Raw genomic sequence first — 70,357 nt, forward strand, 5'->3', positions numbered from 1 at the left:
TTGTGGGCAGGCATATAATTTTGCTGTTTTGTGGACAGGACATAAATAAGGTTAACCAAAATACAATCAAAGGAATTAATGGATTGATTAAAATGTTAAAATAAGCAATTGTGGAAATATAAATTTATGGGTATAGCTGATCCATGTGATAAAATCCAAGAATGTTGGTCCCCCACAAACAATGATGATTCCACAGTAGATGTCAATCAGTTTTTGTAAGCTACCTGTCTGAAATGGGCAAAGTAATTAATCCTAACTCAGATAATTGTTTTCAAAATTTTATTACTGCTTGTTTAACAGCTATATATATGGGTTTTTTTTAATTATCAAATAGAATTGCTTCAAACTCTAAACACATTTAGTGAGATTACAGGAAATATTGCAAACGATTAATGAATTGTCTTTCCTTTATTTAAAGATATCAGATCAAACTTGGAAGAATAAATGATTATGAAAATTGATTGCCCAAAGCTGCTGGTGTCCAGGCTTTTGAAAAAAGAAGTTGTAACTCAGAATCCATAGTGAGAAACAAGTCATGAATGAAGATTGAGAAGGAGTGTTTTTGTTTGTCTCCACTAAAACTTCTGTGGTAAATGGTTGGTGTCTGGCTCATCCAATGATCAACCCACTGGCAGACTGTAATCTTTCGTTCAGCCCATACTTTGAGCCTGAAAAAAAAATATGATGATGAAACACATTTTAATCCATCATAAAGATTCTGGTGCATGAAAATACTTTTAAGTCTGTGCAAAGTGAATTTTAAAGGAATAATGAAAATTCAAATGATTATACTTGAACTTGCATTACATGTTAACATGAATTGATACATATTAAAAATGCATGTATATAGTCAATTTTCAATTTCAGGTTCCAACCTGAAGAATACATGGGAAGAGTAAAACCTTTTTCATTTATATAAATACTTACTACATGTAGCTAATGTCTAGAAGAATGTCCTGAAACCTGAATGTTTAGTCCACCATCAGATGAATTTCAATCACATTATTCTGAAAAATTGAGTAGATAGTCTTCTATATGCATGCATGTCTTAAAGTCACACTGTCTGGTCATCAGAACTTTGCACTCCAATTAATTATACCTTCAAAAATGTTATTTAGTAATTAATAAAGGCATCATCAAATATTTTTGCTTTGGTTATTATTACATTTCTTTGATCAATGACTTGTCTTTTAAATAGTTAGGACTGCAATAGGAAGATAAAACAAAAAAAAAATGACACAGCTTAAAATGTTATGTATCACGATATACAAAAATATATAAGGTTTTTGTATCAGGATATATTACTTTTTTTTGTGTGTATTGTATAAGTTACATAGTATTATGTTTCTTGAAATTAATTTTTTTTTATTTTGAATAAAGAAAAATGACTTGTAAATTTTATATTCAAAATCTCTTGATTGAAAGAGAAAAATGAAAGCACTGAGTTTGCTGAGGGATAAAAAAAAAATACACGAGAGATTAGAAAAAGATTGTAAAATGTGGACATGAAGTGTTCTAAGCTTAAAAGTTTCATTTTGATTGTTCAATATTTAAAAGACAGGATAATTTGAAGATATTAGACATTATATAATAGTCTGACTGGTTTATTATATAAATCATTTTTAGCTCACCTGAGCTGAAAGCTCAAGTGAGCTTTTCTGATCACATTTTGTTCGTAATTCGTCTGTCCGTCCGTCTGTAAACTTTTCACATTTTCGACTTCTTCTCCAGAACCACTGGGTCAATTTTAACCAAACTTGCTACAAAGCATCCTTGGGTGATGGGGTTTAATTTTGTTCAAGTGAAAGGCCACACCCTCTCCCAAGGGGAGATAATTAAGAATTGGTGAAAATTTGGTGTCATCTTTTAAAAATCTTCTCAAGAACCATTGGGCCAGAAAAGTTGAAACTTATGTGAAACCTTCATTACATAGTGTAGATTCAAATTTGTTCAAATCATGACCCCCAGGGGTAGGGTGGGGCCACAATGGGGGATCCAAGTTTTACATAGGAATATATACGAAAATTCTTTAAAAATCTTCTGCTCAAGAACAACAAAGCCACAATAATTCATATTGATATGGAATCATCTTAAGGTAGTGTAGATTCAAGTTTGTTCAAATCATGACCCTCGGGGGTAGGGTGGGGCCTCAATGAGGATCAAAGTTTTACATAGGAATATACAGGAAAAATCTTTTAAAATCTTTTCAAGAACAGGAAAGCCATGATTAGTCATATTGATATTGAAGCATCCCCAAGTATTATAGATTCAAGTTTGTTCAAGGCATCCTCCAGTAGTAGGGTGGGGCCATAATGGGGGATTAAAGTTTAACAAAAGAACATATATAGGAAATATCTTTAAAAATCTTCTTCTCAAGAACAACAAAGCCATGATTTGTCATATTGATATGGAAGCATCCTCAGGTAGTGTAGATTCAAGTTTGTTTAAATCATGACCTCACCCCCAGGGTAGGGTGGCAGACATCTTAAAAATTCGGTTTTCAAGAACAGAAAAACCATGATTAGTTATATGAATATAGAAGCATCATCAGAAAATATAGATTCAATTTCATTCAAAACATGGCACCTGGGGGAGGGTATGCCTAGAACAGGCGATCAAAGCTTTACATATGAATATATAAGAGAAGAAATCTGCTGACGAAGAACAGCAGGGCCATATTGACTCAGGTGAGCATTGTGGCTCATGGGCCTCTTGTTGCTTTATAGCCATGATTTCTGATCTGCTACCCTCATCGCTAAATCAAGCTACATAGCTAAATCAAGAGAATGTGCCATACCTGTATATACAGGGCATCTATTTCATCAAATTTGAAAATGTTCTGAATTTAGAAGTTAAAATTTTTGTTGAATAAAAAAATATTTACATAACTCTCTTTCATAGTAGGTTTCCCGACAGAAAATATATATTATGCTATGGATACAATTACCATATATTTTTTATTACAATAGAAAACTATTCTTTCATATGGGTGTTAAAAGATTTCTATTTGAATATTGTTGCACTAAACTATTGCAAACAAAAAATTGCATATACCAGTGAATAGAGTTTTGAAAAAGAAATACTCAGATGACACCCTACAGTGTACTAGGAAACAGATTTTTCAAATTAAGTCCACATTTAAGCAGTATGGGAACTTGGAGACAAAATGAAGCTGCTGCCTGAGAAACACAACACAGCAATTTGGAACACTGAATGTGGAACATGGCATTAATTGGAAAATTGCCTCTGATGTCAATTTTTTTTTTGAAAAATGTCTGTATTCAGAATAAATGATTCAGTTTTATCTTAACGTTTATACTGATGAAATTATATAGACATGACTTGTTATTTATTTTTATCCTTTTTCCTCTTTTGCTTATGTTTTTATTTAAATTGGAAAGTCAGGACATGATTGCTGAAACACTCTGTATATTCATCTACCAAGATAGTTGTGCTATACATCAGTACATGTACATAAATGACGCTTAGAACTCGGTCCAGTAAAATTGACAAAACTTTGGGCTAAAGGTATATTTTATAGATGTTAGAACTTGTACAAAATACACATTTTTCAATAAAAATTCAAAAAAAAAAAAATAATGCCAAAAATATGTGTTATATATACATGATATAGAAAACCCTATATTGATTCCCCAGGGTGTTGACACTACAAATAAATGCAAAAAGAAAATGCATTTTACATCATGTAGATTGTGATTCACCGTCAAAAGCATGAAATGTTGAAAGAGAAAGTATAGACTTTCATATATTGAAAATAATGTTTTTACCAGCTGTTATTTTCTTCATGTAATCTTGGTGTTATTTTAATGCTTTTTTCCTAATTGTTTGATCAGCTGATTGTGTCATATGTACCTTTTTACGTTTTTTTAAACACATACTTCTGTATATGGGGCACTGTTAAAATGCCAAATATACGTATACCACGCGTTTTGGCATATTCTTACAATTTGGAAACACTTCTTTCTTGTGTGTACATTAGGTAGTAAAACAACAACAGCAAAAAATAAATAAAATAAACAACTTACGTTTTTAAAAACACTTTCTTGCATCATCATGGCCATTTCAACGTCTGTATCCACAACTTGTACTGCATTATACTCGGCCGCGGACTATTTTCTCGGCGTTTATGACAAAACTCGTTATACAGTATTAAAATATATTTTCAAATAAATACTCACATTATTAATAAAAACACTTTAAATTACGTCCTTTGATTTTCTCAGATTTTTCGGAATTTTACTTTGGAAAGAACAACTACTCCCTTCAAAAACTGGTTCCCCGCCCCGTAATCTAGACGCTAATGGACGAGTTAACCATGTTAAATCCCCGTAGACTTTGAATTTGCCGCCGTGTCAATACACTGGTTGACCTCGAGGGTTCGTATAAATGCAGGAAGTTTGGAAAAAAATCAATCTATCGATCGAACCTAGATTGAAAGCCAAGGTATTTATATATTTTGAAATATCTTGCAAAAAGTAGTGACGTTCCGGTCGTGGGACAGACTATAATAGTCAGTCAGAGAGCAATTGAATGTTTCACATATGCAACTGTAATACACCTAAGGCCAAATAAAAAAAATATGTGTGGTTCCGGTTACCCGACCGTCCCTATTTTATACCCCCGACCCTAAACTTTTTTTTGACAATTTTCAAATTTCCGGAATTTTCCCCAATTTCCCTCATTGGCTCCAGTATTAGCTTTAGTTTCAGCAGTGGTGGCTTTCTTTGACAACATCGTTTCAACACGCAGTGTTTTGTCAGTTACAAATATCACCACTTGAAGGAAAGCAATAGTATTATCTCACCAATATCACCAATAGTTAATTCAAGAACATGATATTTTGACATTTAGTATATTAAAAAAAAAAAAAAACTACCTACCTACCCTAATTTGTTTGGAGGTGTAACCGGAACCACACATATTTTTTTATTTGGCCTAAGCAGGGGATATGGCATATATGCTTTTTTTTAACTCAAGATCTGAATGACTATACCTTACAGCCTTGATGTCCAAAATGCCTTTGACATCTTTTTCAAGAGCATTGGCTCCTTGCTTTTGTACAGAATTTTTAGAAAACTCTTTGAGCAGGTGTAATGGTACTAAACATGTCGTATCCTAGTACATTTAACCAAGCAAGCCGCCCTTTCTTTTTAGATTTCGTGAAATTAATGTTTTTACAATTTTCAATGTAGTTCTGTGCAAAATATTGATAAAAGGGACCTTGCTTATTTTTCACCAAAAAATTTCTCCAAAATACTTATATTTCATATAGTTTATGTATTATACATATTATTGTATCCTTATTTCCTATGAAATCTAAAATTTTAGCTTAATATGCAAATACAGATACATCAACACGCGCATATCTGCACTGCTCTTTATGTTGGAGTTGCTTACCTTCGTATCTATTATTATTCATAAAGGTAATTAAAGAAAACTGTATGTAACATTACTCTGCCTATAAAGGGGATGAAGGACACATGGTCACATGACTCTATTTAACTACGTCATAGTTTTCGTTTATATAAATGCAAAACGTGTAAAACCTAAGTTCTTGTATAAATTTTGGACAATTTGTTTTACTTTTATTAACATCTTACATATTAAAAAGTTTAAACATTAACAAATTATGAAATATAGATTGGTCAACCCATCTGTTTCCCTAAATTAGTCGGTGACGTCAAACACGATTTGTTAGTACAGCAAGATCATACTCGGTGAATACGGCGGTATTTTTATGAAAAAACAGATCATAATCAGTATATGATGAAATATATCGAGAAACGGGGAACACAAAAATTATTTTTGCATGGCTGATGACGGAAATCTTATGTAGGTATATGTTATTTCACTTATTTAGCTTGCGTATGACGTCATAGTTGGTTTTTGCCGTACTCGAGAAAAGTAAACATGACAAGTTTTTGTCATGCTTATTCTTCTTTAACGATGTCCTGTGCAATATTGAGGTCAGCTTCATCATTCGAAATTTTTACAGTTAATCAGTAATATGAAGGACTTGCATTTCAAGGTAAATTTATAATACTGAATAATAGAAATTTTTGCAAATTAAGTTTTTTTGTTATTTAAGTTGTCTGAAAAAGTACGTAATTTTCCCTATCGAGATGCAGTGTGATACAAGAAACTTGCATTTTCGAATTTTAAACCCTATTCATACTCTGAAATATTTTAAAAGATACATGTCCACTTACATATTTTTTATCTTTGCTAAAAATATCCCATTATGGAAAGAGTAATGGGCCCGGAAACATGGAGAACTAAAACTCCACTCAGATACTGTAGGGCCTAGTATTTGTCAATCAATCCATACTTATAAATTAATAAATTATGCAAATAAACTCCGAAACGGGTGCACCAGAGTTGTTACTTACTTCTCTAACAATACACTAGATACAAGATGATGTCCGTAAACCATATTTAGATTTCACTCGCATAGTAAGTATCGTACATTAAATTAAAAGTCTACTTTCTTTTTCTATAAACAGCCATGAAATAGCAAAAACGTGAGTACGGTGGCGTTTCCGGTTGGCGGATCTAAGTTACTGGCAATTTTTAATAAAACTGACAAGTAGCAATCGTTTATTTATTTCATGAAACGTCATCACTGAATTATACAATCAAAATTTGATTTAAATGATATAAAAGAAATAAGTTGTGATAACCAATTAAAAAGGGAATGTGCAAATTTTTTTCAACATTCACCGATCTTAATATTGACAGAAGCTTCTAGAAAATCATATAGCATCGAACCCGATGTTAAAAAGAAAAACAAGGTGATTAAAGATGCATGAACATAAAAAAAAAACCTTTTGTGCGAATGGTCATTGAAATAATGGTAAATCATTGATAACACTATAAGTTGTGAATATATTTATATATCGAAAGACAATCACATGAATGTAGTAGGTTTTCCTAATAAAATCGGTAAAATTTGTATATATTCCTCACTGAGAGTATCGTGGCAGCGAACCCGAAGTACAATTTGTGCTTCGTAATAAACTTGCTTACATGAAAAGAGAAAATGAATAAGTTATTGTTCAAATACAATGAAAGCTGTAAAATTTTGTGCTTTAATCAATATATTTCAGGGTTTTTTTTTTCTGAATACAGTCTTTTTTTTTGGGGGGGGGGAGACGTACATCTACTTCTTGCGGGATTTTGAACAAAGTATTTCTTCCTGCTGTAAGTCTGAAGGCTGTCAGTAGAAACTACAATTATTTTTCTGTTGGTAGTGGTATAAAATCAATTCCCCGCGCTTGCGCGGGATTTCATCTAGTGTCTCTAAAATAAGGTAAGAAACCTAATGATATAACTGCTTTAAGAAATGCGGAACATACTTAATTAGAAATATACAAAATATGAAAAAAATTGAATGACAAGTATTTTTTCAGCTCCAGTTCCTTCTTCTCCTTAAGTTACTAGAAATGTCCAATTCAAAGAATTTCTTTCAAAATGCATTTCCTCCTAAAGCAAAGTTGTCTATTATTATTAAAATTCCATGTTTTATCTCAGATCTTTTGTATTAAAATACAGATTATATATGGATTTGCCTCTAAAAATTGCACCTCGTGTTATGCCTAATATATATTTTTTTCTTTCGATGTCTTACTGATAATTGATCAGTGATAGGGATATTATAAATACTTAAAAACCTTTATTATACTGATGTGTGGTGGACATGTAGGTACCGGCACGAATTGCCCTGCTGCCTCTTGTCACGTGGTGCACTGCACACATTGTGTGACGTGTACCCGCATACCTCTCTCTCTTCTACTTTGGCTGTTATCCAGACCAGACACGCTGTAACTTCTGAGACTGTTATATATATACACATAGGCGACGGTAAGCTTAATAAAGTGCGGAATATTTATAATAGTGTTTTCTCTGTACCGCCATCACAGTTTACTATGTAAGAATATAAGAGGAACGCTATATTGACGCTGCGACGCGGGTTTTTTGTCTGGGCAGCGGGGTGCCGGCCTAGCACGTGTTGGCTAGTGCCGTCGCCATCTTGGATTTTTTATACTTTTATTATGTAAAGTTGTTTTATTAAATAAAGTTCATTTGTATTTATTTGTATTGTGCCTATATATATAGCGGACTAGCCGCTATATAATTACATGTAGTTTTATTGTGTGTATATTTGTGTAAGGCGGGTTTCTGTCATGGACCGCGAGTTTAGTTCCTTCGGTCTGGGCAGGGGGACTTTGAGACCCGAGGGGAGCTGGTACGCTCGGGTGGGGGGAATAGACCGTATGGGTCTGGAGAGTACCCCGTTAGAGTGCAGCCCAGGGAAAGTCCCGCCTGTCAGGAGTGTGAGGTTCGTCCCGGGTGTAGTTAGTACACCAATGCCCCAGGGGGAGAGTGCCCCGGATAATGTCACTTAGTATGGGGAGGGGGACATGTCACTTACCCAGGGAACTATATCCGAGGGTCCAGGGGACACACTCGGTTTTAAGGAATTCTACGCGCTCCTCCAGGAGAGGCAGACAATATTGGAGGGGGTCGTAGATAAGTTACAGGGGGAGTTAGGCCAGATGAACCGCAGAGTGGATACACTGCGGGGGGATATAAATATCCTTGAGACAAGTGTGACCTCACAGGTGGGTTCAATGGAGAAAAATATGGGGGCCCAGTTAGGTAATATTACCCAGATGCTGGCGGGTATGATGAAAGCAAGTCCGCCACAGTCACCCCCACCCATGCAGGAAGTCAAGGTCAGTCAACCCATTGTGACTAGCAGCCAGGGGAGTCCTTGGGTCCCTAGTTCACTATCCGGATATGATATGCCTGTAGTGACGCCAGTAGTGACCGCACCTAGCGGAAGTTCTTCACCTGTGTCTATGGGGGAACAGAGTGTTAGTATGTCTCAAGGTCATTCCCTATCGTCGATTGGCTGTGAAAGTTTAGGCTCCGGACTCCCGAGTACTATTACGTTGGGTTCATTCGCTTCAGGGGGGACTGTCGATTACCTAGTGCTTCCCAGCACGGGCCCATCAGTCTCGGGTCATGTTGCATGGTGCACCCGAGTGGGTACTTCCGCGACCGTGCCCTTAGCGTCCGCGCATCCTAGTGTGGCTAACTTGAGTGGTGAGGGCTCTGATCACTATGGTGGGTTGGTTGGGCAGTCAGCTGCATTAGGGGGTAGTCCGTCGCTCGTACCTAGCATTGGGGGGTGGCCTAGTTCAGTTCAAGGTCACACGTTGATGACCACCGCGAATCGGAGTCAATTACCGAGTTTACTTCCCCCGGGAACAAGAAGTTGTGTCAGTAAAAATATTCCAGCAGAAGTTAAAGGGGTTAGATATAACGGAGACGTAGAATGGGGTCCGTTTTATGCCAAGTTCTCCACTATCGCGGAATACCATCAGTGGAGCGATCCCGACTCTCTGTTTGCCCTAAGTCTCACACTCGAGGGGGCAGCCCTTAAGTACTTCAATATTCTCAGACGACGAGGCGCGCTGTTAAGTTTCCGAAAAGTTACTCTCCGGATGGAGGTTTGGAAAAACTTCGTTGCGAGCCGCCTCACAGCTGGAATTTAATTCTATTTGCCAGCGGGCGGACGAAGCTATAGAACAATGGGGGGACCGAGTTATGGACACTGCCCAGAAAGCGTTGGTAGCGGAACTTCGCCGGAACTCTTTCAGGAGTAGGTAATCGTTCGTTTTGCTCTTGGGTGTAATGATGGCGAGGCGGGGCAGCAACTGATTAACAACCCCCCCGGGGACTTTAGAAGAGGCGATTAAGCGTATCAAGACTTATCAGCTCAGCCGGAGAGCTGTAAGGTCCGTTTCTCGTGATCGCGGAGATGATCTTAGTTTTTCGCCATCTCAAGGTCATTCCCGACAAAACTCAGACTCCAGGTCTCGAGAACCCTATGTAGAGTACAAGGAACGCACTTCTAGGAGGAACCCGTTATCCACTGCCGAGGGAGCAAAGACCCGTACCGAGTCACCCGACCGGGCCTTATGGAGACAGCGTCATCACTCCAGTGACTGGGGAACAGTAGTAAAAGCTATAGCCCCAAGCGCCGTTCATCCACAGAACAGTCAGAGGGTCGAGGTCGTCCTCGTGCTCCAAGGCCAGTGGTCTGCTATGAATGCCAAGAGCCAGGCCATCTGCGACGGGACTGTCCGATCCGCATACGAAGGCGTAGATCGGGAACTCCTCATCCGTGCATTAAGAATACTGATAGAAAGTACACAGAAAAACGTCGTGTGTCAGACTCCGACACTAGAGTCAAGTTTTACGAACCGAATGTGAAAGCGACTTACGTAATACCGTCTGTCAGGTCAGGTAGTCAGGGAATTGGTTCTGAGGCTTGGCGTATTCCCGTGCAGCTGGGAGGCCAACGCGTGAAGGCAACTATTGATACTGCAGCTGACATCACGATAATCTCAGGGGAGGTGTACAAGTCACTAAGGCCGCAGCCCGAGATTGTTAGAGACACTAATGTTAAGCTCGCAGGGGAGGGGGCTGGGATGACCGCCCAGTACCTCGGACATTTGAATCTTCGTATCGGGGATTATGATTTCGTTCACCCGATCTATGTTGGCCCCTTACAAGACGAAATGCTTTTGGGAATTGATTTCTTGCGTGCACACGGTGCAGAAGTTTCATGTGAAGCCGGTACATTAAGGGTTAAGGGCATTGACACAACTTTCGCCCTGAGCGCTGATGAGACAGTGCCCGTACTCGATGCGGTTTCAGTCCGCAGAGTGCGGGTCCCTCCGCACACTGCCCAAGTTATCGAGTGCGCCCTTACTTCCGATATATATAGAGTTTATGCTGGAACCAGCTAGCATATTTCCGCCTGCTATAGTAGCTTCGCGGACATACAATGCCGCAGGAAACAAAGCTAAGCTATGTATCTTAAACCTGACTGACAGAAGTCACATAATCAAAACTGGTACTAAAGTAGGGGAAGCTGTTCCTGCTATGTCTGTTAAGAGTACCGATCCCACAGTGCGCCGCATGTCAGCGGAGGGGGACACTAGTTATAAACACATAGCCCCACTCCTAGATCAGTTAGGTAAGAGTGCGCCTGTGGAAGTGAAATCTCAGGCTGTAGAGCTAGTTAAAGAGTTTGCTGATGTCTTTGCTGTAGATGACCTTCACCTCGGAAATTTTTCCGAAATAGAGAATCGGATAGATACTGGTGATGCACTTCCCGTTAAGCAGCGGATGCGCCGCACTCCTGCTGTGTTCCAGGGGGAGGAAGAGGGTCATCTAGACAAAATGTTAGAGGCCGGAGTTATCCAGCCATCTTCTTCAGACTGGGCGTCTGCCCCTGTCCTAGTCGGGAAGAAGGATGGTAGTGTCCGCTGGTGCGTGGACTACAGAGCCCTGAATAAGGTGACAGTCAAGGATACGTACCCCCTACCACTCATCGAAGAGTGCATGGACACGCTAGCGGGAAACCGCTGGTTTTCTAAACTGGATGCCAATGCGGCCTAGTGGCAAATTAAAATAGCTCCGGAAGACCGGAAAAAGACAGCCTTTATTACCAAATACGGACTATTCGAATTCACAAGAATGGGGTTCGGTCTGTGTATTGCCCCCGCGACCTTCGCTAGGGCCATCAATCTGGTATTGCACAGACTTAACTGGAAGATTGCATTAGCTTTTCTCGATGATGTATTAGTATTAGGTGTTTCAGCACATGCTCACCTTGATAACCTGAGACAAGTGTTTGACCGATTCCAAGCATATGGTCTTGAGTTTAAGCCTCGGAAATGCGAGTTATTCAAAACTAGAGTCGAATTCCTAGGTAGAACCGTGAGCGAGCATGGAGTCGAGATGGGGGATCAGTACATTGAGGTAGTACGTGACTGGCCTGTTCCTTGCGACGTGAAGGGCGTTGAGCGTTTCTTAGGCTTCGCCAACTATCACCGTAGTTTAATTCCCCAGTTCTCGAGAATTGCGGCTCCGCTGTACGCGGTTACCGGAAAGAGTGGTTTCCGGTGGGGGGCTGAACAACAAAGTGCCTTCGAGGAACTCATCCAATTAATGACCAAACCCCCAGTACTTGCTATTCCAAACAGTACAGGTCACTTCATTCTGGATACTGACGCCTCGGATCATGCCGTAGGCGGGGAACTTAGCCAAATCCAGAATGGAAGGGAGCGAACCATTGGGTATGGCAGCGCTGTGCTGTCATCCGAGCAGCGCAGGTATTGCACTACTAGAAAGGAGTTATTGGCGGTAATCAAGTTTACCAGACAATTCCGCCATTACCTGCTGGGCAGGGAGTTCACAGTCCGCACAGACCACCATAGCCTGGTCTGGCTGATGAACTTTAAGCATCCGCAAAATCAGATTGCTCGCTGGTTAGAAGAGATGAGCCAATACAATATGCGGATAGTCCATCGCCCAGGCAAGAAGCACGTGAATGCCGATGCGCTGTCTAGAGACATACCAGATACATGCCAGAGTTACTCTACTAAAATCAGAGTCGAAGATTTGCCATGTGGCGGATGCCGGTACTGCCGCCGAGCACATGAGCGCTGGCATGACTTTAATACCGAAATTGACGATGTAATTCCTCTTTCCCAGCTCTTTGAGGAATCGCCTGTTAGAGCGGAGAATCAGTCCGCAGAGGGGGGTAACTATGAGATGTTAGATCCTACTCTCCGTCAGGCTATTGTGACAAATACTTGGGAAGATGTTCCGTTGGCAGCAGGTGCTCCCGAACTCCCGAGTTTTGAAATCGCTGTCAATGGGGTGTCGAGTTTAAGTCCCGAAATTGAAGAAGTAAAGCCTCAAGTCTGTCAGGTATCTCAGGGTGACACTGCGGGAATTTCTCTATGCTCTTACAGTCCCGCAGATATGGCTCATAAACAGAACTCAGATGAGGCCATGGTTTACCTGAGACAGTACTTAGAGTCTGGGGATTTACCTACCGAAAATGACCTAATTATCTGTAGCCCGGAAGAGAAATGTTACCTTCTGGAGAGAGACTGTTTTACACTGGACGAGACAGGTGTTATTTGGCGAGAACCGGAAGACTCGGACATGCCTCGTAGACTGTTAGTTCCGAGGAGTCTCAGATCCGAGTTCATGCACTTATGTCATGACATTCCGTCGTCCGGTCACCAAGGTATACAGAGAACCAAAGAGAGACTTAAACAACAGTTCTATTGGTGGCGGATGGTCAAGGACATTAAGTTATATGTCAAGACATGCGACATTTGTGCCCGGAATAAGAGGGGTTCTCTGCCGAATAAATCGGAAATGAAAAGCTACCAGGCCGGAAGTCCGATGGAGAGAGTGCACTTAGACTTCCTTGGGCCGCTACCCCGAACAGATAGCGGAAATGAGTATATACTGATGATGGTAGACAACTTTACCAAGTGGGTTGAGTGCATTCCGCTCCCGTCTCAGACAGCGGAGGTCACGGCCAGGTCAGCCATCAATGATTTCTTTTCGCGATTTGGCTATCCTTATGAAATTTTTACAGATCAGGGCCGTAATTTTGAAAGTGAGCTTTTCTGTAAAATCTGTACAATGTTAGGTATTCATAAAGCCCGGACCACGCCATACAGACCTTCCGGGAATGGCCAAGTAGAACGGTACAACCGCACCTTAATGGATGCGGTCCGTTGCTATATCGATGGTCAGCCCAAGACATGGGGATAGGTTTTTGGGTCCACTGGCTGGGGCATTGCGGTCGGCGGTGAATCGCCACACCGGATATACTCCAAATCGTCTAATGCTGGGTAGAGAAGTCAACATACCAGCAACCTTAATGTTTTCCCCACCCCCTTCGCAGTCTTTTCAAAATGGGGAGGAGGGTGAGGTTGACAGGTATGTACGTAATCTGGAACAGAACGTGCAGAGCGCGCATGACATTGCCCGTAAGAAACTAAAGGTCGCGCAGAAGGCAATGAAAAGGTCGCACGACATTTAGATCCGTACCCATAACTTCAAGGTCGGAGATTTGGTGTATTGGCGCCGCAATGCGGGAAAAAAGGTAGAATCTATCTGGAAGGGCCCTGGGGTAATTATTGAAGCCAAATCTGATACAATATTTGTCGTCAAATCTCGGCGCGATGTCAAGGTCATGCACCATGACAAGCTTAAGAGGTGTGAGGCCAGGCAACTTCCCAAGTGGTTAGTCACTTATCAGAGTAAGTTTCCCGGACAGTTAGTAGGCCGAGATGGGGATAGTTCCCGTGTGCATGATGTGGTTAGACCGCTGGGGACCGCGGACTCAGGGTCAAGTTCTGGGGACCCGGGGAGTAGGGTTAAATCTAAAGTCAGCCCTAAACCAGCAGAAACAGTAGGCCCATATTTGGGTACCCGGAAACGGGTAAGGGAAAGGTCAGAACAACCGGAAAAACCCAAATCGCCAAAACGACCTAGAGCCACTAAGGGGGCTAAGACCCGACAGTATTGTTTATGCTTACAATCTAATCCTAAGGGGTTAATGGTCCAGTGCGACAGCTGCCGGGACTGGTTTCATCCTGGGTGTGTGGGTATAAGTGATGATTACGCTAAGACAGATCTTTAAACAAAATTATTCATGTATTATTGAACAATTACAGATTTATGAATGATTTATTTGGAATTGGCAATGGATATTTATTTAATGAAAGATTTCAAATTTGGCAATGATTATTTATTTAATGAAAGATTTCAAATTTAATTATACAGACCTCATAATATAAAATTTGAACAGAAACAGAATATGACACATAATAATTTGAAACACAAATATATGTTGGAGATGGTACCGATATTTCATCCTCCAAATATTTCTCTCACTCCCCCTAGACTAGAAATATGTACACGTTCGTCTGCAAAACCTCTAAGATATGTACACTAATAACTTTTTTAACTTGAGGGATGAAGTTTCCGTTTTTGACACGTTTCATGTTGAATATTCTATTAGAACATTTATTGATATATTCATAATTGACTAAATGTAAAGCCCCTTAATTATTACACACAGTTCATGCTCCTGTCCTCTGCATTTTGTAGTTTTTACATCGTTATGACTGAATCAATGTTTTCTGTCATGTTTACTTGACTACATAAGCTTGTGCTGTTTTCTTTAATGATTTATAGTTGAGTTATTTATCTGTTTAAAAACTACTTAAATAAATAAATCTTGTTTCTTGATTTTCTGTTTCATTATGCTTTTTTCCAACTATCAGGACTTAACATTAGTGCTTGTCAATACCAGCGAAAAAAAAAATTACGGACAAGGGAACATTGCCGGGCACTTCTCCGATTGGACAAGTGCATTTTTATGTAAAGAAGTCTCCAAATAATAAAAAGAATGACAGGAGTAAAGTTTATTCATTGGTAGTTCAGATAAGCAGTGCATGAAAGACAAACCTCGATCCCGATATCAATTACTGTAATTGAGTCACACTCGATCAGGATCGAAGTTCACCAACTGCATTCTACTTTTAATTTTAAATAGCAAAGACGTGGATATTACTGATTACAAAATATGGATTCTCTAGATCGAGCACAGTTTCACTTGCGAACATTTATGTAATTATTTTTGTCAGGACAGGAAGCTAGATAAAATTTTGTTTTACGTGAAATGCAATATGGTTCTTTTCAAAAGCATTGTATGCCATAGAGTACTCAGGTGGCCGTTAAGGTCCATGGGCCTCTTGTTTTAATATTGATTATTGTACATGGTTTTTAAATTTTGTGATACCCCTGCATGAATCCAGGAATAAGCTACTTCACACCCACTTCATAGAAATCTGTCTCTAAGTCAGATTTTTTTGAAATGTAAAGATCTTCTTACTTTTTTACCATGACTAAAAACTGTGAATAGACTTAAGTCGAAATTTCAAATGAATATAATTTCTTAAATAATTTTGATAAACAAACAAAATTTTCATGATGTGTTTACAATATGATATAAACTTGCAATTTTTTTTAACACATATGTAAAATAAAACTAAAGATTCATATTCAAAATTTGGACTTAAGTCTATTCTCAATTTATGGTCATGGGGCCAGATGTCCGTGTTTAATAGAAAAGGGGGTGTTGTTCAAGAAAATGTTTAAAAGAGAGGCAGATCCCTCACTTTAGATCCGCCAGAGGTATACAATTCTTTAAAACAATACGTTCAAAATTTTTCGACTAATAATACTATCCTCGTCCAAAATTGACAAGTTGCAGGTTCTTATCCGTTCTTTAGTGTCATCTGCAATGACCTTTAGGAGATGTTGGTTCGAGTACTGGCCATCGCGAATTCCTGCCCAATGGTGCACTAGTGGCGGTCTGAAACTGAAGTGCTGCCAAACCAGTGCTCGCCGTAACTGCTACAGCCCTGTCTTTCAACCTACAGAAGGAATCTTTTATAAGGAAGGATTTACCTGTACCTGCCTGGCCATGTATTACACAATTATGCCACTTTCTATTAACTGGAAAGGATCAAATTGCTATGCATTCAACATGTCGAAAAAGCATGTCGCTGTCTTGGATGATTTTTCTCACGAAACGCCATATAATTCAAGATGCGACCATGACGAACCTTGTTATTCTTACAGATTGGAGAATTTATGAAAGGTTAAAACGCCAAGTGCCTGTGCTAGAACTGTCCAAAATGGACAAATACCCCCAGAGAAGGTGCCAGGTCATTTATACAAGTATTTGATGGATCTAAGAGGTGTTCACAATTTGTTTAAACATATAATGGTGAAAAATTACCGGTAATTGTTCATTGTGTTTTTTTAATGAATGAACCTAAGGCGCAACTTTAGAATTTCTCTATTAGAAAGAATGGATGCCTCAAGTTATTTATCCATTTTTTTTCTACATTGACAATTGGTCAAGATCATGACTCATCCTCAGGTCATAAGCAATCTTTGTGTGAAGTGGAAACTCCCAACATTATTCTCTATAAGAAAGGTACGGACCGGACACGATTTATGAACTTTTTTTTGTCAACGGCCTTGAACTTGCACAATAACTTTAAGTCAAGGTCTGACACAACCTCAGGTCATAAGCAATCTTTGTGTAAAATGGGAACTCATCCATAAGAAAGATATGGACCGGACATGAATTATGAACTTTTTCTTTCAGTGACCTTGATCTTGCCCAAATGACCTTCGGTCAAGGTGATGACACTTCCTCAGATCATCAGCAATCTTTGTAGTAAAATGAGAACACACCGAGTGTATCAATAAGAAAGATATGGACCGGACACAAATTGTAAACTTTTCCTTTCAGTGACCTTGAATTTGCCCAAATGACCTTGGGTCAGGGTCACGTCACATCCTCAGGTCATCAACAATCTTTGTTTGAAGGAGGAGATTTTAATGTTCCTCCTTAAGAAAGATATGGACCGGACACATTTGCACAGACGGACAAGGCGATTCCTATATACTCCCCACCAAATTTGCGGGGGGGGGGGGTTAATAAAAAATACTGTGGAATCATCATCGTTGGTGGGGGACCAATGTTCGTGGATTTCGTGGGTTACCCTTACCCACGAATGTACATCCCCACGAACGTTTATTTTGTAAACATATTAATTAACTGAATCTACCATATACACGAGTAACCCACGAAATTACGTCCCCTCGAACAAGTAAAATTTTGCTTGTCCACGAACATTGACCCCCACGAATTAAAATGATTCCACAGTATATTCTTTATAACGTAACGATTGAAAATTAGAATTTAAATACATGATAGGGAAACAATATCAAATTTCAGCATTTCAAATCTATGTGTTTACTTAAACTTCAAATGCAACAAAGTGAAATTCTGTGTAAAGAGAAAGACCTGAGACTTTGTCCGTCATAATTTATGATATTTATTTCATGTAATGCAATGAAAACTTATGAGCTTTTTACATCGCTCATTTCTGATATCTTTAGAATGAACCTTTAAAGTGCTTAGTTCCATTGTTATGGTAAGAAGATATATTTATTAATCGTAAAAAAGAATTTTGCCTAAAAAGTTAAAACTTTCGTTAAATTACCATCTCAGAGTCGGTGTCATTTTAAAGATATTAAATTTTAAAAAGTAATTTTTTGGGACACCCACCCACCCACATATAAAAATAGTATTCAAAGCTAACGCATGTGCTGATTGTGCAGTAACTTAGGGAAAAAAATCGCATGATGGATGTCAAACGAACACGTTAACTTGCAATCCAAAATAAATTAAAGATGTCAAAACGAATCAATCTCTGGCAGAAAAAGACACCAAATGATGCAGCTGACGGAATAAATTATCGACAAAAAGGAAAGGGTGGAATATTCTTATTATGACGAAAATAGAGCGAAACTCGCCTGCTATGTTGTGGACAACGGCGATGCAAACTGTATGAAAAAATTCTGGACAGCTGTTACAAAAAATTAGCAAGGCGCAACCGTATGAGTATGCGAAACATCTTTTTTTTTTTTGTTTAAAAAGAGAAGGTACACGTACTTTTTATCGATTGATTGCATGTTGTTTAACGTCCCATTTGAAAAATTTGTTTTCACTGATATGGAGTTGGTGGAGGGCTTAACATTTCGACCTTTACTCGGCAGTCAGGGCCAATGAGCAGTGAGGGATCTATATCGTGCCAACGCCTGCCGTGACACGGGGCCTCGGTTTTTAAGGTCTCATCCGAAGGACTCGCAACTTTCACATCAAAGTGCCGAGCGCTCGGCGAAGGAACAGTTGCTACCCATTTTTTATCGACTTAGATCAGTCGCGGGCGAGATTCGAACTCGAGACTTTTACAGAACGAGCGCTCTACCTACTGATCTACCGTGACGATCTACCGTGACGATCATGTACTTTTGGATAAGCAAATTTGGGTTAAAACGATCACCTTTATTTCCACATTATTTTCAATTACTGTTCGTACGTAGAACATGCTCTTGCTTATCAATTCATTAAGAGACATAAACCCCATATGCAGGCGATAATGATATATTATTACATGTACATAAATAAGGAAATTTAAAAGTGGAAAAGTTAAAGTCATAACTTTTCTTCATAAGTTATATTACTCATTTTTTTGTTTTTCCAAATAAAGCATCCAAATATAAAAATGATGACATTGTGTAAGACTTTGTAGTGTCTTTTAATGCGATATATCGATTCAACGTAGGATTTAAACTGAATATTGTCAATAAGACGTCGTCGATAAATCTAAATATCAAATTGAAAGCCACGGCAAGAGATCCCTTTTCATGTTGAAGCTTTTGAATAAATTCTGCTTAGTTATAACTAGATATCATTGAGATGGTGGCCATCTCAAAGGGCCCCGCTTTCAGCAAGGAACATGAAAAAGTAAAGGAGCTGAAAAGGGTTTATTTTGAAGAGGAACACTTGTGTACTATTAAGGGATGTGTTGTTTGAGTCTAAAGCTTCTATGTCAACCTTGTTATAATAAAAAATGGCATGAAAATCACGAGTGCTCCATACCCTCTATCAAAAAGCAGCACAAAAATCACAAATGTTGCATATCCTCTATGAAAACTTTTGCACATGTATCAAAATATGGAAGGAAATTCACAAATGTTCTGTACCCTACGTCAATTGGTAAAGTTTGAGGCTGACTAGACTAATAAGAGAAAGAAACCATGCACCGAACAAAGATTTTAAACAAAGAGGCTATTTTTGACCTTGACCCTTGACCTAAAAACTTTGTTCAAGGTCACTGCACATCCATTGACCAGTGGCACTCTGTGAGTGAAGTATGAGCCACACTGGACCAAGAGGAGAGAAGATATGCTCCGGACAAGGATTTTTCATATATATAATTCTTCTATGACCTTGACCTTAGACCTAGAAACATGGTTCAAGGTCACTGCATGCCCTTTACCCAAAGACACTCTGTGGGTGAACTATGAGCCAGATTGGGCCAAGGAGAGAGAAAATATGCTCCGAACAAGAATTTAACCAGAGAGGCTATTTTTGACCTTGACCCTTGATCTAGAAACTTTGTTCAAGGTCACTGCACATCCATTGACCAGTGGCACTCTGTGAGTGAAGTATGAGTCACACTGGACCAAGAGGAGAGAAGATATGCTCCGGACAAGGATTTTTCATATAATTCTTCTATGACCTTGACCTTAGACCTAGAAACATGGTTCAAGGTCACTGCACACCCTTTACCCAAAGACACTCTGTGGGTGAAGTATGAGCCAGATTGGGCCAAGGAGAGAGAAAAGATATGCTCCGGACAAGAATTTAAACAGAGAGGCTATTTTTGACCCTTGACCTAGAAGCTTTGTTCAAGGTCACTGCACATCCATTGACCAGTGGCACTCTGTGAGTGAAGTATGAGTCACATTGGACCAAGAGGAGAGAAGATATGCTCCGGACAAGAGATCTCGGACGGACGGACGGACAGACTGATCACTATAGGGCGCCCGCAGAGCGGGGTCCTAATAAAAAGGGTTCTGCAAATAGCGGGCACAAGTAGTAATTATGGGAATTCCAACAAATTGTAGGAAGACCTCGTCTCCATAGATATATTCTCAATGAGAAACTTAAAACATCTTAATAGTATTAGCCTTGAAGTGTGTAGAATCAATATTTTCGAACAAAATAACTTAGCAAATGACCAAATTCAGTTAAATTGTGCCACTAAGCATGAAAAAATGACCACTTCATTTTATACGTAACATGTGTATGTGAATAAAACATTTCTAATAGTTTCCTGTATGTCAACAGCTGGTAAAAATATTTTGCTGAAAAATATGAAAAACAGAGAATACAATATAATGTGAATCAAATGTAAAGTAAATCACTGGAATATATTTCACCAAAAGATGCTAATTTGGCCCCTTAAATTCATTAGGTATTATCTGAGATCGTGATGATAAATAAATTTAATCATTTGCATCATTAATAGCTTAGATTTAATGATTTGCATTCCATAAAGCTGCTATATTAAAGGTAGACAGAAATGATAATGTAGGTTTCAAGAAAATGGAAATTAGGAATTCTACAGACTATACTAAAAATCTTAAGTCTCAGTCGCAACTGCCACTGCACGGGGTGTCAACGGCTAAAAACGCCAATGAATACACGGCAATCCTTCTCGATCACCAGAGTTGTGGAAAACTGCCAGTCATGCCGGCAAAAAATGCCTGTTACCGGTAAAAATACTATCGATGTCGGTCCAAAGTTTTTTGTTTTTCCATTTATCATCGATGCACTTCCACACTTAATTATCATACCTTACATACGATTGCGTAATACTTTTTCTTTATACGAGATCGAGGCTGCAAATGAAAGCGAAACCAGCATGATCTCGTGACCTATTAAACTTACAAATGGGGCAGAATTAGGTAGAAAACATAAAGAAACAGATAAAGGCAAGCTAAATATGTAAAGAATTCAAACACAGTTGGGGAAAGCGGTAAATCTAGTACTTCCGACAGTCCCGGATTTCGTTTTTTTTTTCATCAATCATGTTGATATCTTTATTATCGATGCACAAAATTTCTTCAGTTTTTAAGACTTGTTTTCTAGGTTCATATAATTCCCAAATGCATTAATGTTTCAGAAAAATTACGTTTACAATGCTGAATTGGCATTGTCACCTGCCCAAAAAGAGGTGAAATCTAGTATTGTTAAAAAAAACGGAAGAGGACTTGGAAATGGAGACTGAATGTTATTTTATTATTAAGTAAATAGAAGTTTAAGGAAATAAATGTTATGCTTTTTTTTTTTAATTTTGCGACGTACTATTTCGGACCGGCAAAAATCACTTCGGACCGGCTTATTTTGTCTTCTTGCCCGTCCGAATGACTGGCTATCTGGACTGCGTGGTTTATTCCCACTTAGCCAACATTTTGAAAAATCCTATTCCCACATAGCCAACATTTTGATTTTTACATCTGAGTGATCAACAGGCTATAGTCTGTTTTCAGGTATATGTGCTTTACCTGAGAATTACTACCTTTGAAAAAAATAGTGTAAAAATAAATTCAAATAAAAACTTCAGTCAAAACATAAAAATAAATTTTAAATTAAAAAAAAATGAAGTTCTAGAAAAAAAAAAAAATTAATTTATATAAATGTAGTAAAAAATAAATATAAATCTGCATTTTTTTTAAATTGATAAAAGAAAATATTGAAAATTAAGAAATAAAGTATTTTAAATGATACCAAAGAAAAGTGTATATTACATTGTAGAAACAACTTTGAATATTCAAAAATATTTTTATCAGTTGTAATTAAAAATATTTATCTGAGTGTGTAATATTCGACTGTGATAATGATCACAGTAACAGAATCTTTTGATACAAACTGATTCATTATCTGAATCAAAAAATCAACTTAGAAAATTTCATGCTTGATAATCACAACCCTGTCTTCTTTAACTATATATGATTCTAATAGAGCCTATATATTATTTTATATCATAACAAGAGGCCCAAGGGCCTTAACGGTCACCTGAGTATAATACAACACTAAAGGATCCATGGAAGTATAAAACAAAATTAACTGATAGACGAAGCAATATTGCCCAAGAATTTCAAACATAGGTAATCAAAGATTATGAAGCTCACCTCGACAAATGTTATCTATAAGTAAGGCAAATCTCACATCATATTTTTTAAGTCTTACAGGGATGATAATGAATGCAAAATATACAAATACAAAGAACACTTGCCTATTGTGTAAGGTATTCAATATATACAGATATTTTTTGTCACTTGCCTAGTGCTACAATTCAGTACACACAGACTTGGGTATATACAATGTGGTTATTTGCCACTTGTCACTAATTACAATAAGTCACTCTGGCTCTCTGTGATTCTTTGTTCACTTTGATAAAGTATAAAACAACATCCAGTCTCCTGTCAACCACAACTCCTAGATACAAGTGACACTAACTTAGATCACCACAGAGTATACATACTGTGTACAATTACACCTTTTGCTAAATATATAAATAATCTTTATGTCAATCTTTTATATTGCTTTCCAGGCAAGAATCTGACTTTGAACATACTTTGCACATTTGAACTAAACATTCATTTTTATTGTATTCTCATTCAATCAAATAACCTGTTAATTAAATTATATACAAGGATTTCTTGATTAACAATATTTAGCAAAGGGGAGTAACTCTCATTTGCTTCACATCACAATTGTGTACTCTGCCTCCTAGATACCCACAAGCAAAGAAAAGGCACATTTACTTATAATTAAATTTAATACATGTATTTACATTGATATTATTGCATTTAGCTTGTTTGCTTAGTACTCAGGGGCAGAGGAGAAGTTTTTCAAAGCATTAATGCATTTTGCTATTAATTAATCAATAGAACCCCACCCAAGCTCAAGACCCCTGACCCAGGGGCCATGAAATTCAAAATTTTGGAAGAAGCATCCTTTCTCATCATAACTATGTATTTAGTTTGTTTAATCAATACCAAGGGGCAGAGGAGAAGATTTTCAAAGCATTAATGCATTTTCAGTATATAATAAATAAGTCCCCCCCCCCCAACATGGAACCCCTGACCAAGGGGCCATGAAATTCACAATTTTGGAAGAGGCACTCTTGCTCATCATAACTATGTACTTGGTTCATCAGCTCAATACCCAGAAGCAGAGAAGATTTTCAAAGCATTAATTTATTTTCAGTATATAGAAAAAAAGCCCCCCCCCCCCACATGGAACCCCTCACCAAGAGGGGCCATGAAATTCACAATTTCGGAAGAGACACTCTTGCTCATCATAACTATGTACTTAATTCATCGGCTTAATACCCAGGAGCAGAGGAGAAGATTTTCAAAGAATTAATGCATTTTCACTATATAATCATCAGAGCCCCGCCCTAACACCAGAACCCCTTACCCAGGGGCCATGAAATTCACAATTTTGGAAGAGGCACTCTTGCTCTTCATAACTATGTACTTAATTCATCGGCTTAATACCCAGGAGCAGAGGAGAAGATTTTCAAAGAATTAATGCATTTTCACTTTATAATCATTAGAGCCCCGCCCTAACACCAGAACCCCTGACCCTGGGGCCATAAATTTCACAATTTTGGAAGAGGCACTCTTGCTCATCATAACTATGTACTTAATTCATCAGCTTAATACCCAGGAGCAGAGGAGAAGATTTTTAAAGAATTAATGCATTTTCACTATATATTCATTAGAGCCCCGCCCCTTGGTAGAGGGTTCAATGCTTATTACAATCATGCCAACAGTTTGACTGCTTGATGTCCAGGAGTAAAGAAGAAGATTTTTAAAGATTGCATTAATTTTGAATTTTTAGCCCCACCCCTCAGGCCCCAGGGGGGCAGGGGCCATGAATTTCACAATTTTTACTCCCCTTCACCCATAGATGCTATATGCCAAAATTGGTTGAAATTGGTTCAGTGGTTCCAGAGAAGAAGCTAAAAATGTTCAAAAGTTTACGACCGATTGACGACGAACGACGACAGACAAAAACAGATAGCAATAGGTCACCTGAGTGACTCAGGTGACCTAAGAATGAAATTTTTTATCGGGGGGGGGGGGGATTCCTGTCATTTTGTTTTAATAATTTATTTAAAAAGAAGGATAAAATGATTAATAATTTAAATATATTCAATGATCGATTTTTGAATATTTATTTTATAATAAATATATTTAAAAACGTTTCCCGCCAAAGATGTTAAAAATGTGACAAAGAAAATTAAAAAAAACAAAAAACAAATTGTGATACAACACAGCAATAAAGAAGAATAAAACTGTTAATTATTAAAAATAATTAATTAAATGACACTGTAATTAATATATCAATTATTATTATATTTTTAAGAAAAGATATTTTTGTACTTGCACTTAAACTCAATTCATCACAAAAATATTACATTCATCATGGTGTTCTTATATGTACATGCTACAAATTAAATAAATTATACATGTAGCTTAAAACAGACTATAGCCTACCTGTAATTTATTTCTTTTGTTCTCAGTCTGCACCCCATTCCCACTTGGCCAACACACATTTACCTGTGTTTTACCTGTATTTTTTCAAAATGTTGGCTAAGTGGGAAGACACCGGACTGGTTTGCTCAAAACACTGGTTAAACTTATCCGCTGGTTAAATCTCTTATCCAGCGCTTAACTTTTAACCATCGGTTAAATCTGTTGCTCAGAATTTATCCACTGGTTAACTTTGCTATCCAGTGGTTAAATATTGGCCAAAGTAGCCATTCCACAGAGGTGGGTTAAGTCTCTTATCCAGTAGATAACAATGGATGCCCGCTTGTTCTTTGATGCCAATTTTGGCAGACGACGGCGAAAAATTAAGGTTTACCGACATTTTACGCAGGATTTCGAAGCTCTGGAATACAGAAAAAGATACATCACTGATTTGTTAGAACCCGATTTATGCCGCCCTACTCTCAGATCACACTCCTTCGCAACCATAAGTAAAGTTGAGATGGCTCTAAGATTCTATGCAACAGGGGATAATATGAGAACCATTGGTGACACACTAGGATTTCATAAGTCCAGTGTCTCTAGAAGTATAAGAGATGTGTCCGAGGCCTTGGTGAATATATCCTCAAACTTTATCAAATGGCCATCAACCAACGAAGAGAAATTGGAAAACAAGAGGGGTTTTTATGTCATATCTGGATTTCCATGTGATTGGGGCAGTGGATGGGACCCACATCCACATCGTAGCACCATCTGATCACGAAGAAGTATATGTGAATCGTAAGGGATGTGATCACAAAGGCAAGATGTGACAATTTATAAGCATTTATTTAAGAATGCATTTTTTTCATAATGTAAGGAAAAAACTTTCGAAATTTCAATTTCTATATCAACTGATATGATTATTTACATATACTGAACTGTAGTAGTTTCGGTAAGTAAAGTGCATTAAATATACAATAATCAGCAAGTCCTTTGTACAAATTAAAGGGAAGGGGGCTTTTTTTATTTTTAAAATAGCGGTTGTGTAAACGTAAGTTTAGTAATTTTCATTTGAGTTACACTGTATTCCCCTTTCTTACAGTACGCTCCCCCAACAATATTGGTTAAAATATTGTTTTAAAATTTAATTATTCCAAAAATGAGAGAGATGCAGTCCTCCCTAGGTTTGTTGTGTGTGGACAGCGTTTTCAGGCATTTTTATACGTGTGGATTTGGGGGGGGGGGGGGGTTAGTGTCAGATCTTTTTCAGCACCCTTCCTCCTTTTAAAAAGTCATGGTTCATACTTAATTAGCACAGGTTTACATAACAAAATATCTAAATTAATAGTGCAGCCCTTAAATTACCATTTTGTGGGGGGAAGGGGGGGGGGCGTACCTGCTTGTATTGGTGCATTATGAATTGTACTTTTACCAACAGGACGATTTATCAATGTCGTTGCAAAGTGGCCAGGATCCAACCACGATTCATTTATTTTCCGAGAATCCAATGTTGGCACCTTTCTCGAAATGCACCATAGGGGATTACTGATGATGGACTACTTCTAGGCGATAGCGGTTATATGCTTGTACAACATACCTTGTAACCCCGTACTTACGACCAAACTCTGAGTAAGGCACATTATTCAGACTGGGACTCAGTTTACCCAGCTTTACCATTTCAAATCAATTGAACAAATTTTAAAACGTAAATTACCTTTTAGTTTGAATGCATATACTGTCAGATTTTCAATGAGTGAGTTAAATTTCCCCTCATTCACCCCCTACAACTGCATTCTACTGGGCTATATTTATTTACCAATTAAATGCCAAATTAATATAAACTCTAATAATTGAAAATATCTTTCATTATATTTAAGTGCTCAACAAAATTACAATGTAGTCCATACACGCTCAAGAGCAGTGATAGAGCGATGCTTTGGATGGTGGAAAAGACGTTTTATGGTCTTGCATGGAGAAATCAGGGTATACAGTGCTTTAAACTTTGAAAAATTATTCAAAATAATAATTTGAATGTAAAACATATTATAATACAAAAATATTTGTGCTTCTAAATTTTAAAGTACTTCGTTTTTGTAATATTCAGTGTAAGCCTGAGAGAGTAACAAAAATTATAGTGGCATGTGCCGTATTGCACAATATAGCTTTGGACAGGAAGGAACCAATGGATGAAAATTGTAATAACCTTCCTAATGATGCAGATGATGGCGATGGAGTCCCTATGCAGCCTACAAATGACAACATCCGCCAGTTCATTGTTAACCATTACTTTAATCATTAATATACTACATCTTATTTAAAGTTTGGACACTGAATACAGACAATTCAAGTTTCAGTTTCTGAATTTCAAGAGACACCTTTTCTTTCTGTAATTTAATCAGTCCAGTCTTTTTTCTAATTCTACAATGATCCTCTTGAAGGACTCGTTTCTGCAGATCAGAGACACTTTCTTTACATTTTCTCTTTCTGGTTTTGTCTATAATGAGTAGTAAAAGAATATATTCAAAGACTGTTCAAGGGTTAAGGTTTTAATTCATAATTTTTTCATTCTTTTTAAATTTACATTTGCTACAGTTATTACATGAAATTTATACGAAGTTTGGCAGAAACGTACCTGCACAAGGTGATTTAAAATTCTTCATCTTAGTCCCAGTCTCTGATAATGCTACATCATATGTTACAGTTGTTTCTGTTCATATATATATATATATATATATATAAGAAGAGATTAATATTAAATGTTCTTTTTAAAAACTAAATTGTCTACTATTCTTCATCACTTTCAATGTATCAAAATATTTACCTGTCAGATTTTCAGGAAGTTCAGTGATTGTTTCATCTGCATCTTCAAATTTACAGTTAAATGCAAGTTTATTGTTATATTATTATTATAACTTAAGACATCAATTATACACTTTCGGACTTTAAATCAGTTCAAACATAACCATATTAATTCTAAAATAATATAATTACATTTACTTTGAGCTCTCTTTGATGTCACAATGTCCTCATCTACACATCCAGCAAAATTATTGAAAATCATTTAGAATCTTTTGAAGAAAAAAAAGGATTACATGCTTTTAAATGTGGAAAGTAACTGAGTTTTTCTGAGTTCAGAAAATAATGAAGAAAACTTTTATTAGCTTATTAAATCGAGCTATTCATGATCAAAGTATCTTTTTTTTTTTTTAAATTGTTCATATTCCAAATATAAAACTTTTTGTATATTATTTACATTTTGATGGTTGATCTCCAAGTGAAACTACTAGTTTATAAGTAGTCAACATTAAAATGATAAATGTATTACCTAAATCTTTAAGTTCATGCGATGTATTTTCATCACTTTCTGCATGGACTGTTTGTGAATCTAAAAATAAAAAATGACATGAATCCCTATACATTACACTTTTAATTATATACCCTATATATATATATATATATATATATATATATATATATATATATATATATATATATATAGCTTTGTAGTTCATTTACCTAATGACTTATAAAATAATAGATTATTTATCGATTAGGAAAGTCATTGGAAACCTTTGTGTTGACCTTAAAAGCATGAGTAATTAAATTTACAACGGCCTTTATTTATTTTTTTAAATAGGTGAATAAAGTGAAACAAAGGGCAGTAACTCTTAAATAGAAAAGAGAAGCATAAGGCCAAAATAAAAAATACCTTTGTTTCCCCTAACGCGACCGACCCACTTAAATCGTGCCGACTGGAAAGTTTTTTTAGTAAGATTATTCAAATATTTTTTTTTATTATTGTTTATCAACTTTATAAAATACAATTTTATCAAAATCCGTTTTTATCAGAACGGCGGTTTTTGTTTTACGCTCATTTGGCGCCCACAACATGTGGCCACAGAGTGTTAGTTCGTGTTATAAAACATCGGCGACGTATAAGTCTTATTATACCTTTAACTTATTAGAAACCTACACTCTTGAAACATTTCGTGAAGTAAATATACCATGACTAAGGAGTGTTAAGATGGTATTTACAAATGTGTCTTCTGAAATTAACGTACGTAGTAAGCATGGCAAAGCCTGCCTCATGAGCAGATGAGGGGCCCACCTTGTGTATGCATTTCATTCGTTTCGATCTAATAAACAGTTCATGTATGATCCTATTTTTACTATATAGGACCATAGGAGTTGTAAATATGTCTTTCTATAGTTATTTCATCTTGATAAATATAATTCAGATGTCGTTTCTTCATTCCTTTTATTTATGGAGTAAACTTCGTGACTATAACATTAGATACATATATATGAAACTTTAATCATTTTAGATATGGTTTGGTTGAATTAAATATTGTTTATACATGTACACTCTTTCCAAATAGTGTTGAAATCTTTAAAATTGGCTTATGGTATGGCTTCCTGAGACGTCCAATGTACTTTTCTTTAGTTAGGCCCTTGAAAATAGGTTGTTTCTTTGCTGTGAAATACCTTTTAAATTTTGGGCTGACAACATTTGAACACCTGCCTGGTGGAGGGCTCCTAATTAAAAATTTTACTCGGCATTTATAGCCATTGATCATTAAGAATCAGTAAGGGGTCTTTTTCGTGCCATCATCTACATGTATACTGCGACACTGGACCTGCGTTTTTTACGGTCTCATTCGACTGACCAGTCTCCACGTCCCACGTCGGGACCTGTGACTTAGAATAAGCACCTTAACTGCGTCGTGACTCCAAAACGAAACACTAGAGTTACTGCGCCACGCGAGGCCCTTGACAATTTGTCTGTGTACTCGAAGATGATAGTAGGTTTGAAAAATATACTCGGATGTCCGATGGTTGAATATTTGCGAATCTTGTCTTTTTGTTAATATTCGATTTCAATAAATTTACGCTGCCCTGAGATATTTCACAAGTTCAAATGAATAATATTTGTGAATTAACTTACCATACATGTTGCTTCATTTGTATGGTATTCGTTTTAAAAATCGGTTTCTTTTGCTCTTTCTTGTTTATAAAGATATTATTCAATTTTTCAGAATGTATTTTCAAAACTGCTGTCAGAAAAAAAATAATTTACCTACCTACCTACCCAACTTGAGATTTTAGGGTCGGGTTAGGGAAAACAATGATATTTTTAATGGTGGCCTAAAGAAGTACATTTTCCTTGTAAATATTGGTAAATATTTCATTTTTATCAGGATATCATATAAAATTGACGTAAAGTAATGTGTATCATATAATTGTTAATTACATATCTTTCTTATTCAAAATTTGCTCCTTCACAAATAATGATATCAACTAATAAATGACGGTCATTTATAATTTTTTGAAGTGTTTCACATAAATCGCTCCAGAACAGCCGAATAACACAATAATTATTAACATTTTGTTATATAAATAAACTCGTAGTATCCTTGTGTTCCCGAAATGTTCTTGGGAAAAGTCACAGTATTACTTGGGTACAAAATATTTCATGAGAAAATCAACTTACCTACAAATTTGAGGGTATTTTCAACACGATATCGTTTGTTCTCGAGAATTTTTCACTCATATGGAGACGCCACCACTTGCCGGTGGAGGGCTGCACATTTTGTCCTATGCTCGGCACTTACGGCCATTGAGCAGTGAGGGATCTTTATCGTGCCAGCACCTACATGTACTGCGACACGGGACCTCGGTTTATACGGTCTCATCCGAAGGACCGGTCTCCACGTCCCACAGTGGGATTCGAATCAACTCCTTACTTCGCGACTCTAGAGCAGACGCTCTAACCACTGCGCCACGCGGGCGACCACAATATCGTAATCTGCATTAAAACAAAGCCATCACATATTTTTCCCAAGCAGGATTCAGTTAGAGAACCTTTTCTTACAGGTTTCCATAAAAAACTCGGATTAATCCTCATTCATCACCTGCGCCAGACTCTTTTTTTTACACACAAAATGAATTCTACCCCCAACCACAGGTATAAAGCAGAGTACATTTCAAAAGTAATTTCTTTGTATGCATTTTGAACATGCGGAATTTCAATCAAGGGTACGTAAGCGATGTATTTTTAAAATATTCGGACATATAAGACTTCAAAAACCTTTCACGACTCCTGAATTTTGCAATAGCTATCTAGCATATAACATGCAGTTTGAAATAAAATGTAAAGTTCATGACACTTTCCCCGTCATAACACCTCAAGTTAGCAGTGACTAGACGTCAATTTCCATTATGACGTCATTTCGGTACTTGAGAGAAGTGAAGGCACTGTGATATTCTATGGAAAGCTTTAACCTAACCGCCCAACGCTTAGGGCTCTTGATTTTCGTTGTCTTTCGTTATTGCCGTCACGGTAGCATAGTCGGTAGAGCACTCGCTCCGTGATCGGAAGGCCATGAGTTCGAATCTCGGCCCCAAATGACTTAAGTCGATAAAAATTAGGTCGCAACTGTTCCTTCGCCAAGCGCTCTGCATCTGGAGTGAAAGTTGCGGGTCCTTCGGATGAGACCATAAAAACCGAGGCCCCGTGTCACGGCAGGCGTTGGCAAGATAAAGATTCCTCACTGCTCAATGGTCCTGAGTGCCGAGTAAAGGTCGAAATTTGAAGCCCTTCACCGGTATATGGTGACGTCTCAATATGTGTGAAAAATTCTCGAATGGGACGTAAAACTTCATACAATTAATCAATCTTTCTTTACTAATTCCCATCATATTCCTACACTGTGGACTTGAAAGATTCCCCACTTTATCGACATTTGTCACTGAAACCATATGGAGAGGCAGTGCATAGTTTCCTAGTTATCATTCTTCTTCATCAAGGAACTGAACTAACCTTTTGATGCTGGCAATTTTCCAGAGGGTTCGATTGTTTTCCCTGTATTGTATATAGTTTTAGTCCCTTGCAAGAAATTTATACTCATCTTATTGTTAGACGTCTCCATAAACCATTGAAGAGCTTTGATTTTAGGCCTATACTCGGCACTCACGGTAATTGAGCAGAGAGGGCCAACGCCTACCCTTACGTTTTTAAAGTCATATCCGAAAGACCCCTGGTGCTTGGCGAAGGAACACTGACGACGTATGTTGTGCGTCTTAGGTTTTGATGCGGCACCATGGATGAGAATCGAACCCGGACCTCCCGATTGCGAAGCGAAAGCCCTTCCCACTAGGCTACCCTTTTAAGATGACTTCCTTAATTGGTTCCATGATCTCTACCAGAGGCAAAGATGACTGCTGATGACAGCATGGCACCTCTTGGTGGTGATTTGGATCGATTCTTTAGAGCCTCAAACGTGTACGTGTACGTTTTAAGTCTTTCTTTTTCCATAACCCGTATAATGCCAGGTCTTGTCCAAATAGTTTCAGATTTCAGTACTGCAGTTTAATTTCAGTATCGTTCCCGTTTTGTCTCCGCCTCTGAGGACTACTTCTCTATTTTGGGAGATTGTATATGGACCTATCCAATTCACTTCCTTAAAGTTTGGATTGCTTTCACTGCAGTTTCCTACAATTACAGCCATACACAACGTCTCCTGATTTGAACTTGGAACTTTGATGTCACTTTTCTCCGGACCGTCACGGGCGCTCGGCACTTTGAAGTGAAAGTTGCGGGTCCTTCGGATGAGACCTTAAAAACCGAGGCCCCGTGTCAAGGTAGGCGTTGGCACGATTAAAAACCCTCGCTGCTCAATGGCACTGAGTGCCGAGTAAAGGTCTAAATTTGAAGCCCTTCACCGGTATATGGTGACGTCTCTATATGAGTGAAAAATTTCTCGAATAAAAGAATTTACGTCCCGTAAAACAACATAAATTAATCGATCACTTTTTTCTCCGGTTTTTCTCTTTCATCTTGCACTGAGCCATCTTTGTATTGTCCTATACAGTGATACCTGGAACAGCTGCCTACAGTGGAGCAGAATATTTATAATGGCCTTTGTTGCATGCTTTGAATTGTTGTTTTCTTTGAGGTTCAGCTCACATGGGAGAGTTGGCGGTCTATCAAATCAATTTCATATGGCTGAAACTCTGAAACCTTAGAGTGTGTCTGCCTTATTCGAAATAAAGGTGCTTCGAGGTGGATATCCCAGTTTGAATCCTGCTTCAGTTTCTGTAGTGCCCTGTATTAGAAAGGGCCATACTAACAAGGCATATTTGGCATATGAAACATTACGCCTATAGTATATTCTTCTTAAAAACTAAATAGCCCAACGGTAGTTAGGATTATCCAAAGCTATAAAAAATGTCTCAGAAGTAGACTGATGGGCTAGTGAAAAATTACGAACCAATGTCAAAACACATAAAACAAATTACGCTCCAGTTCACTTTTCTTTATTTGACTTTTTCACGAAGATGCTTGTTTCTGCACAAAGTGTTTAAAATGTTTATGGTGAATACAAATGAATACCTTCGGCATTTTCAAAGCATGGTAGCAGAAAAATTTAAAAGAGCAAAAAGTAAGTGCACGCAACTTGGGAGTGTTTGCATATATTGGTATAAGTTAGTGTAACTCTGCTCCACTTGAAAAGATTTGGTCATGGACATATTTTCTTGTTATCTATTATCCTTAAGTTTAATTCAACCCAACTTCAAGGGAGCATTTTGAACAAATCTGATTCTGAACTACCTGAAGACAAGTACATAATATGACTTTTCCTGGCCTTGCTATTCTTTTCCTATATACTAGTATATTCCCATGTAAAGCTTTATATCATACTGCAGCACAACCCTAAACCCGAGGCCATAATTTCTGCATTAACTTAGGATGCTTGCACATCAGTATGACTAATCATTCCCGTGCTGTTCTTCACAAAAAAGATTTTAAAAGATTTTAGTTGCAGGTTGCCCCCCCCCCCCCCACTTTTTGATGTTGTAAAGTCGAGCACTGGCAAATTGCAGGATTTGGACAGTAAAATAACTTTTTTTTTGCTTGTCAGATTTTTTTGGGGAAGTTGGCCCCCCCCCCCTTTTAAACCGTTGCTACGGGCCTGCGTTATGAAATACATCACAGATGTTTTGTCAACAGAGGTCAGAGTTCGCAAGTGTGAAACGATAACACAATAATTTTTTTAACAGTCCAAGAATCGATGTGTCCAATTATGTAATGTAATCAGCATTATTAGGTCACCTGAATCACTCAAGTGACCTATTGCCATCTTGTTTTCGTCCTTCCTGATTTTAAACTTCGCTGAAACAGCCTAGCTAATTCCAACATATTTTGATTTTTAGCATCTATGGGTTAAGAGGGAACATAAATTGTAAATTCATGCTACTGCCTCCAAGGACCCTGAAGGGGTGAGGCACTTGTATAGGTAAATTGACCTACATTTAGACACTTTGCCCTGGGATATTTCATAGTGTAGCCTTCCACTTCACAGTTGTTAGAGCCACAAAAGCTTTAAATATTGTAAACAGTTCTTCAAGAGTGTAACAAACAAAACAAAACTAGACACTGTACACATTACATAACGGAAGAATTTTAACAGTTCTAATTACATATGGTATTGTAACAACTTCTTCAGATTCTAATTAATTTCTTTAGTTTCAAAGGAAACTACAGAATAATTGTGACAAACAAGTTGATGAAACAAGGATATCAACACACGGGCACTTGTTTCGTATACGGGGCACCCCTACTTATTTTTACCACAAGGTACCTAACTCAATTTCAGGCACCCCCGCTTCAAACTCGTATTTTGTTTATATATTAATCATTAACCTACTTTAAAATGACATCGTTCGCTTCGAAAGACTTTTTTCTTGTCAAATTAATCGTTTCGGACGTCTCTGGTCGAGCCTCTTTTTTGTAAACCACTCATTTCTTCCTCAAAAATTATCTCGATACAAAATAAGACTACGGATCGAATACATTAACTTCCGGTTGGGTTATAAATGTAGGATAAATCCAGAGACTTACGAGAATTCCTTTCCGAGGTCTCTGGTTTTATCCTTCATTTATAACCCAACCGGAAGTTAATGTATCCGATCCGTAGTCTTATTTTGTATCGAGATAATTTTTGAGGAAGAAATGAGTGGTTTACAAAAAAGAGGCTCGACCAGAGACGTCCGAAACGATTAATTTGACAAGAAAAAAGTCTTTCGAAGCGAACGATGTCATCTTAAAGTAGGTTAATGATTAATATATAAACAAAATACGAGTTTGAAGCGGGGGTGCCTGAAATTGAGTTAGGTACCTTGTGGTAAAAATAAGTAGGGGTGCCCCGTATACGAAACAAGTGCCTGTGTATCAACAGTCTCGTTTGAAGTCACCATTTTGTAAGTTTAATGGTCGATACAATGACCTTGTCACCACATACAACTTATCATTAAGTCAAATGCTGACTGGCGTTTTTATGCAACTGGATCGAAAGATCCCGGGGGTATATTGTTTTTGTCCTGTTTGTCTGTCTGTCTGTTGTCGTCAACTTTAACCTAGCCCATAACTATCAACTGTCAAGGGTAAGGCTTTAATATTTGACACGAGTGTTCATTATGACAAGACCTTTCCATTGGTACAGAAATTTTTGATCATGTGTCCTCAACTATGACCTTTGGCCTACATTTGAAAAACTTTAACATTGGCCATAACTATTGCACTGTAGTCTACGTCCCACTCCAGATTTGTGCTACCATCGGGGGCACAGTGTTTCACAAACACATCTTGATCATTATTAATTGTTAGGCCATTATTTATACACTGAACCCTCTACGGATTTTTCCGTTTTTCCCCCGATGATGATAATGAGCACACGCCGGGTGTGACCGATCGGCAGGGGATGCTCACTCCTCCATGGCACCTGATACCACCTCCAAATGTTGAGGCCCGTGTTTGCTCTGCTCCAAATTTGTATAGTTTCAGATTGAGTAATGTTCGTTATCTTCATATTTTATTGTGTATAACATGGATCACTAAAAAACTCAACGACATGAGCCAGTTTTACTTTGTTCATCCTTTGTTTGTACATAAATAACTTTCATCTCTAGGTGCCTTCCCAACAGGATCACACAAATATGCGGTCTTGCGTGATTTGTCGATTTGGTACATGTTAATTCCAGGAGTAAGGTCCAAGATTTCATCGACTTAAGAATTTTCTGACAACTAACAAGATCTGACAGCCACAGTATTATCGTGTAAATAATTGTACAGGTTCAAAACATCATCAAACTTATCAGTGTTGCAAGCAATGTTCTCGGGTGGGATACTTAATTACAAGGGCTCTCTAGATTTACACCTGAATGTGGGACAGTCATGTAAAGTCTCCCCTGTAAAAACTTGCTATTCTTTTTTGGCCTCTTCTAGTGCAATAAAAAGCTGTGATCTTAATGGGCTTATAGATCCAAGGGAGCCACTGCCTTATTAATTTGAATAAATTATCTATTTAATATATCCGTGTTTTGTGAAGCTCTGAAGATTTCACTTGCTGGGAGTACTGTTACATTAATAGCCATATCATTTTACTCTGAATAACATACTGTGTTGCGTTATTTAAAGGTACTTAAGTGTCATTTTAATTTTTTTAAAGAATTGCTATTTTTTTATATTCAACGTTAACACAACATGTTACCCATGTACCCGGAGGGGGGGGGGGGGTTGCTGGGTTATGAAGAGACAGTTTTCTAAACTTCAGGTGTCTGTGGATTTACAACAATGTCTTTTTCATCTACTATTCATGAAAAAGAGTTACAGTCCTTTATCGAAAACAACAGATTTTTTTCTTATCTTTTTTGTATCACTTTTTGTGATGAAAAGTGATAGTAGTGCAACTTTCAATTGCTTCCAAGTGTAAGTGTACTGTGCAAATGTTATTTTGTTAACACGATCATCTGAAAGACTCGATTTTAGCGCCGTAATGTTTTAAGACCGAAATTCAAATTTCACACACAACCACCGAGTCTTCAAGAATTTCGGTCACAGATCGTCTCGAATCATTAACTAGACTGTCATATTTTTTAGGGTATATAACTGGACATTAAGCCAAGGTATGTTGGTGCCAAGAACTTTTAACTTTAAACAATATTTAAATCCTTAATCTTCTGATTGATTGATATTGTTCAACGCCGAGTCTGTAATATTTCAGCCATATATCGGCGGTGAAAAGTTGTGTGCAGGTTGAAAGATTGTTTTTTTCATCTTCTGAGTTGTACAGTCTGAAATTACCTGGCATGGTTTGCACTTTCTATCTTTAAATCAACAATTCAATGTGTTTAGCTCTACTTGTGAATTACCAGAAGAGCTTATTCGATAGTAAGTTGCCCGTTGTCCATTTGACTCAAAGTACTTAACATGCGACCGTAAGGGCGAGCACAGCAACTCATACACGTTTTAGGTAGGCTTATTTAAACTGTAACCGGTAGTAGAACTCTTAAATGAATAAATTAACAAAGTTACTAGCCTACTTGGCTTAAAGCAGTAAACTATCTCCAGTTATGTCTGTCAACCCAGGTAAGGGGATTTCTGAACTATGATCAACGCTAAATGAAAACACAGTTGTAAGTTTTATGAATTTAATAAAGTGAGAATTAACCTTTGCAAATGATAACAAATAATAAATAATAGTCAAAATTTAACCAAGAATAAAGGGAGGAATGTGAAAAACCTATGAAAATAATATATGTCCCTACTGACCTTCCATACTTATAAAAAAAAGGTCAAAAATCCTATAAAAAATGGTACAGATGTCAATGAGTTGGAAAAATGTAAGGGAAATGAGCAACATCACCCAATATGAACTCTACTAATCAACACTCTAGAGTTGAACTTAAAATAATAATGCTTAATCTGGACTCTAAAAATATCTAACCCAGAAAATAAACAACACCAAAAATAAATAATAAATAGTGGTTCTAGAAATTATCCTGTTATCTACAAATCCTAGACCTGGCTGGACTTGGAAAAGGGGAAAATATATTTATTCTATTAAACCTACATCCTAACTGTTTCCTAACAAAAACCTAGAACTTGTGAAAAACGTGAAACTAAAGCTAGCTAAGACCTACAGTACTGTTAAACCATGAGGTTTTCTTAGCACTCTAGGGTACTAATCAAATAGTGCTCATAAACCATGAGATTTTCTTAGCACAGTAGAGAGGAACTAACCATGAGGCTGTGTTCCCCAACCCAAGTGAAGAAAACTACACGAACACGGCTTTAAATACCCTAGCTAGGCCCAAAAATAAAAGCCAAAAATATCAAAGATCCTACAACTAACTTAACCAATCAGAACACAGCTACCAAACGTACTATGGAAAGACTCCCAACATGGATGACACTTCCTGTTTAAAAAGTAAAACGTGGAATGTCAACGCATGTCCTAACTTATAACAGGCAAATAGTAAAGGGGTTTTACGTAAGTAACAACGGAAAACATAAGGTAAATAGAACTATCAGACTGAAATATCACCAAATACTTCTAAAATAATGTATAATTTACGAAACGAGGACTATGAAATAAAAATCTAAACCAATTCCTCCCCCCCCCCCCTTAAAAAAAACAAAATTACAATAAATTTTTGTTTCAGTATACATCTAAGTGAAGAAAATCATGAATAATGTCAGTAGAACTGTGGCTTCTAATCTCGAGCATTATAGGAGTCTGAAAGGTGAGATAGGGGTTCCAGAGGCAAGGCGTGGCGTATCTTTGCAGCTTCTTCCCGTGCTTCCTGATGTACAGGTGGAAGTGGCATGCCAATGCTCCAAGGATCACAGAATCTTAGATTCGCGATGATCTTCTTCAGGTAGCATCCATGCAGACCTCTGTGTTTTTTACGTATCTGCTGCTTTAACATGTTCATTTTAAATGAGGTGACCGAACAATACAATAGTATACCAGAATCTTGGGTGTATGGAAGTTATGGGTCCGGAAGGATCCAATTCTCTGAAATCTATGCGGTCTAGATTTGCAATTCTCCACTGGACATTGCTGGCCCTCATTTGGCCACTCCTGCCCAACAAGTTCCTCCATCTCCTCCTCAAGAACAGTTAAATCAAGAACTTCCACCTAATAAATGTGAAAACATTGTAAAACAATAATTAGAAAAGTATTAAATCAAATTATTTACCATCAATGAAAGTTCTGGAGTCATATCTCTAAGAAAATAACTTTTTAAAATTAAAATCTTAAATTTCTAAGACTTTAAATAATATCTGAATATATGGAAAGTTAATCAATATAGTTGTCTATCAAATTCAGAATCCACTGAATTAAAACTAAAATGTTATCAAGTAGTGCATGCAAAATATTTATAACGTAACCAAAACAAGAGATGACCTATGCATCACCTTTCATAGATTACTATGAAAAACTTGAGTGTTGATTTCAGTACAGTACAAGGGAGATAATTTACAGATCATCTACGGTCAGTATTAATCTAGAATATAAGCTCTCATTGATTCATATCTATTATTACTGTTGCTGAATAAACCGAAAGATCTGAAATATACTGTTTTGACTTCTAGATAACTTTAAATCATTGCCAACTACTGTGTCTTATTAAAAAATAAAACATCTAGCATTGACCTTGTATCCACTAAAGTCAAATACAGTGCTAGCTTGAATGTTATTCTCAAAAAAAATGACTACCGAAAACTAAATCATTAATAAGAAATACTTTAACTAGACTGAGATATTTCAAAAATTCAATATCACTTGTCATCACTACAAAGGGTCAACTCAAACTTTTTATATATCATGTAATATATATATATAGAGAGAGAGAGAGAGAGAATTCAAAAATAAAAATTACTATACACATAGGCTTTAACAAAAATAATAAAATAAAATGCCTAGGTGCCTGGTCTCAAGGAGAATAGAGAGCTGGGGGTTTGATTGTTCTACCCCACCTTGACTGTCTAAGGGGTTCAGGACTAGGTATATTAAAAACGGGGGGGAATTACAGTTTCTACAACTTCCTGTTGAACATTAAAATCTATCTACAGGGGGTTCTAATGACTCGTCAAGGGAAGTACAATGTAACTACTGGTGTCCAGTTTCTAGGAGGTAAAATGCCTTCATAGGGTTTTAATTGAACTACATGTACCACAATGAGAGGGCTTTTAGGGTCTTTCTGAACTTGATATGTTACATCTGTGATCTTGTTAATAACTTTGTATGGCCCTATCCATCCTTACCCTAACTTAACACCAGCTGAGGGTGGATAGCACCTCCAGACAAAGTCATTTTCTGAAAACTCTCTAGGTTTTAATCCCTTATCATAGTATTTCTTCTGTTTTGATGCTGCCTGTCTAAGATTTTCAGACACAAAATTGTAAGAATCAGCTAAACCTATTCTTCACCACTCTACATATTCTACAGGGCAAGTAGGAATAAGTGAGGAGAAGGATTCCCTAACATAAGATCAACTGTGCTCATAATTTCATGGCAAACCATAATTAAATTTGGTGAGCAACCTGTACTTTCTTGAATGGTTGACCTATATGCCATAAAGACAAAGGTATATTGTCATCCCAATTATCCCTATATTTATTAATATAAGTTGATAACATTTGTAAAAGTGTCCTATTCATCCTCTCAATTAAACCATCTGACTGTGGCCTATATGGAGTGGTGTGTGTCTTTTCAATGCCTAACTTCTCACATAAAATAGAAAATAATTCCGACTCGAACTTGCGACCTTCTTAACGAAAAAGTACTATAGTTTACTATAGTATCAAAGTTTTTTCACTATAGTAAATCAAAGTATTTTTACTATCGATTTCAGATCGTTATATTTTTTGTTCTTTAATTCATAAATGCACATTTTTTATATTAAAGTGAAATATTATTTGTATATTCACATATTTCCAATTTTTACATTACTATTATCGAATTTAAGAGATTTTAAGTTTTGAAATCTCAAAAAAAGTTCCAGAGTAAAGTTTCATAGTAAATCAAAGTATCAAAGTTTTCACTATAGTTAACTATAGTTAATTTTTGTTAGGCCTTGGTCTGAGTGAATCTGTTTAGGGACACCAAATCTACAGATAAATTCATTAACTATCTTATCTGCTACTGTCAAAGCTGTGTGATTAGGTACTGCATAAATTCCAGCCCACTTAGAAAAATAATCACAGAGAACTATGATATACTCATTACCATTACTTGTTCTGGGCAAAGGGCCTAAAATATCAACTCCTAACCTATCTTAAGGAGCACCTATAACTGATTGATGAAGAGATAACTTCCCAAGACCTGGACCAACTTTTGCTCTGGCACAAACATCACACTCTTTACACCAACGTTTAATGTCTGAAGACATACCAGGCCAATATACCCTACGCTTAAAGGATTTAATGGTACGTTCTCTACCGAAGTGACCAGCAGTTTTATTCTCATGAAGTTCATGAAATATCTGAGATCTAATGTGTCTAGGAGCAATCAACAACAAAGTCTCCTTATCAACTAATGACTTCCACTTGTAATACAACATGCTTTCTTTGACTTCTAGAGATTCCCATAATCCCCAAAATGTTTTCAAGTCAGTAGAAGCATCCAAAACAACATGCCTAGGAGGTTTAACAATGCAACTTTCCTTTAATCTAATTATTTGCTGAGTAGCAGGTTCTCCTTGTTGCCAAGTTATCAACTGACCAAGTATCCAACCAATTAGATACAACATCACAACTATCATCACCATTGTCATCAACAGAATTGTGGGACCCTGACTCCGCCGAGTTGAACCATTGGTCGGTTCCCACAGGAGCAATCTTAGAGGCCCAGGACAGTAATATGATGTCCGTTTGCTGCGGTGCACCTGTTCGACCACCAGAATCCACACAATTCCTCAAATGACAATCAGGACAATCCTCACGCTTACAATAATTGGAAGGCCTTCTTGACAAACTATCAGCATTACAATGGAATTTCCCTGGCCTATGTTGAATGGAAAAATCATAAGTCTCCAAAACTAAAAGCCATCTAGCCAAAATTCTTTCTGGACTATTCAACGAAACAAGGGAAGCATGATCCGTTCTAACCGTGAAATGTCTACCCCAAAAGAAATGTCTATACAGGCGAATGAAAGTAACTACTGCCAACAACTCCTTATAAGTGGTACAATATCTGACTTGGGATTTATCCAAAGTCCTACTAGCATAAGCAATGACCTTCTCACCATTTTGTACTTGAGATAAAACAGCACCTAATCTTGTCAAACAAGCATCTGTGCCTAAGATGAACTTTGAGGTACCATCAGGATGGCTAACACAGGAGCTGAACAAAAGAGTTCCTTAAGTTTCTCAAATGATTTCTGGCAATCAGAAGTCCAACAAAATTTCTTCCCTTTTCTTGTCAAATTTGTTAAAGGGCTGCAAAGGTGGAAAACTCAGGAATAAACCTCCTATAATATCCAGCTAGACCTAGGAAACTTCTAACCTCAGTGACATTACTAGGAACAGGCCATTTCTTAACTTTGTCAATTTTACTAGGATCACACTGAATTCCTTTATCAGACACCACATGGCCTAAAAATGACACTTCTCTCTGAAATAGTACATATTTTGAAGGTTTCAAGGTCAAATTTGCTGACACAAGTCTATCAAACACTAGCTTAAGATTTTTCAAAGCTTGGTCAAAACTACTTCCAAACACAATAATGTCATCTAATAAACATTTCTCCCATCTGAGACCTCTAAGAACTAACTCAATTAACCTCTCATAACAACTAATGGCATTACACATGCCAAAGGACATTACTTTAAACTGAAATAAGTCCATATGAGTTGAGAAAGCAGTTTTAGGTTTATTCTTATCTTGGATTTCTTATCAATCAGCAGTCAAAATGTACAACCTTAATTAAGTCTTGGCAGTTTGTTCCTTTTGATCCAGATGTACTGATAAATATTAACCTTGATGTTGAAACCATCAGGCTGGGTATGAATAAATAATAAATAAATATCAACATTTCTGGCAACAAAAACAAAAATCATAACTTAATCTTTTGACCTCCTCATCCTTGTTATGGCGTACTGTATTGAATGCTGAAGCTTCGCACACATTTTGTAAACAAGATTCATGTGTAATGTAAACATTAATTCATTCCATAGGTTTAAAACTATTTTTATTAGAATTGTTTAATACTATTTTTATTACAATTATACTATTTAAACTAGAGCAAAGCTCGTTGTTGGAGCAACAAGCAGGTCTTCCGTCCAATTCAGTGAATAAAATGAAGGGCAGAAATGCAAATTAGTATGTAAGAAAGAACAGTTCTGAAGAGCATTCGACTTATAATGATGTGAGACGTCTTCATGGACTTTTATCATTCATTTACAAGGAAATATTTGTATAAAGAAGCCACTGGTTACTACTTCCGGTTAGACCGGAAGTGAAGTCGATTGACAAAAAATAAAGTCAGACGTCTCCAATGACTTTAACCATTCAATTCCCTGCCAATACCTACAAAAATAAGCCTTTTCTGACTACTTCCGGTTTGACCGGAAGTGACGTCGAGTTTTTGAGTTTTGACGCTTCCGATTACTCAAAACATGCAATAACGTGTACAAAACTTCAAAAATATGCATTTTCTGTTTACTTCCGGTTTTACCGGAAGTGACGTCATTAGACGACTTTTGATGACTTCACCAGCTGCCACTTGTTATTTTGAACAACTTTGCTTCAATAATGTATCACAAATTTTTGCTCGTTTTTGAAATACTGAGAAAAAACTTTCGGCCCCTCTAGATCTCTTTTTTAGGGGGCCAGCCCCTTTTTGTTGATATTGGATGAAAGATCTTGTAGTTTTGAACAAATTTTGTTCTACATGTTTTAACAAATTATTTACAAGTAAAAAGCTTTTGTAGAAAAAGCGTTGAAAATTTTAAAATTTTCGATATGCCTTTTTTTTTTACCATAGCGAGCGTCGACGTGCGGCATTTCTGGTAAAAGTGAAATGCGTTATGCATATCTGCAGACATAGGTCTATCAGACCTTTAAATTTTATGATTCTGTCTAGAGCCATTCATGAGAAAATTTCCGGACAACCAGACCCTTAAAAAATCATTAAATCGACAATATCTCCGGACCGGAAGTGACGTCATCAAAACAGGAAAAAACCTATAAGGTTCAAGTGATGTTATATCAGTCCTGAAAGTTTCATGGAAATCCATCAAGCCGTTTTCGAGAAATTGCGTGCACAAAATCGGTAAAAAAAAAAAAACAGTAATAAAAGTGAAAAAGAAACCTACGCAGGTATATTAAGGCAGTACCCAGATCGTTTTTCAGCAAATTTAGACTTTTTTCGTAAAATGTAATATCGATAAACTGGAAAAGCCATAGATTAAACATTTACTATTATTATCCATTGTATAGACGTCATTGAATTCTCAGGCTGAAAGAAGCACTCCACTACGACGTCATCACGTGACGTCTATAAATATAAAAATTGCCTTAACGAAAAAGTGAAAAGTTCAACACTACCCCGGGGATAATTCAATTCTTTTTGTGAAAATAATTATGTAAAAACATCACCAGGGTCATGAAAAGTGCTGCTAGAATCCTACTCTCCCGACACAGAAAATATTATTCCAAAGTTTCGCATGAAACCTTACCAAAATTTTCACAATTTGAACATACGATCAAGGAATTGTCATCAATTCATGTTAACCACACGATTCTAGCAGCACTTTCCAATACAAGCTTTCGATACAAACAAAATTTATGTTTCAAAGTATGCGGCGTAGTGTTGAACTTTTGCATCTTTGTTGTTATAGAACGACAGAGGAAAGGCTGTTCGGGATTTTAAAACACTGCCTGTGTTCATTATAAGAAAACATGATAAGTATAAATCAGTGTACTTGATTCTGAATCTTTAATTCCTTATGAATCACACATAACATTCACGGTATATGCTTTTAAACTCCCATTTCATATATTTGTTGACATGAATTCTCGTCACGTTTAATTTTCACTCAGCAAATATTTTATCAATAGTTTTGACGTCATGGGTTTGGTATTTTACCCCCGTGATAAATACTCAGCTTTTTATACCACCCAAAAACGACAAGATTTAGTTTATATTATGTTTTTAAATTATTCCATTTACTTTTTGGACCTGAAATTAAACTTTAAATATAGAAATTAAAAAATCATTATCTCTAAAGTTCACGTCATACAACTTACTATGACGTCATACTGTGTAGGCAAGTAGGATATCTGAGTGCAGCCTTAACATACCCGCGTAAGAATAACAAGAATGTCTTCCGTAGAAGACGGAAGACCTTAATAACAATAACTCAGTACTGTGTAACTTTATAACAGATGTTACATGATTACATGTATAATTTTTATCCACCTGTCAGTAAGGCTATACCTGAAGAATTTTTTTTTCAGGTTAAGGTACACATCTAGTTTTTTTCCCCCACCACTTGCCATCCATGACTGAAATGTTTGCTCTAGCTGCTGCAAAAGACCTACATGTTCACCAGAATTTACCAATTGATAGCCACAGCAAGTCAAAAAATTCAAATTGGAAAAAGAAAAAGAAAAAGAAAGAAACATTCATGTTAGAGATCACATAAAAGAAGCTAGTTTAATTGGAATATGAAAAAAAAAATGTGCAGAACCTCCCTTGAGATTAAAAACCATTCTGTATGAACAGAACTGCAGCATAAATTATATACTCTTTTGAGATACTTATATACTAATGTCTATTTTGTCCATATGGTGTGTCCTTTTATGCTATTTTCAGTTAGACCTTGCAAAAGTTAGCACTGATATTGTCATTTTTTTCTCATGGCTTTTTTTTTTTTTTTTTTTTAAAACCTTAATTTTTTTTTGTGTGTTCACACAGAGAAATATGGATTGTAAATCTTTCAGTCAGATTCTTAATTTACAGAAATTTATGTCATATTATTATGTTCCACATAATTTGAATATAAGGAAATATTAGTCACAGGGATTTTTTTTTCTTATTTAGGCAAATATTGTACAACATAGGTTTGTTATTTTAAAAAACAAACAAACAGGAAATTCAGATGAGTAATGTGCACTTTTTTCACCTTAACTCTGTATATATGCCAGGTTTATTTTCTAAATAAGGTATATCATCTTTAAAAATCATAAAAATATATATATGATGATATTAGGTGATTTGTTTTATTCACCAACAATCAATTTGAAAGTTTAAGTTTTGAAGAAAAAAAATGGAAATTCGGAATGTAAAATTTCAAAATTCCTGAAATTTTACATTAATTGTCCTTCAAAAATTTCATTTCAAGTTTGTTTTCAACATAATTGACTAACTGAATTGAAAATTGATTACTTTTGATTGATTTTATAGCCTCCGTTGCAGATATATGTGCTTCGGGGTAATTTTTTTTTTAAAGTCAGAGAAAATTCGGATTAGCATATCTTTTTTTTCTGAGTCATGAACATACCAATTATTCTCCTTTGTTACTTAGCTATACATCTCTTTTTAAAATGGACTTAAAAAAAATAAATATCCAATTACTTTTAGTGCGGTTTTATAACCGTTTTTGTTGTCAAGGTTAAGAAAAAAGAGTAATTTTGAAGAAGACGGAGGAAATTCAGACTGCCGTAGAGTGCTGTTTGAAGATAAAGTTGATCTGCTACCCTATTATATGTTTCCAAGTAAATGAATTCTGATTATAATTAGTGAGTTTTCTGTTATTTTCTTTAATGGCAATGAGATTTTTTTCACAGCTTTTACATTTTTAAACAAGGGGATATTCAGAGGTTGTTGCCATGGAAACAAACGCATTAGCTTACATCAAATTTGATGATTCCTAAACCACAAACTTGTCCTCTATCTGAAGGTACCTATCTTTTAACTTTCCAAGTACTTTCACGACAGGTTCGAATCACCTTAAAGTAAGGGATATTTAATTTGGGTCTGTCCGTCATCCGTCTGTTTGTCATTCTCTCTTTGTGTAGCACTTTCTTTTCTCTTTAACATATTCCTCATCAATGTCAAAATATCAGTGTTATCAAATCCTTTGTAATTTAAAACTGCGCAACTTAGAATTACTACAAACTTTCCCTGATGTAGTTCTGAATTTGCCAATTTGCCATGAGGGCAGGAAAAATCTCTTTCATCAGAATAAATGTCACCTGTTTTCATGACATTTATTTCATTTTAACGTCACACGAATTGCAGGAGCAAGGAAAAGTGGTTTTCAATGTTAACCTGAATTCCTAAAGAACGAGCCTCTATATGTATCTGAGAATAACGTTTAATACTTGATTTACGATTGCTTGAGTAATAGGAACTCTGTCTGTGCCTAAGAGCTCGAGGTAAGAAACGTCCTTAAACTGGGGACAACGTGCTGTTGAAAACATCGCGAAGTCTGGTCGTTGTAGGTTCAGGTTGAAATCCTAGTGAAATATTTCGCTTAAAAATTCGGTAAACCACGCTAGTAACATTCACAGGAGTTAGTCCACTTTTGTTACAATACTTCACTCTAGACCGATTCTTCTAATTCAAGAAGTATTTTTTTTTTTCAAAAAAAGCTTTGATATCTCTGGCAACAACCTTAAACAGCTATTAAACTTATATACAAACAAATCAGGTTCTAATCTCTCTCTCTCTCTCTCTCTCTCTCTCTCTCTCTCTATATATATATATATAAACCCGTGTGTGTGTTTGTAATTGAAATTAAAAAGATATTCTATGACGAAACGAAAAAAATATAATTTGATAACTTAATAACTTGAGTTCATTAGTATCTTATATAAATAATGTATGGGAGAGCCTGGATTTTTTTAAAAGCTGATTTAGTACAGACAGAGATAAAAGGTGTCTATATTAGCCCTATAAATTGGCATCGGATGAACATAAATACAGATTTTTTAATCACTTCTTGATTTGAAACATGACTGCTGTGATTAATGTTTAAAAATGTCAAATTTTCCATTTTACTGAATTCTTGGTGATCTGGTTGATATTAACATCCTGTTATTCTAGCTGGACTGCAGTTAATCAGATTGTTTTAGCGTTAAAATTTATAGCAGAAATTCAGCATTCAAATGTGAAATCTAGAAAGATCAATAATTCAAGACTAATCAGAACAGATATTTTATTACATTCCAAATTATTTCTGCTCGAATTCAAAGGTTGTGTCCTTTCTTTTCTTCCCAGGATCCTTGTTATATTATTCATCTTGTGTAAGTCATGATGTAAAGTTGTATTTACTGAAAAATAAGAATTGATTTCTTTATCTTTTTTTTTAATTTACATTTATAATAATTGCTGATAAAATTAGATATGCAATATTCTTTTTAACTTGCATCTGCATGAGAATATATTTTGCTTTAATATAGCCATGTTCCCTTTGTCAATTATCACCGTTGTGTAGAATGCACGAGTCAAAAGAGGAAAATATATACTGGTATACCTTAACGCGAAAATTGTTTTTATATCGTGGAAGAATCCTAACCTTTATCTGATTTTCCCCATATATAACTACACCTTGAACTCTGTGTTGATCCTAACAAAATGCTTTTTCGATTTTAAATAATTTTATTGCCTGGAAATGTTAATTGAATACATCACACTTCACGTCAGAAGATTCGGCATACCTATCGATGTTCAGTAAATAAAAAATACATAATATATATATATTATTATATCTTATAGGTGTGACGTATTTTTATTTATTTATTTTTACTAAAACTTTCGTAAAAATGGATAGGTAGCCGAAATCTTTGATCAAGGGAATTTTTGCAATGGCGTCACCGTGGAACAATGTTTTAAACAAATATTTTTGATTTAGAAAAATCAAAAACGGAATAAAGTAGCTATGAAATCTAAGCATTTTAAAATTACAAGAAAATTAACGTAAAATGCAAATTTACGCAAAAGCCTGTGCAATGAATGCCAACGGCTCAGACAGAAAAAAATAATTATGCATTAAAAATCTGTCGGATTTGGTTATTGATTGAATGAACCCTGTGGTACAAATTAAGATTAACCGCAGTCGGATCATCAAACATATAAAGCATATTCAACGTAATAACGAAATTCGATTCATAAGTGATTGTTCTGTATCTACAAACGTCAATATCCTGAATGCATTTACTCCCAAGATTTTCCTGCCCATAGCCAAACTTGGCTCGGTTATGGAATATATCTAAACACGTTGTACTTTAAACACTGATGAAACTGTTTAACTTGAAAGATACCGGTAAATGCCTCTATGAATTATATGATTTAAATTTTTTTTGATGTTTTGCATCTTGTCGACTCCTGTAGAGCCGATGAAAACGATATTAGTTCTTGTACCTACTATCTTTTGCAAAGATTTTTTTTTAAATACAAATATATATTCAACTTCAAATTTAATAGATCTTGTTCAATAAACAAAATGTATTGCTTTTAAAAACAAATTCATATTTCTTGATGTCGTTAGTAAATGAGTGAGGTAGCACAAGATCTGGCATCATCACCTCAACGCTTAATGCAGTATACCGGTAAGTATTATCCAGTGTGTATTGGATTTGTTTGGTTATATTGGAAAATGCTTTAAGTTTGTCTTCTTTGATATTTTTAATGTTGGAAGTTCCAATAAGTAGAACTGTAAGTAGGTTAGTAGCACTAGTGGATCGGAATTGGTATCTTAAGTGCTTTTTGGTGCTGTAACGGATGTAGTTGTAACTTATTCTTGACTTTTTTAAATAAGGAATTCTACCTTGCTTTGCATTTCTAGTGTGTATGACTGTTGGTCATTAATCTTATCTGATATCCTGATATCGGATTGACTTTATCTTATATTTCTTGTAGGTCTGAAGACAGTTTGTCTTGGTTAATGACCAGTTTATTGAGGACTTGTTCAATTCGTACTGTCGCTTCATGTAGGCTACTCTGAGTGATTAGAGAGAATGTTTGTCTGCACATTGGAAAGTTTTCAATAACACTGACAAAACTGGTTTCTGCTCTTGTTAAATCATTACTTTTTCATTGATTTATTATTATTTTTATTATTGTTTTAACTGATGTTTGTGACTTTTCATCATCAACTTCAGCCAGGACTACATCCAAAATTTGTAATAGCTGCGAAAAATGCTTCTCTACAAAGATGCTATAATTGTGACCCTGTACCCGAATAGTTTCTGTTGAAACAGAGTAAGGTTTATATCAACGAATTTGGGGCAGTCTGATCATACATTTCAATAGTTATAGTCGGATTTGGCGCAATGCTATCCATGGACTAGTAGGCACATCCCTCCATACCACTAGGGCTCCACTAATGTGACCAATGTTGTCGAAATAAAAAAATCGCTAAAGTTTTGATCAGTGGAAGGATTCTCTCAGCATTAGTATGAAATGTTATGATTTTGCACCTTCTTCTTAAATATTACTATCAATATCTTCGAACAGACAATTTTAGGCTTTATCTGTTCTCGGCTGCAGTTTTGTGGGTAGGCGTGTTGCTTGGTATTCGTTTAAAGTGCTCTTCATGTCTAAATTAATTGTCAGATCACTAACCCTGATGTTTCTAATTAATTCTAATGAATAAATTAAAAATATACATTTATCAAAGCAACATTCGATCAGGTGCAAATTACGGCACATCCGTATCGCACAGGACACACTAACCCACCCACAAACACACAGTTGCGTTACTATATCCCCTCCAACTCCGTTGCCAGGGGATAATAAGTTCCGATTTGAAAATTTCAGTTATGTAGAATGTATATAATATTGAAAGCAATTTACATTTTACTCCTGATTTACCGGTATTAAAGCACAAAATCGAGTCCATAATTATTTTATAGTAGCATGAATGTTTGTAGTGCTAAAAAGATTAGAAATAAACGAATGTACAGCGTATTTCGTCGGGGTAACAAAACGTCACCTGGTCACAATTTGGTTTTCTGTTTGCTTTTATTTTTGTAGAGTTACATAAAGATTGTCGAAAGTATCTCCTATAACAATTTCGGACAAACTTACTGAAACGGTCACGTACCAGTTTTAAAGGGAACATTTTGTCAGAATTTTCATTTTTATATATGAAACTTCTCCTCTGAATGCTGGACAACTCGCCACCTATTGAGGACAACTCCCCCCCCCCCCCCCCCCCCATGCAGTTAAGACAACTCGCCACCTATTTAGGACAACTCGCCCCCAATTGAGGACAACTCGCCCCCCAGTTAAGACAACTTGCCCCCAGTTTTAAGAAAGCAACACAAGTCAATTATATTTTTTTTATCTATCTATCTATATCTATATATCTATCTATCTATATATATTTTAATTTTAATTTTTTTTTTTAATTTAAAATCTTCCTGATGTCAGTTTCACTTAAAAAATTGTATTCCCCTTTTACAAAATATAACAAACAACCGAAAATAAATTTTCTAAACTTTATTGAAAATAAAGCATATATACATGTAATATAAAAACTAATATTTATTTTCATCACTATATCTTCGTTCAATTCACAGTTATTTTCACACTTTCATCACACATCATTATTTACATTTCAGCACGTTTTTCTTCTTCACTCACTGTCCGTTGTAGATCTGTCCACATTTCTTCAGAAGTTTGCTGGCACTGATGGATCAATCGTTGTAGTTGTCCCAGAGTTGGTTGATGCGGCACTGTAGAAGTCTTGTAGTCTTTCGTTGGTATCTCCGGAGTTTTCCTCGCTGATCATCTTAAGTTGGTTCGGGATGCAGGCGGTTTCCTTGAAGAGAAGAATCACAAGCACATAGAACTGCAGGTTGGACTTCTGGGCTCTCCTGTTGATGCGGTGGTGCCATCCTTCGACGTCGTTGTTTGTCCTCACAGTCATACGGTAGACGGTCCACGATGATGGTGTCCAGATGTCGCCGTTGATCCAGGTCCTCTCTTTGTAGTTGGTCAGCTGTATCAGTCGGTCGCTGGTGACGGTCTCCTTCAGTGTGTTGAACGCGACAGGAATCTGTTCTTCTGGCAGAAATGGCAGGGCAAGCAGCTTCCTAACAAATTTGAATACACCATCCTGCTGGCTGTAGTCCATCTGCAAAAAAAAAAATTAATATTTATATTTATGTACGTTTCCATACACATTGTATATTTCAAACTTAGTATATTTATTTATCAAATATTACAACATTCTTTATCATTCTAAAATTAAAGTTAACTTAAGTACACTCTGAAAATCATTCATTGTAATATAATACATAAATAAGTATACCTGTAATCTAATCTCCTGAACATGACGCCATACTGCTTGTCCCCAGTGAAAAGCACAACCGTGTATCCGGATGCCACGCAACATAGACTTCGCAGCTCTCCACATTCCCTCCTCGAAGTCTGAAACTAACAACTAGGTGACAGGGAGCGATGGCAGCAGCTCCAAAATTCTGGCAAACACCTGAAAGCAAAACAACATTTATATTAAATAAAATATATATTTTTGAAATAAAAATATAATAATTATTTTTTCTTATTTAAGAAGGGTTTTTATACCTGCTTGTAGTCCTTCGTCCTTTTCCTTGGCATGAGGACGTAGATCCCTGGAAGCTGTTTCATGTTGTCTCCGGATCTGGCAAAGAAGTGGATCGATAACAGCTGCACAAAAGGCTTGGAAACAATCTTGAAGGTTCCATCGATGTACCACGTCTTTGCTGAAGCAAGGTGTTGCAGTTGTTGGTCTGATGCGAAGATGAGGTGTCGATGATCTCCAACGATGACGTCTCCTCTGTAGAAATCCGACGAAGTATGGCGTTCCAGGAAGTCCAAGTCAATCTAAAAACAAAAAATGCATTATTCAGAGATTTTAAAAATAATTTTGTAAATTGTACTTATTATTTAAGTACAAATTAATGCTATCATGTGGTATTATTCTTAAATCTTAAAAAATAGCGCAATATTTAGACCTTTTTATAGATTAATTTTTAGAAAAAAATATTAAGTTCACCAAAAAAAATCCTTAATTTTTAAATAAAATTAATCATACCTCGAAGTTCATGTCCTTGGGTTCCTCTGGTCGATCAGCTTGTCTTCGTTTCTTAATTGGCTGCCCTCACGGCATTGTTGAACTTCGGACGAGCGAATTCCGGTTCCCTTGGATCTGCCATCTCCTCCATCACTCTCTCCACGATAGTTGGTGCCGGTACAAACAGGGCGTCTTTCACTGTCTTGATGATCCTCTGTGTCATCTGCACTGCCGTCAGTATCCCGGGTTTGGAGGCGTGGGTGTGTTCTTTACTGTTGGTGATGAAGGTGTCCCCATCTTGATTTACGGTGGCTGAGCATGACGTATTGACGGTCTAGGTCACACTGCAGGTACTTATATTTAAGCCCGTATCAACGGTTTTCAAAGGGGACAACCTCCAAAAAGAGTTGACAAGCAACAATAAATAAATAAATTAAAATAACAACCTGTGCACCACACTGTAAAATCCTATTTGGGGGGGGAGGGGGGGGGCTTCGTCTAAAGTTTTTGGTACATTTTGATTTCTTTTAAATGTTTGATTGTCCGTATTTTGAACCTTCCCGCAACAAAAAGTGCGGGGAGCTTCCAATGCAAATCAAAACTTATATATTCAAATTATAACAAAAGCTTATTTTTTTAAGAAAAAGTGAGCCCCCCACCCCAACATACTACAGGGACATTTTGAACTTTTCTATTTATTGATTAAAATATCCCCAAAATATAAGGAGAAAAATATTCTCTTATGAATACTTCCTTTTATGACTTTTTAAGCATACTTCTTAAAGTTAATTACTTTAAAAGATGGTCCAAAATGGCTATGTATGTTCGCCGGAATCTTCCGATGAAATCAAAGTGAAATCTTTTATGTTACGTGAGGGTGGTCGAGGCCCGGGCCGGGGTTGTGAAAGTACAAGGAGGAAAGCAATAAGCAAAACTCTATCTAAAGAGCAAAAAGGGCAGAGATTGAAGTGCTTATTTTAAAAATACTAGACGTAAAAATATCTACATTACAGGAAAAAAAAAACACTCTCTCTCTCTTCCTCTTTCTGCAAAATTAAATGGGGTTCCAACATCCGAACCCACCCCCCTTTCCTGGATCCGCCAACGGAGTTAAAATTCAACCATTACGACACCTGCACGCTTAGGCCTCTTTTAATTCTGTTGTTAATTTTAAAGGCTACATTACCAGTGTTTACAATTGTGAAAGATACCTACATCAACATTTCATATTCACATCATTTCAAGGTCATGATTTTTTTTTTATCATTACATCCTTATAAGCAGATTTAAATAACGATGAAAATTACAAGATGCATGTAAAAAAAGAAATTAAATTTAATTACATCTTTGTAAAATCACTAAATCTAGAAATTTTCTTTGAATTTCGTGTAGAAACACATGCATATGGTCCATGTATTGCAGTCCTTTTTATGTCACCTGAGTCACTCAGGTGACCTATTGCTATCCGTTTTTGTCCGTCGGCGTGCGTCGTGCGATGTGCGTTAACATTTGAACATTTTTAGCTTCTTCTCTAAAACCGCTCAACCAATTTCAACCAAATTTGGCATATAGCATCTATGGGTGAAGGGGAACAAAATTGTGAATTTCATGGTCCCTGCCCCCCTGGGGCCTGAGGGGAGGGGCTAAAACCACCAAAATTAATGCAATCTTTAAAAATCTTCTTCTTTACTCCTGGGCATCAAGCAGTCAAACTGTTGGCATGATTGTAATAAGCATTGAGCCCTCTACCAAAATTGTGAAATTCATGGCCCCAGGGTCAGGGGTTCTGGTGCTAGGGCGGGGCTATATAGATCATATAGTGAAAGTGCATTATTTCTTTGAAAATCTTCTTGTCTGCTCCTGGGTATTAAATAAACTAACTAAGTATATAGTTATGATGAGTAAGAGTTCCTCTTTCAAAATTGTGAATTTCATGGCCCCTGGGTCAGGGTATCTGGTGTTAGGGCGGGGCTCTATTGATTATATAGTGAAAATGCATTATTTCTTTGAAAATCTTCTTGTCTGCTCCTGGGTATTAAATAAAGTAACTAAGTACGAAGTTATGATGAGCAAGAGTGCCTCTTCCAAAATTGTGAATTTCATGGCCCCAGGGGCAGGGTTTCTGGTGTAAGGGCGGGACTTTATTGATTATATAGTGAAAATGCATTAATTCTTTGAAAATTTTCTTCTCTGCTCCAGGGTATTAAATACAGTAACTAAGTATGAAGTTGTGATGAGCAAGAGTGCCTCTTCCAAAATTGTGAATTTCATGGCCCCAGGGGCATGGGTTCTGGTGTTAGGGCGGGGCTTTATTGATTATATAGTGAAAATGCATTAATTCATTGAAAATCTTCTTCTCTGCTCCTGGGCATTAAATACAGTAACTAAATACATAGTTATAATGAGTAAGAGTGCCTCTTCCAAAATTGTGAATTTCATGACCCCAGGGGCAGGTTCTGGTGTTAGGGCGGGGCTCTATTGATTACATAGTGAAAATGCATTAATTCTTTAAAAATCTTCTTCTCTACTCCTCGGTATCATTTAAACAAACTAAGTACATTGTTATGATAAGCAAGGATGCCTCTTCCAAGATTGTGAAATTCATGGCCCCGGGGACAGGAGTTCTGGTGCTAGGGCGGGGCTATATAGATCCTATAGTGAAGGTGAATTATTTCTTTGAAAATCTTCTTCTCTGCCCCTGGGTATTGTTTAAACAAACTGAGTACATTGTTATGATACGCAAGGATGCCTCTTCCAAAATTGTGAAGTTTATGACCCCAGGTTTAAGGGTTCTGGTGAAGGCGGGGGGGGGGGGGCTTCTATTGATTATAAAGTGAAAAAGCAAAATTTCTATGAAAATATTCCTTTCTGCTTCTGGTTAAAAAAGCAAAGAAACTAAGTGTATAGTTATGATGAGCAAGAGTGCTTTTTCCAGAGTAGTGAATTTCATGACCCCTGGGTCAGATGTGATGGTGGGGCTCTTGATAATATAGTGAAAATGCATTAATTCTATTCAAAAATCTTGTTTGCTCCTTAGTGTTAAACAAAGTGATTAGTTATGATGAGCAAACTTATGGTCCCAGGGTCAGAAGCTCCGGTGTTGTGGGGGGGGGGGGGGGCTATTGTTAATATAGTGAATCTGTAGTAAGAATGTATTATTTCTTTAAAAATCTTCTCCGCACCTGGGCATATCTGAGGCAAACAGAGTGGTCAAGTGTTCTGGTCCTGGCCAGGGCTCTATTAGTTTGTATTCTACTGAGAGGAGTTATTCCCTTTGCCATTTACTTTTGATAATTTATCACTGTAAATAATGTACTTGAAAGGTAAATAGAATAAGAGAATTATGCAAAAACTTTAATTGTATAATACAAAAAGTACTTTTATAGTTTTAATGATCAGACAGACTTGTAAGTAGTAGATAAATAAAAATGAGACAAAAATAACTTGTCTTATTAAATGTTCATCAAGGACCAAGAGAGGCCAATGTAAGGGATTTCAACAAGGGATTAAAATAGTACAGAAGCATTGATAATTTGTTTATATACTGTATGGTGATAGTGATAAATGGGGAACAGATTAGAACCTAATTTATGAACTGTTAATGAATATTAAGACCAATTATTTTGTTGATCATGATCATCCTATTTTTCTTGCTTTTGGGCAACAAAGCTTCACTTTTCAGTTCATTTTATACTCTATGGATCCTCTAAATTGTTGTATTATACTCAGGTGACCGTTAAGGCCCTTTGGCCTCTTGTTTAAAGGACAGCAACTTGTTCTCCTTCTTTACCACATAGGAAAATCCATCGCTGGACACAAGTTTCCTCTTCCCGCGTTGTGAGGTATTCTCGGTGACGTGGAAGGTGATGACGGCTTCTTTGGTAGACAGTTCCTGAGGTGAAGTCTGGTCGGTGAGTGATTCCTCATCTGGATGGTGTGGCTCGGCATGGGAAACGATGGGGATGTTGATGGACTCCTCTATTATTCCTGTGCTCTCGGGCTGTAGGAGAAGACGTGATGGGAGTTCGCTGGCCCTGGTGACTTCAGAGTAGGGGATTGTGGGCTCTACGCACTCCAGACACTGAAACACAACTTGTCCTTGGCTTCTCATCCGCCGATACTCCTCACGTGAGATGCCTGAAAAAGAAATATGTTTTAAGTTAAGTTTATCAATATTTGCATTTATGGCTCTAGTTGCGCTTAAAATAAAAGAGAAGATACGATTGATATAATGTTTTTAATATATTTTTTTCTAACCTGAGTTACATGTCCTATGTTGTTTTCCTTGGCAGAAAATGCAACATAAAACCTCTTGGCGCTGTCGGAGATGAAGATTGCATACAATGCACAAGTCAGTCATGATGAAACTGATGCCAAATTCTGTCATTTCTTCCTTATATAGAAACCATGTTAAATTATTTGTTTCCAATACAAGCTTTCTTGAATTCTTCATCACTTTGAAGCTGCTTCGGAGCTTGGATACGCCAATTTTTAACCAAGTAAATATACGTAATTTTCGGAGCTTGCATGCCCTAATTCTTCATTACTTTAAAGCTGCTTCGGAGCATGGATACGACAATTTTTTACCAACGAAATAAACATAATTTTCGGAGATTGTTTGTCCTAATTAATCATCACTTTGATGTTTCAAATTACCTGTGAGCTTGGGGGGGGGGGGCATTAAAATTTTGATGTTTTCATTTTAGTTATCATAAGCTTCCCAACGCCATCGATGGAACTTTATTAAGTATCGTCTTCCTTGGAAGACGGTATACAGAGTTGAAGTATTTTACAGTCTTCGGACTATGCACTTCATCTCTTTTGTGATTGGTAGAAATTGCATGATGAGAAAATTTTCAATTATTTCATTGGTTGAAATGCTGTTCAAGACAAGGGAGATAATTTTCTGATGCTCTAATTTTCGTACGACTTAACAATTTTTCAAGATTTTCAATCGTAAAAAATATGACAAAACGAACAGTGGAATTTGGCAGTAATTAACATGCTAGTTTTTTTTATAGCAATTACCAAAAAAAAAAAACCCAACCGTTTCTATATTTTCATTGTTGACAGAATTGATCTTTATTGCATGCAAGCTTTACAGCATGTATGTATTCTTTTCCCCTTTGTTTTGCACTGTCGTTCTAACCTCGGCAACACCTCGGCTGATTCGTACAAGTACCTAATCTACAGATAAGATAATTTTATTTTCCAATTTTGGGCCCAGAAGGCATACATGCTTTTTTACAATGAAAAGATAGAAAGTTCTGAATGAAATGTTACATACACACAAATAAACACACACATATACATGCATATATCTGATATCTACATATCACAAAGGTAACGGAATCAGCCGAGGTTTGCCGAATGATCTCGGCAGCAGAGTTGAAGTTTACGGAGACAGTCGAGCACCTGTTAACTTTTCACTTGGTAGGGCTTATGTCAGAAAAAACTAATTAAGAAATACAAAGCCAAGAACTTTTAAAGAATTATACGGCCTGATAGGTTTAGGTCAGTTTACTGTTTGAGGTTGTTGCTAAAGACGGTAAGCTTTTTGAAAAAGCTCTGCTTGTATGTCATTAAATAAATAAGATTGATTGATTGATTGATTAGGGTTTAACGCCGAGTCGGCAATATTTCAGCCATATTTCGGCGGAAAATTAATTCTGTATGATCGGTTTTGAAAGATTTTTGGTTTCTCTGGCGGCCCCCAGTGAGCCTACTCTTTTCCGAAAACCAGAAAAACGATCTTTAGCGTGCCAAGGGGGTTGCAATCCTTGACACGGGGCACCATTTAACGTCCCATCCGACGGACTTAAAAATTTAAAAATATTTTAAAAGTTTAAAATAAAACTCTCTCTATGTTTATCAAAAAATAATTACATTGTGTACCTTTAGATTTTACTGTAAAAATCAGTTTCATGTAAATAATCTAAAATTGTATTAACATTAACATTTGTAAACAGTTCACGCATCGTTCGTACATTATTGAAAAGTCTACTTCGAATAGGCGAAAAATCAGAACATTCTAAAAGAATATGATTTATAGTAAGCGGACAGTCACAGGATATACATTCTGGCTGAAGTTCTCGATTTAATAAGTATGCATGTGTTATTTTAGAATGACCTATACGTATTCTTGAAATAATCACTTCGTCCTGACGTTTCAGGCCGAAGTTAGATGATATGTTAACTTTGTTTTCTATTGCATATAGTTTACTTGTATCACAAAATTCCCAATATATCTGCCAAAGAGAATTTACATAAAGTTTCACAATATATTTTAGGTCAGTATAAGGGATTTTAAAAATGGTAATTTCGTACTGAAGTGCCAATTTTGCAGCACTATCAGCCTTAGTGTTTCCAATGATGCCAATATGACTTGGAATCCAACAAAAGTCAACTACTTTACCTTGTTGAGTGAAATGATAGAACTGAACTAATATATCTAAAATGTATGGTTGATCGATATTCATATTTTGTATAGATTGCAAGCAAGAAAGCGAGTCCGAAAATATTGTAAAAGAGTTGTCATTAGAAGATTTAATATATTCAAATGCAAGCTGTATGGCTTTTGCCTCTGCTGTAAATATTGTAGCTTCATTTGGAAGCCTGAAAGAGAAAACATTATTTTTATTCACTGCAGCCGCTGCTACTTTATTTTTGTCTTTAGAACCATCTGTATAAATTTCGACTGTAGAATGTTTAGATTGTTTTATTTCGGCTAATTTTTGTTTAAAAACAAGAGAATTGGTTTCTGATTTCTTAAATTCAGTTAAAGATGTGTCTACATTTGGTTTAATTAATTTCCATGGCGGTATTTCAGAGAAACTTGTAGGTTTTATAATGTCCAAAGGTAAGTCAGAATCCCTGATATGTTTCCTAGATCTTAGACCAATAGGTTTTATACATGTTTTACTTTTATCATATAAATTTTCGTACTGCGGATGAAAAACACAATCATAAGCAGGATTATTAATATTTGCCTTCAATTTGAGAATATACTGTAAGGTAAGTTTGATTCTTCTTAAGTCCAGCGGTGGCTCATTTGCTTCAACGTATAGACTATTTACAGGAGAAGTTCGAAAAGCTCCTAAGCACAGTCGAAGGCCTTGATGATGGACTGCGTCAAGAGCTTTCATGTATGAAGTTCTTGCCGAACCATATACAATGCAACCATAGTCTAATTTAGATCTAACTAAAGAACGATAGAGTTTTAAAAGAGTATTTTTATCCGCCCCCCATTTTGTATTTGCAATAACTTTTAATACATCTAATGCCTTTGTACATTTTTCTTTAAGCATTTTAATATGCGAGATAAAAGAGAGTTTACTGTCAAAGATAATACCTAAAAATTTTATCTCTTTTACTACTTTTATAGGGATTCTATCTAGAAGCAAATGTGGTTCATCATGTGCTTTCCGTTTAGAGCAGAAATGCACGCAAGCGGTTTTACTTTTTGAGAACTTAAATCCATTTTTATCAGCCCAATTTTGAATTTTGTTTAGACAAAGCTGTAATTTTCGCTCAATATAATTCATACTTTTGGATTTAAAACAAAGAACAAAATCATCGACATATAGACTTCCATGCATATCATTTTTAAGCACTTCTGCTATACTGTTAATTTTTATGCTAAATAATGTGACAGATAAAATACTTCCTTGTGGCACACCCATTTCCTGTTCAAAATTGTCCGAATATGTAGACCCCAAGCGTACTTTAAAATGTCTATCATTCAAAAAATTCTTTATAAAATTGGGCAAGTGTCCTTTAAGGCCCATACTGTAGAGATCTTTCAAGATGCCATATCTCCATGTGGTATCATATGCTTTTTCTAAGTCAAAAAATACAGATACGACATGCTCTTTTTTAATAAAGGCATCTCGAATATACGTTTCCAGTCTTACTAACTGGTCAATAGTACTTCGGTTTTTTCTAAAACCACATTGTATATTAGTTAAAATGTTATTGGTTTCAAGAAACCATATTAAGCGTTCATTGATCATCCTTTCCATGGTTTTACATAAGCAGCTTGTTAAAGCAATTGGTCGGTAATTATTAGGATCTGTGTGATCCTTTCCAGGTTTTGGAATAGGAATAATTGTTGCTTGCGTCCAGGAAGGTGGAAAAAGACCTCGTGCCCAGATAGAATTAAAAATTTGCAAGAGACATTCTTTACTGTTTTTAGGAAGATGTTTAATTAATTGATAATGTATTTGGTCCGGTCCTACCGCAGTATCATGAGATTTATCTAAAGACTTTTGCAGTTCATTTAAAGTAAATGGTTGATTATAACATTCCCGGTTTTCAGATGTAAAATCTAAGGTTTCCTTTTCTTGTGAATTTTTATAAGGAATAAATGTACGGCTCATGTTCTTTGTGGAAGAATTTTTAGAAATTGTATTAGCTATTTCATTAGTTATTTCTGTTTTATTCGTAATAATTTTATTTCCAATATTAAGATGTTGATATCTTTGAGGACCCTTTCCTTTTATTTTTCTTATTGCGTTCCAAACCTTATTTATCGGAGTATGCGTATTAAGGCTGGAAACAAACTTTTTCCAAGATTTTCGTTTATTAAAATTTATAGTTCTACGAGCTTTTGCTCTAAATATGCGAAAATTGCTTAAATTCATTGATGTTGGTAATCTATTAAATAGTTTTTCTGCTTTTTTGCGAGCTTTAATAGCATCATTGCATTCTTCTGTAAACCATGGTTTTTTAGTTTTAGTAGAATTTGCCGACGTTTTAGGTATACATTTATTTGCTGTGTTTAATAGTATTTCAGTAAATTTTTTAATAGGATCAGGATGGTTTTCAAACTTCTCAGCCGAAAGATCTTGTAAGCATAAGTATTCAAATTTCATCCAATCAGCCTTGTTTAGTTTCCAGTTTTGAACATAACTATTTTCTGGGGGATTATTCACTTCAACGATAATAGGGAAATGATCACTCCCGCATAAATCGTCATGTACTGACCATTTAAAATCTAAGAGTAAAGAAGGATCTACTAAAGTGATATCTATGGAAGAATATGAACCATTGCCCGGATGTAGGTAAGTGTTCGAGCCGTCATTAAGTATACAAAGATTATGTTGTGATACTGCATCTTCTATTTTTTTTCCTTTATCTGTGATTTTGTCACTACCCCATAGCGGATTATGGGCATTAAAGTCACCAACAATCAGATATGGAGTAGGCAGTTGTCGTATTAATTCTGTGAGTTCTAAAGATTGTAACTGATAGTTTGGGGGAACGTAAACGGAACAAAGGGTAATTGTTTTATCAAGGGAAACGCGAACAGCTACTGCCTGAAGATTAGTTTTTAAAACAAGTTGGCTATGAATGTAATTATTATTGACTCCTATAGACGTACCACCCGATGCTCTTTCAGTCAGAGCATAATGGTTATACATACTATAGTTTTTAATACTTATCTTATCAGTTTCTTTCAAATGTGTTTCTTGTAAACATAAAGCTACCGGGCAATGGTCCTGAATTAGTAAAGATAATTCGTTAAAGTTGACTCTAAAACCTCGGCAATTCCATTGTATAAATGTAGGATGATTCATTTTTATTTGCTATGTGTAATGGGGGATATCCTCCCTTTATTTTTATTAGGTGATGTACTTCGGACTTGCGAGGAAGAATGGCATGGTGTTACGTCCATTTCCTCGAAGACCCCAAACTTATTATGAAGAGCGACGGGATCTTGTGCCCCTTTGGGCAACCGATCGCTCGTCTGCTTTTGTACATTTTTAGAGGGAGATTTGTTTCGTCTCCCAGACGATTTTGATGAACCCGCAGCTGCGGGCTTTGGTGTAGCTGTAGCTACAGATTTTGTCGCAGCCGCAGCTGCAGGGCCTGCAGAAGCAGTTGTTGTAGTGGATTTAGATTTGTCATTAGATGACAGAGAAACCTTAGATGTTGTGGTCTGTTGAGAAATATCATTCTCACATACCTGAGTCGACATATCCTTCTTTGAGGATGCTTTTAAAACTGTTGAATATGACGGCAGATTAGGCTTAGGTACGCTATACATATTGACCAATTTTTTCGCTTCTGGATACGGAATTCTTTTTTCTGCTTTAACTTTTTGAATTTCCTTTTCTTTTTGCCATACAGGGCATTGTTTTGAAGAAGCCATGTGGTCTCCCTTGCAATTCTTACATTTAGGGTCTTTTTGACAGCCTTTGCCATCATGCCCCTCCTCACCACACCTGAAGCATGCATCAGCACTTTTGCAGTTTGATTGCCCGTGTCCAAATCTCTGACACTTAAAACAGCGCAGTGGATTTGGAACAAACGTTTCAATTTTCATGATGTACAGGCCGACTTTAATGTTTGTTGGAAGTGTTGGTGTACAGAAAGTCAACAGGTAAGTGTTCGTCGGTTCGATGTTGTCGTTACGCTTTTTCGTGAACCGTTTAACAGAGACCACGCCTTGAGATTCCAATTCACATTGGATTTCCTGTTCCGGAATGTCATCAAGGTCATGATCTCTGTCGAACAGAATACCTTTGCTTTGATTGAGCCCAGAGTGTATTTTACCGATTACAGGGATATCTGCAAGAGCAGTCAATGCCAACAAAGATGTAGACTGTTGTTTTTTAGTAACTTCAATTAAAAGAGCTCCAGATTTTAACTTTTTAACTGATCTCGGAGTTCCAATTACTCCCTGTATTCCTTTCTGTATGAGAAAAGGCGACACCTTTGTAAGGGGCTTTGTTTGTTTTTCTGATAATTTTGCTTCAAGTGTGATGAAGCGGGGCCAGTGTTCCACAACTGAGGTAATCTGCTCATCATTCATAGAGTATTCTAAACCTGATGGGTAACAACGTTTTTTTGTAGTAGCCATGGTTTTATGAATAAAATTCAGAATCCTTGCTCCCCGCCCGCCACGGAGCGCCAACAAGGGCGATATCTAGTCAAACGGACATCCAGTAAGACTGATACCAAGAGGATACAAGGAAACTATACTCAGACAGGATATGCCTGATTGACCCTAAGCCACCGCTTGATATACATATATTAACATGGAAACGTCGGCGTATTGGAAATTTGTAAAAAAGGCAGATAATAACAAATATATTACAAATACATCAATACTATGGCATGTCAATAAAAACAGCTCGGCGTGACCAGCCGATTGATCAAGTCGGGCCAAACTTGACCTCCCGTCTAGATGAATATGGGGCCAAAGTGGAGTGTTGGTCATGTCAGGTGCGTTACACCCAGCACCTGCAGACCTCAGCCACCAGGATCCCCTTCTCCACCAACACGGGTCGCAACCCACGGCCAACAGGTTGCCCCATTTAGTCGCCTTTTACGACATGCAAGGGGGTGCCAGGGACCTATTCTTGTCACCCCGGGTCCCCACGGGGGAAATAAATAAGATGTTTTAACACTTAAGTCAATGTGCTTTATTTACGTAGACATATTTTACTAATATAAATTTACAAATATGATAATTCAAAATACATTTATTCGCTCTTTGATTTCATAAGAATAAAATCTAAGAAAAAGGAAAATTATAATAAATATTTTATGCATACACTGTGTTTGCTTAATACAAAAATACGATGTAAATGCGTGAAAAACAAACAAACACATAATAACCTATTACAAATACAATCGTAAATATTGGAGGCACTTTAAATACCAAATGTGTTTACGGTTGCAGAGTAATATATAAAATCCTTTACAATAAGAATAAGCTTATTCAGAATTTTTTTTAAACTTTTGGATAAAAGATAAACTCTATCTTGGACACATTTTAAAAATTTGGAATTAAAATTAAGTGAAATATACAACCTTCGCAACTTAGTCTTAAATTCCCATTTTTCTCAAAAGATATACATGTAATTGCTATTTATTTTTTATTCCTTCTTTCTTCCTCATTTCTGAATCATTAGAATTATTAGCATGTGAAATTTTATCTCCTTTATTATATTTAGATTTTATTATGAAATCGATTTGGACATTTACACAACTTGATTCTAACATGATAGTGTTTGCACTTGGAGCCAATGTGCATGAAGTGAGGATTGTGGGTAATACTTAGCAATGAAATATATGGAGATAACGAACAGTATTCAAGCTCAAAAGTCCATTAATCAATACAAAGTAGGAGCAGAGCAAACACGGACCTCCAAACATCAGAGGTGGGATCAGGTGCCATGGAGGAGTGAGCATCCCCTGCCGACCGGTCACACCCGCCGTGTGCTCCTTGTCATGATCGGGAAATAACGGGAAAATCCGTCGACAATTCAGTGTGTAAATAATGGCCCAACAATTAGTGTGAAAAACGTCAGTCAGCATTTGACTCAATGATAAATTGTATTTGCTGACAAGGTCATTGTATCGACCATAGAATTTACGAAATGATGACTTTAAACGAGACAGCTGATATTCTTGCGAGATAATTTTTTCACTCAACATGGAAGTCCTGCAGCAGTCAGTTCACTCTTAATTTTCGTTTAATCTATTAATAACAATAAAATGAAGAAAATATAAAACAAAATATTCTAAACCCGACGTTTCCTTTAAGGAAGCTCTAAACACTGCACACTAGAGTTCTACTTGTAGGGCAGTTTTATGCAGTTAGAGTGATCTGCCCTTAGAAGTAAGATAAAAAAATGCTATTTACAGTTTATTACACAATTTGTATTAGATTAAAATATTCTTAACATTATGTTAGACCAAGAATAAATAATTGCATTTATTATTTCCATTAATTTTCCCAATGTAAGTAAACTACAGTGATTTCTGTTCATGAATAGTCCATTGTCTTTGAACATTTTTCTTGCGGAAATAAGGCACGTACCCTATGTTGAAAATGAACTAACTAGTCTCAATATGCATATCTTTATATGATATATTTTTCTCTAAGTCCAAAAAGCACTTTTTGTTAATGTTTAGAGCTTCCTTAAAACAAAAAAAACCTTCTTGCCGACCATCCTATTCGAGTTTTCTTACAGACGACACAAGTAACAATCCTTTAAAATTTTAAAAACATTGACTGGCAAGTTACTGAGAAAAAATAAATACAAGAAATATCATTTTTAGCTCACCTGAAATGAAAGCTCATGCGAGCTTTTCTGATCACATTTTGTCTGTAGTCCGTCAGTCTGTCTGCAAACTTTTCACATTTTCGACTTTTTCCTACAACTACTGGACCAATTTCAACCAAACCTGCCACGAAGCATCCATTGGTAAAGGGGATACAAGCTTGTTGAAAAGAAGGATCACGCCCATTCAAGGGGAGATAATTCAGAAATAGCGATAATTTGGTGGCATATTTTTAAAATCTTCTTCTAAAGAACCACTGGGCCAAAAAAGTTGAAACTTATTGGAAACCTTCATTAGGTAGTCTAAAATTAAATTTGTTCAAATCATGACCCCCTGGGGGTAGGTTGGGGTCACAATGGGGGATCAAAGTTTTACATAGAAATATATAGGAAAAAACCTTAAAAAATCTTCTTCTCAAGATCAGCAAAGCCTTGTTTAGTCATATTGATATCTTAGCATCCTCAGGTAGTGTAGATTCAAGTTTGTTCAAATCATGATCCCCGGGGGAAGGGTGGGGCCATATAAGCCGATCAAAGTTTTACATAGGAATATATAGGAAAAAACTTTAAAAATCTTCTGCTCAAGAACAGCAAAGCCATGTTTAGTCATTTTGAAATGGAAGCATTCTCAGGTATTGTAGATTCAACTTTGTTCAAATGTAGGGAGGGGCCACAATGAGGGATCAGAGTTTCACTTAGAAATATATATGAAAACTCTTTGTCAAGAATAACAAAGCTCTGTTTAGTCATATTGATATGGAAGCATCCTCAGGTAGTGTTGCTTCAAATGTGTTAAAATGATGACCCCCCGGGTTAGGGAGGGGTCATAATAAGGTATCAAATTTTTACAAAGGAATATATAGGAAAAAATCTTTAAAAAATTTCTGCTCAAGAACAGTAAAAGTATTTGTTATATTGATATGTAAGCTTCCTCGGGTAGGTAGTTTAAAATTCAAGTCGCCCTCATGTAAACTTTTCAATACTGAACTGATTTGTGCTTTTTCCTAGCCAGTGTGCTCAGTTGAAAGATGTGGACTATGGACTTCTTGTTTGTTTGTTTTCACAGGCCCGTAGTACGCGGCCCTCACTTTTTGTCTGTGTATAATATTTTGCTATGGTAATTTTTTACTTTAGACGCTGGTTTTCCTCTCCCCCTTTTTTGTTGCTGTAAGCCTGAGCACTGACAAATTGGACAGTTAATTAGTTGGGTTTTTTTTTATTTTTCTTGTCAGATTTTTTTGTGAGGTTTCCCCCGACACTTTTGAAACCGTTACTATGGCCCTGTTCCATGGCAGCGCTGCGGCGGACATTTTGAAATTTGAAACTTTATTCCCGTAAAGTTTTGTCAAGATTGTTCAAGCCATCTCCAAGAACATTCCCCGACAATGTTAATAAGCTGAAGAATAACAATACGTGTACATATGTACATGTATGTCGCCCCTACTACGTTCGAGCTGATATAACTATAAACTATGCTTGTGCAATCAATTATAGAATATGTCATCCAAGATAACCTTCCTCCTTTTACCCTGAAATGTCCCTTCTCAGGTGCATTACTGGAGATAAACACCGAGTAAGCAACTATTGAAGATTCTGCAATATTCAAACTCAGAAATTTACCCCTTTTGTTTCCATAGAAATGGGAGCCATATTAGAAATTTTAAATTTAAGAAACTAGTGGCGACATGAATATTTTGTTGAATTAAATACGTTTAGAGACGAAATTTAAACACAACAAATGCCACTGCATCCATGACAAAGTATGTCCTATCGATACAAAGAGCAAGAGCCACTAAGGGCCTTTTTTTGGCCCTGAGAATTTCTGAAAAATCGAAACTGTTCAGTTTTGGTTGAAAATGCAGTATTCATAACTTGGACCCTTGGTGACCGTGTATCTATTGAACATGACGTAATTTTTTCTCTAGTCAATGCATTATGACGTCATAAAATGCGTCATTTTTCCTTTATCCTGTAAATTCCCTTAAAAATGGCCAAAAGTTGAGGTATTTTTTCAATATTACATATAGAGCACAACCTCTGATCCAAAATATGCAATTACATAATGAAAGATCTGTTTCTGAAGATCACAAAACATGCTTTAATTTTTGGATCGTGGGCTGTGCTCATATTTTAATTCTTTGCCGATGGTAGTCAAATACGCACGTTTTCTGCAAAATTAAAGAACATTGCATTTTCTCAAAGCCTCTTTTCCAATACCTGGATTCTCAAAAAGAAATTATGTTATAGGAAATGAAAGCACTAAGTCTCTATTTTAATTTGATATATGAAATGGGATAGAGGGTGATAGTCAATTAATTGATATAAGGATAGGGCCATTTTATGCATAAAGTGGACCTAGCTCTTTTTGGGCAGAAATCAGTTTGACCTCTTGAAGGAATATTTTTTTTCTCACTAAATTTAGTAAAACAGATTGGAGTGTTTCGTCGAAAAAAAATAATCAAAATTTTGTGTGTATCTTCTGTTTCCATAACAAGAATAGCCAGGTTGAAAATTTCAATTCTGCATGCACAACTAGACTTGGTGATTATCTTTATTATGAAAGTTTATTTAGATTTTCCATCTCCTAGAAATACTTTTGATAAACAATTTTAAGCAGGACAATAACAGTGTCCAACCAACTTAACGGGTAACATGCTTAAAAATCCCTAATGTTAAAACCTCTTTATATATATATATATATATATATATATATATACACATATGGTAAAATGTCTTTTAGAAACATCATAACATGCAGGTCATGTCGACAAGAATTACTCTATGTACAGAAGTGAGAGAAGCGCTTGAGGGTCTAAATCGATATTTTGCACAGAATTATAAAGTTCATAAGATTTTTTCCAGCAATATTAAATTAAATAGCTAAATATTGAAAGAGATACTTCGATGCTCAATTAGTGGTCATGCTTTATCATGACATTAGAATTTATTCAGTACTCTAACAAGCTCTCTAATATATAAATATTTTTTAGAAAAACATATTTAAGTTCGCTAGTACATTTGGTGATGATGGCAGACATTGCATAAAAAGTGACCCTATGACTGGGACGATGCAATTGTGGTAATACTAATAATAAGCAGTACCTGGATAAAAAAAATGTGTAAAAGATACGTTTAAAGACTAAAAATAGTCACGAAAAATGCAAGCTTTGTTTTTTGGGAATTTCATTCATTTTCGGCTTAATCAGTTAGTTAGCTCTAGTGGCCAGCTGCAGGAGCACGGTATGGAATTAAAATATTGCAGTGCTTAAATAACGGTAAACAAGATGAGTTTGATGAACACAAATTCCAATCAATGATTTGACAAAATAAATTACAAATTAATAATATTGATATTAACTGTCAAAGTGAATATGCCTACTGAATATCTGGTTGCGTGGTTAGTTTCCTTTGTACTTCGTACATGTATAAGAGTGTTTCTACCGGTACCTTGTAATAATATCACAGGAATATCCATAAGAGTTCCGAGTCAATAATTTTTTTTGTTCCTTCCCAGTAATTAAACTATTTGTTAACACACTGATAAAGTTCATTTTACATCACTACGGAGACATGCAATCAAACTTTCATACCGCATTTAACAGTGATCAAAGCCCTGTGATTTATTAAAGCGATTATTAAAATAAATACATTATTAGAGTATCAGTGAACACCATTTCAAAATATGCATTGAATAGTTACGAAGAGTATGGATTGCACAGTCGCCAGATAAGTAATGAGCTAAATTAGAAGAAGGTAAATTATATACTATCTTGATTACGTGACTGGACTGAACCAAAAGTGGAGTCGTGTTCTTCATTCCAAAATACCGATCCCGATCCATAATTGATTTACTTATAATTTTTCTTCACAAAAAAATTCAATGAAAAATAGTAATGCTCTCATATACATGTATCTAAAAGTCTGCCAAATGTAAAGTCCTGACTTTCATGGTTCTAAGCTTTACTTTTATGACAGGAAAAAAGAATGATAGGACAAAACAATGTGCAATTTTGTTTGATATCGGGGCAGAAAGGATGAGCATATCATGTATATTGACATTACATTTTTAAGGTCTAAATGGAGCTGTAATACATTGATTTGCACGCCTTTGAAGAATAAGTCCTTATGCAATTCGCTGTATCTGTCCTTGAAGTGTTCAAGGATATTCGTGTGACAAGTAAAGTCAAGGCAGGATGTCTTTTAAAAATGTTACGCAATATTGCTAATTGTGATAATTATTTCAATTTATATTTTTCATAATTCTGGTCCATGACCTATTAACATGTTAACAATTCCCATTCTGATATATTTCCAAGTGTTTTATAATTTAAGAGTATTTCGTAAGAATAGATAATTCCAGGCGGACACTTCCTGGACAAGAATGAATATCCAGGGTACTTTATACGTCGTCTCTTTAATAGCTCAATAAAAAAATACATTAGATATAATGATTTTTCTTACAATCAATGCAGAGTTTGTGCTTAAGATGAAATACTCCTTAGGGACTCTATAAAATTAATCACTT

General features: G+C 36.2%; 3 protein-coding genes and 1 pseudogene across 3 annotated transcripts; 2 read left to right on the top strand and 2 right to left on the bottom strand.

Annotated features, from left to right (window-relative positions):
- The first annotated feature begins 14,101 nt into the window (after window positions 1-14,101).
- Window positions 14,102-14,551, top strand: LOC133192383 (transcription factor 19-like). Its single transcript, XM_061328398.1, has one exon. The coding sequence runs from the start codon at window positions 14,102-14,104 to the stop codon at window positions 14,549-14,551; it is 450 nt and encodes a 149-aa protein (XP_061184382.1).
- Window positions 14,552-25,430: 10,879 nt separating this feature from the next.
- Window positions 25,431-26,463, top strand: LOC133192384 (putative nuclease HARBI1; annotated as a pseudogene).
- A 12,206-nt stretch (window positions 26,464-38,669) lies between these two features.
- Window positions 38,670-42,569, bottom strand: LOC133192385 (uncharacterized). Its single transcript, XM_061328400.1, has 4 exons — window positions 42,214-42,569; window positions 41,469-41,750; window positions 41,080-41,383; window positions 38,670-38,879 (listed from the first exon to the last, which is right to left on the bottom strand). Exons 1-4 carry the CDS (start codon window positions 42,567-42,569, stop codon window positions 38,670-38,672), a joined length of 1,152 nt encoding a protein of 383 aa, XP_061184384.1.
- An 8,775-nt stretch (window positions 42,570-51,344) lies between these two features.
- On the bottom strand, window positions 51,345-53,079 carry LOC133192458 (uncharacterized). Its single transcript, XM_061328466.1, has 4 exons — window positions 52,778-53,079; window positions 52,288-52,566; window positions 52,013-52,192; window positions 51,345-51,835 (listed from the first exon to the last, which is right to left on the bottom strand). Exons 3-4 carry the CDS (start codon window positions 52,115-52,117, stop codon window positions 51,371-51,373), a joined length of 570 nt encoding a protein of 189 aa, XP_061184450.1. The 5' UTR covers window positions 52,118-52,192; window positions 52,288-52,566; window positions 52,778-53,079; the 3' UTR covers window positions 51,345-51,370.
- Between the last annotated feature and the right edge of the window lie 17,278 nt (window positions 53,080-70,357).

Source organism: Saccostrea echinata, unplaced genomic scaffold, assembly GCF_033153115.1.
Source record: "Saccostrea echinata isolate AGI-Se365-2 ecotype Australia unplaced genomic scaffold, CSIRO_AGI_Sech_v1 ptg000025l, whole genome shotgun sequence".
Classification (NCBI taxonomy): domain Eukaryota; kingdom Metazoa; phylum Mollusca; class Bivalvia; order Ostreida; family Ostreidae; genus Saccostrea; species Saccostrea echinata.

Coding starts and splice junctions, on each gene's coding strand:
- LOC133192383 (XM_061328398.1), top strand. CDS start 14,102: ATGCACCATGACAAGCTTAAGAGGTGTGAGGCCAGGCAACTTCCCAAG.
- LOC133192385 (XM_061328400.1), bottom strand. CDS start 42,569: ATGTCCTTTGGCATGTGTAATGCCATTAGTTGTTATGAGAGGTTAATT. Junction 41,751..42,213: donor CTAGCTGGATATTATAGGAG/GTTTATTCCTGA, acceptor CATTCAACATAG/GCCAGGGAAATTCCATTGTA. Junction 38,880..41,079: donor ATGTTTGTGCCAGAGCAAAA/GTTGGTCCAGGT, acceptor CACATTTATTAG/GTGGAAGTTCTTGATTTAAC.
- LOC133192458 (XM_061328466.1), bottom strand. CDS start 52,117: ATGTGGAGAGCTGCGAAGTCTATGTTGCGTGGCATCCGGATACACGGT. Junction 51,836..52,012: donor TTCAGGAGATTAGATTACAG/GTATACTTATTT, acceptor TTTTTTTTGCAG/ATGGACTACAGCCAGCAGGA.